Below are 72,089 nucleotides of genomic sequence, written 5' to 3'. Positions count from 1 at the left end.
TTTACTTTTATATTTATAACTATGTGTAATTATATACTCTTTCCTATAAAACAGAGATAAATTTTTATGATGTAATTTTTTTAAAATTTTAGTTTGATTTTATGACATTGATATTATTTGTCAATTATAATTATTTTTTTAATATTATTATTATTTTTCAATCAGTTTCTTAAGGATAAATCTTAATTAATCAATCAATAGGTTAATAAAATTAAGAAGCAATTTGAGTTTAGTAGTTAAAATAATCAATCTATCGCCTAAAATTTTAATTAATTAATTGAGTTTGACAAATATAATATTTTTTAATGTTCTTATTTATCATTTTGTTTTCTATAATTATTAGAGTAACCTATAAATAAAAAAATTGTCATTAATACATGATTATTATGTAGTAGTAACAATTGATTAGATAATTAGTAATTATTTTAACATAATTAAATAAAATTGAATTGAAGAACATATAGGTAATCACAAGAAAAAACCAAAGTTTTAAGCTTTCATCCATATAAATAAACTTTGTGATTTCTCTATCATTTGTTTTATTTTTTACTTTTCTTAATTATATTTTAATCCAAATAACTCATCGATTGCATTGCTTAACATTCAATGAATATTAGTAATAGGTACTTGTGATTATAGTTTATGTAGAAAAGATACTAAGAGGGTCTAAAATGCTCATTTTTATTACAATTAATAAGTATACTTGTTCGTTGGTTGAAAACATTTTTAAAGGATTTAAATCTGCAACAAGTTTTTGACGTCATTGTTGGAGAGAGGATTATTGATAAGTGTTGATATTAAGTAAAAATTTTCATAAACATAGGCACCTATTACACTTGATTGCATGGATTTAAGCCCAAACTATCTTAATTATAAGTATTTGTAGTCATTTTTATGCTTTTAAGAGTTGAATATGAATTTAATAAGACTGAATCTTAAAATAATTTATTTAGTAGGTGAATTGAATTGAAGAGGAAAGGAGGATAGGAAAGTTTGGGGGATTAATGAGGAGTGTCGTATCAAAGGGACTTCTCTTTGGGGTTAAAGTTAGTGATGGACTTGAAATCTTATGTTATAATTTGCAAATGATACTTTGATTATAAGCAAAGCAACTGAGCAAAATTTGTGGAGGACAAAGGCTATTCTACACAGCTTTGAGCTTATATACGAGCTTAAAGTTAATTTTCATAAGAGTTATATTGTAGGGGTGAATGTGACAAGCAGTTTTTGAGATACAACATCTCGCTTTCTAAATTGCAAGGTAAGATCTTTTCCTTTTCGATATTTAGGTATATATGTTGGAGACAAACTGAGAAGAAGTGCTTGGCAAAAGCTTGTTGAGGTGTTTAACTGCAAACTAGCATATTGGAAACACAAATACATTTGCATTGGGGGTATAAAGTAACACTACTTAATGTTGTTCTAAATAGTCTTCTACTACATTATTTATCTTTTTGGAGAATGTCATTGGGTGTCATCAAGGAAGTAGTGAATATTCAATGTTAGTTTCTTTGGAGTGGTGTGAAGGAATCGTCAAAAATAGCTTAGGTTAAATGGAAAAGGGTATGCATGCCAAAGAAAGAGGACAATTTGGAAGTGAGAAATGTAGAATGTGTTGGGTAAATGAGTTTGGAGAGGATTGAAGTTTTCAAACTCATTATGCTTTAATGTGTTACAAGCATGGTGTAAATCATGTGTTGATATGTTAGTTTCTTTAGAGGTGACTTACAATACTTCAGATTGCTGGAAGGACATGGTGTGAGTTTGTAAGTAAGCCAATAGGTAGATAGATTCTAATGTCACACAAATTCTTGGCGATTGTTGTTCCTTTATTTTTTGGAGGGATAAATGGGTGAAAAATATTATGTTGGCGAATTCATACCCAAGGCTATTTTCAGCATTGACTAATAAAGAGGTACAGGTGATAGATAATGGACAATTTGAGATGAGCCAATAGATATGAGAAATTTCTTAGATAAGACAATTGTTTTCATGGGACGAGGATTTATAACAGCATTTGTGGAAGACTATGGAATGGACGAGACTAAGAAAAAATGTGAACGACAATATTCAATCCGCTCATCACTACATTCATAATTTCTTCACTGCAAGTACAGTTTGAAGTTGTGTCTACTACAGACATTACGCAAAATTTGGAAGGTCAGTATAATGAGGAAAGTAATTCATGTGTCATTTGTTGCTTAATGCAGTTCTGGTGCGGAGGAATTTGACCAAACACAGTTTGACGATTCCATCAGAAGCTTGTGAGTCTTGTGATACCAAAATGAGGATCTACTACAACTTGTTTTGCATTACGGTATTTCTGAGACTGTGGTATATGGTGTTCGAATGGTTTGGTGTCAGTATATGCTTACCTGAAAATTTGCATAAGGCATTGCTGAGTATGTATGGAATTTGATGTGGAAAAAAGAAATGGAGGGGAGTTGTAATAGTGTAGTTTGTAGTAGTATAGATAATTTAGCTTTGACAAAATAATATTCTCTTTAATAACAACGTGCTAAATGTTAGTGAAATGCTTGATTTCTATTAAGTATTATTATTAGAAGTGGCTTGCGACAGGACTTTTGAAAAGCTCGATTGTGTATATGAATTGGATTAACGATCCTTGACATGTATTGTTAATTCTTTTTAGAAATGTAATGGATTAGAATACCCCCTTGTACTATGATTTTATCATTAATAAAACGTTGATGCTTAACCAAAAATAAAATAAAATCACAATCTCTTACTTGAGCTAAGAATCTCTCCCTTGAGTGAGAGACTTAGTCAAAGAAGAGAGTTGATGCGCCACACCTCGCTTGAGAGAGGTATATCTCACATTTGCGAGAAAATCAAACAGAGCAAAGGGTCATTAACGCCACATTCTCGCTTGATATGTTGGTAGTCTAGGAATAGATATCAATGTTTTAATTGTTTTAAACACTAAATCTTAATATTGGATAGTTAATTGTATTTTTGAGGAATCAATATATAATGAATCTATCTTAGAATCCTATACTTGAGGAATCAATATAGGTGAAAGTTATGTGTTGCATTAAGACCTGTAATTTTGCTCGCTATATATTAGTGAATCAACAAAACTACAGAAAATGGAGATATAATAAAAATCATTTGTTCATTTTATTTTCTTTTGACTGCTTTAGTATATGCTCACTCATACTCACTCTCCTATTTTGTAGTGTGACCCTGAAATAGAAAAAGACAACAAGACGATTGAGAAAAAAAAACTAGAGAAGATAAAACAACAGCTTAAGGTGGCCAACACACCTTATTAGACTACTTGTCTCTAACCAATGAGTTTGTGAATAGCGTCATATGCATTTCAAATATTAAAGCAAACAATTTTAAAATGAAACTATCTCATATTAATATCATATATGGTGGTCTTTAGTATGAAGGTACACCTTTTGAAAACCCTTATGAGCACATTCGAATGTTTCTTAGACTGACAGACCAATAAAGTTGAATAAGGTGACTTCAAACACTATACGCCTCATGCTTTTTTCCTTTTCATTAACTAATAAAGTCAATGATTGGTTGAATTATTTGTCTTAAGGTTTCATAATCACTTGCAATGATAGTTCATTAATTATTACTTCATTCCCTCTCTACTATTCTCTAGGCTATTGAAAGAAATAGTAAATTTTGTTTAGTATGAGAAGGAATCTCTATATGAAGCAAGAGAGATTCAAAGATCTACTCTGATAGTGGCCAAATCATGGGTATTAAATCTTCCACTTGGTATATAATTTCCACAAGTCTTTCTTACTCTAATAGGGGGATGGTTGATTCTATGTGCAATGATGACATCTTAAACTAGCCCCTTGAGGACACTTGGCGAATTATGGGGGAGCTTGCGAGCAATAATCAGTAATGGTGGTCTACTAACATACATGTAAAGAAGAAAGAGGTGTACAGAGCTGGGGTTCACCAAGTTAATAAGATGAATGTTATCACAAGTCAATTAAAGGCTTTAAGCAAACAAAATTGCCTCTCTTATAGCTACATAAGCACCGCCTACAAGTAAGGCCTTCAATCTCGATAGATCATTTAGTCATTTTGAATATGCTTGTCTAATAAAAACACATTTAGTTGAGGAAGTTGTAGATATATACATGGGTCACATATAATCCAAGTTGGAAGAATCATCTCAACCTCTCTTGAGTTGGCAAATAGTATAACCAATAGCAAGGTCCATCACAACATGCTTATAGACCTCTCCCATGCAAAATAAAAATGTTATATACCAAAAAGACAAGAATTAAAAGAAGATCTCATAGAAGCCATGTTGAGTAGGTTAGAAGATAAGGTAGCCAAGTTAGAAACTAACTAGCAAAATGAGGAGAACTAGTTATCTAAGCTGATTAATACGTTAAGCGCAAGACAACTTTGTCCTTTACCAAGTCAACTTGAGAACAATTCAAAAGAGCACATAAAAGCAATTACTCTAAGGAATGGAAAGCAATATGATGGCCTCCAATGCAAGAGGGTGAATAGGTAATTGCAGAGAATCACATTCGAAATAGTTTCTACTAATAGGGACACAAAAAGGGAAAGAAGAGTTGTCAAATAAAGTCAATGTGAAATCTTACAAACTTAAGATTTATTTCCCTTAAAGGTTCAAATGCAATAAGAGAGATTTATAGTTTATAAAGTTCTTGGATAAATTAAAGTAATTGAAAATCAACATCCTTTTTGTTGAAGCAATCGTTAAGATGTCAAATATGCTAAGTCATTAAAAAGGATATTCTTAGCAACAAAGTAAAATAGCAAAACTCAAGACCAATGAAGAATGTTCTATTATAGTCTTTAAAAAGCTTATATCTAAGTTTAAAGATCTAAGGAGTTTTATTATACCTTGTATCATTAGAAACTCTTATTTTAATAAAGCTCTGTATGATTTATATGAGATAGTATTAACCTTATGCCCTTTTTCTGTTTTTAAGAAATTTGGAATGAAGAAACTTAAGTCAATTACTATGTCACTGTAACTGATAAATAAATTGGTCAAATATTTTAAAAGCACAGTAAAAGATGTACTTATAAAGATAAACATGATCATATTTTCTATAGATTTTATGGTACTTAATGCAAAAAACGATGAAGAATTTCTAATTAACATTCGAGAAACATTAGTTATAGATACTTTTGATTATAGATTTTGTGAAAATAATATTAAAAAAAATTTAAAACACTTATCTTTATTATAATTGACAAATATATTTGATCATTAGTTAAAATTTTTTTAAAAAATTTAAAATCAATTTCATTCATTGTATTATGAGTTTATATGATTTTTTTTTACTGATGTTTGTACTTTTAAAGAGATAAAATTACATAATATATCTTTAATTTATATAGTAGTAAAATCTTAATATTTTTTTTTGTAAAAATATTTTCACAAATAAAAATATTTAAATTAAATTTTATCTAAATTACCTTTTTTTAATAAATTATTTAATAATAATCATCATCTCATTATAAATTAATTTTTATATATAAAATAATATTATTAATCATTTTAATAATAATAATAATAATTTCAGATTTTATGTACTTAGCATCGTAGAAGTCAATAAAGTAGTGATATGTAAACGGCAGGATTCAAATTCTATTATATATAAAAACACACCATTAACTCCTTTTCTCCTGAAGTGAAACTTTCCTCTGTAACAAAAAATAAATAAATAAATTAGAAAATAAGAACTAGAAAAATCAAATTAAAATCTTATAATTAAAAATCTAGAGACAGACAACATATTTAAGTGAAATATTTTGTGTTAAAAGTCGACTGATTATAAAAGGACAATTACTTAAAAAGATTTATGTAGTAAATTTTGATTTAAATTCTATTTAGTTCTTTTAATTTAAATTAAATTTTAGTTTCTTAATTTTTTTAAGTAACTTTTTCTATTTTTAAAATTAAATACATAATTTTTGTATCAGCTTTTTTTTATCTAAAATTTTTAAATTTTCTCCCTAAACCTCTAACAATTTGGGAATTTATAATGAATTTTGAGATAGAAAATAATTTTAAAAGTTTAGAAGTCAGAAATTTTGTAAAAAGGTTTTGTGATATCTGATAGATATTATGTTTTAAAGATGAAAACCTTTGAATTTCTTAATTTTACTTTGAGTGAAATTTTATGTTTTGATCAATAAAATTTTAGTAGAAGAATATATAATTAATTCAACCAGTTCAATTTATGAATATTTTAAGTAAAAACTAAAAATTAATAAACTTATATAACTAAAAGCATACATAGTATACATTTAAAAGATAAAAATCATATCGAAAATGTGTAAAATATATATTATATAGTAGTATTCTAAATGTTTGGGAGGAAAATATCCGGCATGTGTGGATAGATAGTGTGAAGGCTTCTCATGCGCATGATAAGAACACCATGATGAAATGACACCCGCTATTCAATTCATATAATAAGATTAGACACAGCTGAAAGATACGTTTCAGCAACGTGCGAAGCATTAAAAATGCATCTCTATCACTGAGGCATATATGGCTATATCATAGATGTCTCCCCCTAAAAAAGTAGCAATACAAGGTAGGAAAAGTATTATGCACTTCTCTTATGCTAAAAAATATTATACCATTCAACAAATAATAATATTAAAGCAGATGACATACACATGTTAGAAATAAAATGTTTATCATCTAAGTGATGGTTCAAACTATTTTTTTGTAGTAGACGATATTTTTATGTTAATTTAAAGATTATTTTATCCTTTTTTATGTAATTTATATATCTTGGAAGTTTGGTTTAGAAATTGATAAATAAGATAATATAATTTATTCTTATCTAACTCTCTTATAAGATAAAAATACATGATAGGATACATTTTGTATTCTACTCTATTTTTGGATAATATGACAAAAGTTTATAAAAATAAACTTGTCCTATCTTTTTTTTAAGGGTAAGTTTCATTACATGAGTGTCTATCTTAAAAATAAATAAGATATGATACTATAATACAACTATTTTGTTGTTTTAATATGTATCAAATGTAAAATAGGATAAAAATTTAGTTTATTTTTTTTATCATGTAATTTAATTTTCATTTATTATGCAATTTTATCTTGCCCACCAAACCAAACAAAATATATCTTAAGAAAAGTATATCGCAACAGTTTTACAAAATAAATAGAAAGTGTTCTCAACACTATTTGGTAAAGTAAAAATTACGATCTAAAGACATAGTGACCGCAGAAAAATCATCATTGCATTATTTGCAGTTCCTCAAAACCATGTTTTTGGTTCTGTTTCTTAAATTTTTAATATTTAAAAATAAGCTATCACTTTACAACATAGTGCTTTTCGTAATCTTCTGTCAAGAATACTATCATTTTGCGTTGACATTCACTTGCTGCAGCATACGCATTAAAATTGAGTTAAAACTCACGAGGCAACTTGCAAATATACGTTCTCACTCTGAATAACATTCCATCGCTGTCACAAACTAATACAGCATTGTCCTTATTAGGACACAAGTTCACGAAATAATCCAATTTTAGCTAGCCTTTGAAAGTTGAGTGTGAAGTCTAAACGAATAAAGCCAGAATTTGAAACCAATCTGGAGTTATTGGTCGAGCCTAGGAATGTAGAAGAATGGAATGAGTAGTTAAACCAAGCGAATGTGAGAAAGGCACCTGGTGTTTTACCCTATAAATTTCACCTTTAGAAATACATAAAATTTGTGACGAGGTAAAGAAAATAAAAATGAATTTATTGTAGGAGATGTGGTATAAGAAAATAATCAAACTAAAACTTTCATATTAATAAGCTTATTTATGAAAATTTCAAAGATTCTATGAATGACAAAAATGGAATTTAGGGCTTTAATAATTTTCATTACACATGAATCAATAAAAAAAATAAGGTGCACAACTAAATTTAATTACATACATAACTTTAATATTTTCAAACTGTTTTTCAAAAGGTATTAGAACTTAATTTACAAATTTATAAACTCAAAATATATTAAGTTTCAATGAGCATATCACTCCTATCCAAGGTACTAAGACCATGACTTTAGTCTTCATCATTGGGCCAGCCTCTATCTTGGCCAGCTCCTCCAGAGTCAACTCCTCATCCTCCCTAAGATCTCCGGTGTTGACCACAACTTCAATGCCAGTCACTCATTTCGAGTTAAATCGGGTTAGTCTTCCATGGTGATTGTGATATAGGAAAGTATAGACATAATTCACGGCATCTGGTGTCATGATCAAATATCTATATATATACAGACAAATAGTGTGGTGGATCTTACCACTAATAGGGTATTCAAAAGGGACATTATACCCTATAGTCATTTCTAAAAAGAATACAGTATCAGAATCGTTACTACTATTTATAATAAATTTACAATGACAAAGTTGCTGCCACTCCTTAAATACATTATTAAGTCTACTACTTATTATCAACTTAGACAACCTAACAAGTCTTTGAGAGTTTGCCATCCTCGTTTCCTGAAAATATTTATAAGGATGGGTTCCTTCCTCATCACTAAAAACATATGCAATTTTCAATATTATAATACCAACCAAACAATAATTATACCAACAAATCAGAATACACATACTTAAGTCATCTAATTAAGTTTCTTTCTCAAATAAGCATTTCTTGAGGTAAGTTGATCACAGATATTAGTTGCCTCCAACATTTCATAAAGTCTTACACAAATAAGTAAATAGTCGTTAGTTAGTCCTTATACATAGATACAACATTTACAATATAAGGCCCATTAGCAAAGGTATAGGCAGAGGTGTTAGTCAAGAAATGAGTGTGAGGCCATGTGATGCATTCGCTCCCAAATAAATTGTGTACACTTAGGCAAATGTCATTCACCACCCTACATTTTTTTTTTTCAGATTACCATAGTTGGCCTCATATTCCATAACCCTCAGTGTATCTCTGTAACTATTCACATTAATTTCTTTATCACTTTTTACCTATAATATTCTTTCTTTCATCTTATTCTCATCATAATACAACTTCACCATTTTTAATCATACTCGACTTACAAACATAGATACATAGTCACACCAATGTCATTCATATATAATCATTTTATCAATCAATTTGCCAGAAGTCGGACACTTCTAGACTGAGCCCAAACTATATATTACAACAGTTGTATTTCATATCATACAGAGAATATTCAAGTATACATCAACTTAATCACTCATGCATTATCAACTTTTCTCAACACAAAAAATCATTCAAACATATATTTATAACAAAGAAAACACACTATCATGCTCTCAAGAGTACAAAAGATCCGCTATGTTCTAATGATGAGATAAAGTTCTCCTTACCTCAAAAACATGATTTTGTAAAAGTTTTGTGAAGGATCTTGCTTAAAGACTGAGTTCTTCCTAAATATCACAATAGATCCTTTTTAGAGGTGAGAAATAAGAAAACAACTAAAGAGATGGAGAACCAAGCTTTAAGAACTTACCAAATAACAAGAGGAATGAACTTCTAAGCTTGGATCAGAGAGAGATTGGGATTTATCAAGGGTTCTTTGAAAGAAAATGAAGAGAGAAGTTAGAGGAAACTGAGAGTAGTTTGTCACGACCTTTTTTTGTAAGGGATGCATGTTTGGAAAATCCAAGAGTTACTTCACAATCATCAGCAGAGTAAAACTCATGATTTCAATACTAAAATATAATCTCAAGGCGTCATCACAACATCCAATATATATATATATATATATATATAAATATATTCATAATATTATGTAATGTTATATACATAAGAGTTGCTCAACCTAGAGCTTAAAACACATATTATGAACAAAATTACATGTCTCCAAAAATTCTAGCTAAGTAGCCTAAACTACAACTCTTCCAAAAAGCATGTTAAACTTCGAATATTCCTTAGCTAGACTGTTCAGCATGGGGAGTTGATGCATCACTTCTCATTTCTGCTCACGTTCTATTGTACGGTCATTACAGCACACATACCAACACAAAAAAAATGCAATGGTGAGCTTATATAAATAACAATCATAATTGTGAGTATAAATATATTAAAATTATTTATACAACTCATGCAATTCATACAATCAGCACAACAGTCTCAATCAATTGATGCACACGTTCAGTCCTTTTCCAGCCTATCTAATGCAGATGCAGCAATTCAGTTTCAGCTGGTTTCACAGTCTAAATAATCCAGAGGAACTATTTCAGGTTTAGGAGCGATCCATCCCAGCATATGGATCCAAATACAACACAACTTAGCATTTCTATCGTTACATGTCTAACCACCTAAACATGTAACTCGACTTTAGAAGGATGCAAGTCAATACAATGCAGCATAGCTAAACATATTCTCAGCCTTAGCAATACAGCTATATATATATATATATATATATATATATATACTTTTACAATGAAACGAAACGGTTCACAACATTAGTTAAATATTTCAACATATTAATCATCCTCAGCACATATATCACACCATAATTCGACATCAAATATTAGCACTTATCAACTAATTTTGACATATTTTATTGTAGCATTTCAGCCTAGGCAATTTCTCATGATAATAGAAAGCTCCATTACACACACACATCAAGCTCAATACTTCTGCCAAATAACAGTCAATCTATTTTGCCATGCTTCTTCTGGGTTCTATCCTAGGGTTTGTTCATACACCAACTTATTTACAGCTATGATAAGATTTACACGTGAACCAAGAAGACCATAGAGGTTATCTAATGTAAGCTCCCCTTACCTAGAATGGGTTTTCCTTAGATCTAGGTTCATGAGAGTTCCAGAGAAAGAAACAATGCTCAAAGACTCAGATCTCTGCATTGGTGGAAAATAGAAACCCTTGAGAAGAGAAACCAAAAAAAGAAAGGGATTAAATAGGGGAACCAAGCCCTGAAACTCACATAGATCCGTACTACGTAGAGGTTCTCATTCGAATCTGGAAGAAGTTCGGCTTTGCGAGGGTTCTCTTTGAGTGAAGAGGGTGAGAGAATGGAGGGGAAGTGAGAAGGAATAGTGATTTGGTGAGAAATGAGAGTTTTTAGATTAAAACCCCTTTAAATACCTCTTAGCTCACGATATTCTCGCCACAACGATGCTCTCTTGCTATAGCAAGATATACCAGACAGTGAACCTTTATGCTATCTGTCATTTGAGAACCTCCTCGCTACAACAAGAGAGCTCCAGAATGCCTTGTTCTGGACGACCCATTCTCGCTATATTGAGAGACATCTCATTGTAGTGAGTTGTCCTGCAACTCAACATCAACCAAAATCCTCCAACTCACACAATATGCATTAAACTTTTACTCAGCAACCATACAACTTATACACACATAATTTCAAGCCATCTCACACCACAACCATCATATGATATCACACCCAAAACATAGGGACGTCGTAGTTAATTGAATACATCATTAATTCTAAAAGAAAAATAGGTATACACCCAACACATGCCTGACATAGTTCATAACTTGGATTATAATCCAAGTTTCTTAACTTGAAAACCCTTAAATACCCCTCAATTCATGACATTCTCGCTACAGTGAGCTGTCTCTCACTCTAGCCAAAAACTAGATATCTTTTTCCTCTTATTATCTATCATTTTAGCTACAGCGAGAATACTGTTGGGTCATCCTTATCCACTTCACGCTACGAGACTTCCTCGCTACAGCGAGAGGACTTCAGAGAGCCTGATTTTGGATGACTTCTCTTGCTATAGTGAGACATATCTCATTACAGTAAGAAATATTACAACGCACACATGCCTAAACTCTTCTAATTTCAAACAATATGCATCAATAATTATCATATAACATAAAATTAATAAATAACAAAAATAGGGGTGTTACAACTCTCTCTCTCTTAAAAGAATTTTGTCCCCGAAAGTCATTGGCTCAAGAAGAAATGAGGGTACATCTCCCTTATGTTGTTCTCAGGTTCCCATGTAGCGTCTGCTTCATCGTTAGCATTCCATATCACCTTTACCAGAGGTATGGTCTTACCTCTCAGTTGCTTGACTTGGTTTGACTTGGTGATCCGTAATCTTCACCGGAAATACATCATATGAAAGATTTTCTTGAACTTGGATAGAATCAAGTTCAATCACATGGGATGGATCCGGGATGAGATACATGAAAAACTAGGTGCAAATTTGAGAGATTTTGTGGTAGAGCAATTTGGTAAGCCATAAGAACAACTCTTACAATCTCAAAAGGTCCTATAAATTTGGGTGATAGCTTTTTAGATTTCAAAGCTCTGTTGTTGCAACCGAACGGTTGTAACGGTACGGCGAAAAAAACGTTTTAAGAAAAACATTAAGAATAATTTTTTTTTCTAAAAAATCAAAGGAGTCGCCACCAAAGTTTATTAAAGAAAACCTTAGAAAAACTTTTAAAATAATATGATCTTTAAAACAAAAAATGAGTTCGAGAGTCATGAATGTATATGAAAGGTATTAGCACCCTACAATGTCTGTTTAAAGATAGTTACCTTAAATTAATTGTGCATATTCATTTTAATTTTAAAAAATATTTATTTAACCCTTAAACAATAATTATTTGTTATTTTTATTTTAAAAGAAGAAAAATTATTTATTAAAATGTTAATTGGCATCTTAAAAGAGAAAAAAATATTTTAAAAATTATTTTGACTTGACGGATCTGATTTTCGCTATTATGTATCCCCTGTTGAAATGGAGAACTCAAATCTACGTAATTCTATCATAAAAATCATGAAATCAGTAGATTAAAATTAAGTTTGGTAAAAGAAAGTTATTCTTATGATTAAAATTATTTTTCTAAGATTGTAATGTTTAAGATAGAAGATAACATGATTATACATGTATCCTACGAGAAACAATACAAAAGGTGAAGAAAGATCAAACAATTATATTACAAATCGTTAAAACTTTTAATAATAATAATAACAAAATATTAGAGTTTGTAAATGAAAAAAATTAAATTTAAAAATTCATATTGAAAGAGAATTTAAGATAACATATGCTATACATAAATTCCTCATAATTTATTGGATAATCGAAGGCAATGTAAATTACACATCAATGTTGTAAAAATTTGTATAATAAAATGAAGAAATGATTCGTTACTTAATTTATCAAAAAATTAAAATATAGCTTAAGAAAAAAAATTAAAATATGAAATTAATTTTGTTTAATGAAAAGGATAAATATATTTGAATTGATTATTAAAAATAATTACTTAATAAAAATATTATAACTTCATTTGATAAATTTATATTGCGTAGAACCTAAGGTAAGTTGGTACACGAAAATCTTAACGATTTACAATATATAAAGGTAGAGACACTATACAATAACACTATAAATCGCCGCATTAAAATGATAAAAATATTCTAGATGATAAATTTTAATTAAATAAAACAATATAAGTGATTTATTTTAAAAAAATTAGATAAAATTGTTTTTATATATTGATGGTATATAAAACTTATGGTAATATTGGTACATATAGGTTTTGACAATTTATAACGTATAAAAGTAGAGTTTTTACACCTTAGCATTATAAATCATTGCATTAACAAAATAATTTTGATGTAAATTGATTGATTAGTAAGATAATAATTACAGGAGAATACATCTTGATTGATTATTAAGATAATTTTTTTAATTTATTAAAAAACATATGATAAATTAATATTGCATAAAATTTTGATAACGTAGGTACACGTAAACTTTATCAATGTTGTCATAAATTGATGTAATTATTGTGTTATCGATTTATAAAAGTAACTCATTAACTAATAAATAAAAGATTGCTAAACATAAAATTAAATTACATAAACATTCTAAAATTGTGCAATACAAATAAAAAAATAATATTAAAGAATATATACTTCACAAATCCATAAAACTACCCGATCTAAGTAATAATACAATAATTATTATGAGAATTGTTATTCTCAAATTACTTTACTTACTTTTTACATAAATTATTTATTTACTTATTTTTAGATTTAATCGGTTGAATATGATTTTTTAGATAATAATAATAATGATAATGATAATGATAATAAAAAAATAAAAAATAAAAATAAAATAATAAATAAATAAAATGTTCATGCCTAACCTAGCAATAATTCTAGTTCAAATCTCTTTTCTCCAAAGCCAATTACACTTTATTGCACTACAAATAAACAAACAATAAAAATAAAAGAAAGTAAACAAAAAAAAGAGGAAAGGGATGACTTTAATTGTTGTAGCCTGCAGATTTGAGCACGTCTCACACCCTTTCTTATCAATCATCTAAAGCAATAAAATAATGATACAAAGACATAGCTTTATCAATTGCGTAAAACTAATTGTATTCATAAATGCTCCTAGTGCTAATAATCACGTCAAACCTTTATCATCTTTTAATAATAAAATAATAATTCTATTAGTAATGATAAATGGTCCGTTACTATTCCTCTGTTATCATTCATCTTCTATTTACGGTTTTCATTTTGTAAAAGTTTAAGACATAAGCATTTGGATGTAAGTTTACGAACGAAGATAATACCTTATGTAGTATACTAGTCGAGAAATATTTTCAAGCAATAATAGAAGATGAAGAACGGCGGTTAACGGTGCAGTTTCTTCCCTCTTTTCTCATATCTTCTTCCTTAAAATTTTTTCTTCTATGCAAAGAAAGAATTTTTTACTCCTTTATGAAAAATGGTTGTTGCCTTCTCTAAACTTTCTTTGAAACAAAATTGTTCTTCATTTTCTCAGATCTCTCTTGATTTTTTTTTAAATTTCTGTTGCTCCCCCTTTGAAAACTAGTTGCTTTCTTCTTCCCAAAAAAAAAAAATGTTCTTTCTTTTCTTAGATCTCTCAATTTTTCTTTCAACTCCCCTCTCTCTCGATTTTACTTGTGTATTTATATCGACCTTTAATCTCATGTTTTAGGGTTTCATAAATTGCCAAAATGTTTGAGCTCTTTCTCTTTTCATGTATCAAGTCGGTTTTGAAATTGGGGTATAAGTCTGTATAGTATAATGCTACTGTTTCCAGAAATCGGTCTCTCTCTCTTTTCAAAATTTTTCATTTTTCTGTAAAATGATTTTATTTTATTATTTTATATATATTTTTTTAAAAAAATTTGAGGCAATCGCTGGGAGGCAAAAATTGATTTTCGCATCTGCTAACCTTAGTAGTAGGTAAGACTCTAAAAAATATATGACCACCAACCTCAAATTCTAGAGGCTTTCTCCGCTTGTCATAATAGCTCTTCTGCCTATCTTGTGCAATCTTAATCTTCTCTCTAATCATCTTAATTTGACCATTCTGCTTTTGAACTACATCAGGTGCAAATAGAATGGATTTTTCAGTCTCGTACGGCGTTCTATATTTTCTTCCATACAATGCTTCATACGGTGTCATTCCAATGCTAGAGTGATAACTATTGTTGTCTGTGAATTCTGCCAAAGGTAGACATTCATTCCAAACTCCTTGTTGCTCCATCATGCAAGCTCGTAATAGGTCCTCTAGAAATTGGATGGTCCACTCAATTTTCCCGTTGGTCTGAAAATGATATGTCGAGCTAAGCTTTAACTTAATTCTAAAGCTTTTTGCAGACTCTCCAAGCACTTTGACGTGAATCTCAGGTCTTTGTCTTATACAATACTCAAGGGTACTCCATCCAGTCTGATTATCTCTTTAACATACACCTCTACTAGTTTTTCCAGCTTATACTTCATACTGGTCGAGATAAAATGTGTGGTCTTGGTTAAGCGGTCTACAATCACCCACACCGCATCATGATTATACTTTGTTCTCAGTAAACCGAATACAAAATCCTTATCCCATTTCCACTCAGGAACCTCCAATGGTTGCAACTCTCCTAGCATGTGCTGATGCTCTGCTTTTTATTTTTTACTAGTTAAATACTTTACAACATACTGCTACCTCTTTCTTCATATCATACCACCAAAAAAATTTTCGCAGATCTTGATACATCTTTGTTACTCCTAGATGAAAACTTAACTTACTCTTATGTGTCTCCTCCAGTATCATAAGCTTAAACTCTTCATTTTGGAAAATATACACCCTGTCCTTGAATCTTATCAATCCATTTGTATCACGATGAAACTCCAAGTCTTTGCCATTGATAAATCCATATTTTACCATAATTTTTAGTATAATTTTGTTAATAAATAAGTAGTAAAGTGCTAAGCAAACTTGAAAATATCATAAAAATTGCATTAATATTCATAATTGTGTAAATAGTTTTGATTTTTTAGATTTTTAGTCCAATTCTGAACAATTTGACTTAAAAGTGACTTAATCTTGTGTAGAAGCTTAAGCTAAGAAATTGAGTTGAAGATTGAAGTGAAAAAAGTAGATGAATTGAACCTAAAAGATGAAGAATCAAGTATTATATGAAGGGCATAATCACTCTGAGTACATAGAATGAACACTTTAAAGAAGAAAATTCATGAGGATCAAGATAGTAGCTACTTCAAGTGTTCAAAGTAGCTACGCAATTGAGCGCGTAGCCACTTCAAGCGTTCAGAGTAGCTACGTCCAAGGCTAATTTAGAACTGCAAAGTGCGCATAGCTACTTCAAGTGATCAGAGTAGCTATGCAATTGAGCGCGTAGCTACTTCAAGTGCCCAGAGTAGCTACGTAGTCAGCGCGTAGCTACTTCAAGTGTTCAGAGTAGCTACGCAAAAATAACAGAATTTTAAATATCACTTCTAAGTGTCAACTTTGGACGAATTGAGTTCTTAATTCAATTTTAGAAGCTTCTAGAAGACCTTTGATGCTAGAATTCTCAGAGATTAACATGAAGAAAAGCAAAAGGCGGGAAAAAATCATATAAATAGAAGTTAGAGGTTCAGAAAAAGGGACTTTTGGTTCATTTTGTTATTTTTCACTTTGTAACTGTTTTAACTTCCAAGGGAAGTCAAAGAGAGAGATTGGGAGCGACTTTCAAGCTTCATTTCTAGAGGAATCAAATTGAAGATTGGGTCTTGGAAGATGTTCTTCTGCTTCTTGTCTTTTTCTTATCTTACTTCTCCTTCTTCCATTGTAATGTTGTTCTAAACCTTTTTGGTTAGGGATCTATGGATCCAAATTTGATATTGTGATGTAATTGTGGATTGAATCTTGAGATTTTAATTGAATTGAGTATGTGATTCTGTTCTTAATGCAGTTATGAACTAATCCTTCATTCAATTGAATTTAGAAGAATTTTCATCAAAGGAAATTGAGTTTGTTTTTCAGATCTGAATCATATACCTAGGTTATTGAGATCTTAGGAATAAGTATCATAATCTAGTAATCCTATAATTTCCAGAACTTAATGCAGTATTTGATTAAATTTCACCTAAGGGATTAGGGAGATTTAATTAGGTATTAGGATCAATGAGGCAAGTAATTGTCCTTTGGTTAAAGAAGTGAAATTGATTATCAATCAATTAAAATTCTCAAGAGTTCAGGACATGATTACATTGCAATTGAAAATCTGGTGAAGTGATTCCTAACTATTTTTCACATAGTATTCTTAATACAAATTTCGTATTCTGTTTTTACAACAATTCCATTACCTTTTATTGTTCTTATTTCTTATTTTTACATGTTATAAACCTCTCAATGAATTGTTTTGTTCAAATAATTGTTGAACTGTGAAGTGATAATTGAAATAAGATCTTTGTGGACGATACTTGGGGCTCATATTGAATTCCAAATTTTATTACTTGCTACAACTACCTAGTATACTTGCTAGTTAGTATCTCTATCAAATTTTGAGTAACAAGTTTTTGGCGCCGTTGCCAGGGATCTTTATTTTCAATATCATTAGTAGCAAGGAGACAACTAGATTGAGCTATTTGTTTTCTATTTTCTTTTTGAAAATTTTATTTTTATACATTGAATTTTGTATTACATTTTCTGCTAGTTTTCTTATATACCTCTGTTGTCCAATTTTGTATAAATTCTATGCCACTGTATTTTGTGTAGTTAATGTTTAGATGTTATCTTTCTTTCTTAATTCTTCATAAGATATTTTGCTAGTACATTTTCAGCACTATATTGTTCTGTATTTTCATCATTTTCTTTTAGTGTTTATGTTGTGTTCAGTTTTCTTAGTGTTATATGCGTGGGAAAAATAAAAACAAGACTGCTCTTGTATTTGATCCAGACATAGACAAAACATTGAGGAGGCGGAGAAATGAATTAAGAGTAGAAATTTCAGCAAGGAAAGAGCAAGAAGTGGAATCTACACCTTCTACTCCTAAATCGGAAGAACTTCAAATTCCTTCTCCTATACCACCAACACCTCAAGAGAAGATAATGGCTGAACAAAACATGATGAGAACTTTAGGGCATTATGCAGTGCCTAACATCCATGGATACAACTCCTCTATAGTCAGACCTACCATACAAGCCAACCATTTTGAAATAAAACCAGCTTTACTTCATTTAGTTCAGCATGATCAATTTTCTGGTTCAATTTCGGATGATCCTAACTTACATATCTCTAACTTTTTGCAGCTTTGTGATATAATAAGGATGAATGGAGTTAGTGAGGATGCAATTAGATTAAGACTATTTCCATTTTCATTAAGAGATAAAGCTAAATGTTTGCTGCAAGCTCAACCACTAGGAAGCATCACCACTTGGGCAAACCTTGTTAATAAATTTCTTACCAAGTATTTTCCACCATCTAAAGCTACCAAACTAAGAGGAGAAATTACATCATTCATGCAGCAAGAAGGGGAATCTTTATATGAAGCTTGGGAAAGGTATAAATAATTATTAAGGAAATGTTCACACCATTGCATACCAGAATGGATGCAGTTGGAAACTTTCTATAATGGAATGAGTCCAGCCACTAAAACCATGATTGATGCAGCTCCAGGAGGATCATTGAATACTAAATCATTGGAAGAAGCTCAACGAATTATAAAGATGATGGCTTCATCTATATATCAAAATTATAATTCTAGACACTCTACAAGGAGTGGAGGATATAAAGCCAAAATTCTTGAGACTTTTCTTGCACAAAACCAGCTGCAAAGTCAAATGTTTTTAGAACAAATTGCTGCACTAACTCAACAAATAAGCAATTTATAGGCTGCTCCAATTCAGAATACTTAACTTGCGATTTTTGTGGAGGAAATCATGCTAATGGAGCATAGGATGCATCTACCAATGAACCCCAAGAGCAAATTAATTATATAGGAAATTTTCAGAGACAACAACCCTTATTCCCATCTGGATTTCAGTATCCTAATAACAAAAATCAACAGTACTCTAATTGGAATACTCAATATTCTGCTGCAAAGAATTTTAATTCTGCTTTACCTTTTTCTGGTGCAGGTCTAGCAGCACAACAATCTTATTTTCAAGGGAATCCAACCACTCAACCTCAAAGGAATAAAAAATTCTCCAAGCCTATGACTGAAAGGTTGAATGGGATGGAGGAAACAATGCTGCAATTTATGAAAGTAACCCAAACAAGCTTCAAGAATCAAGAATCTTCCATGAAGAAGCTTGAAACTAAAATTGGACAACTGGCTGAACAATTATCCAGCAGAGAAGAGGGGAGATTTCCTAGCAATACAGTTGTTAATCCAAAAAAATAATGTCAACCTGTAATGACTAGGAGTGGAGCTGTTATGGGGAGTCCCAAACCTTCCTAAAAAAGAGGAAATAATCTTGCTGCAGAGGAGAAATTAAAATCTGATCTAGATAAAGGAAATTTTACATTGCTAAAAAGAGAAAATTCAGAAAAAGAGAGTTCTCCAAGGGCTATAAGGAAAACAAAGAGGCAAATACTTGAGGAAGCTAATCAACCTATTGATGAGAAGAAATACAAGAGACTTCCTTACCCTCAAAGAATGTCCAATCCAAAACAAGAAAAATAATTTGAGAGGTTTCTAGATGTCTTCAAGAAACTTCAAATAAATATTCCTTTTGCTGAAGCACTTGAGCAAATGTCTTCCTATGCTAAATTCGTGAAGGAGCTATTATCTAAGAAAAGAAAGCTTGAGAATGATAAAACAATCCTTTTGACTGAAGAATACAGTGCTATTTTACAAAGGAAGCTCCCTAAAAAATTAAAGGATCTATGTTCTTTTAGCATTCCAGGTTCTATTTTGGGAAAGCTTTATGTGATCTTGGGGCCAACATTAATCTCATGCCTCTTGCTATCATGAAGAGACTTGGAATAGAAGAAGTCAAGCCTACTAGCATAACCTTACAACTTGCGGGCAGATCTTATACATATCCCTATGGTATTGTAGAAGATTTGCTAATTAAGATTGACAAATTTATTTTTTCTACAGATTTTGTAATTTTGGACATGGAAGTGGATGCCGACATTCCTTTAATTTTGGGCAGACCATTCTTAGCTACAGGGAGAGCTTTAATTGATGTTCAAAAGGGAGAACTTATGTTGAGAGTGCAGGATGAAAAGGTTATATTTAATGTATTTGAGGCACTCAAACATCCCAATGATGATGTTAGGTGTATAAGGGTTGATATTCTAGATTCCATTACTTTCCCTCATTTTATTGATAATGCTGATGAAATCTCATTGTTAAAGGAAACAATAATTGTAGGGAATCAGTCCGCTGCTGTAAAAAAAAGAACAATTGAGAGAATATATGCAGCAGCTGGACACTTTGCCAATTATTCCTTTTTCAAAAAATCCAGCCAAGGAAGAACTGAAAAATGAAATGAAGGAAGAGAAGATTGAGAAACTAGAGCTGAAATAGTTACCTTCTCACTTGAGATACTCTTTCTTAGACCAAGAACATGAAAATCCGGTGATTATTAGTAATGATCTCAAAGGGGAAGAAGAAGAGAAATTCCTGAGAATTTTAAGAGCCCATAAGTCTGCAATCGGTTGGCATATTTCAGATTTAAAGGGGATCAATCCAGCTTTTTGTAAGCATAGAATTCTGTTTGAAGAGCATTTTAAACCGGTAGTACAGCCGCAAAGAAGACTAAATCCAACTATGAAAGAAGTAGTGAGAAAAGAAGTAATGAAGCTGCTGGATGCAGGGATTATTTACCCAATTTCATACAGCTAATGGGTTAGTCCAGTTCAAGTTGTCCCAAAAAAGGAAGGATGACAGTTGTGCCTAATGAAAAGAATGAATTAATTCCTACTAGGATTGTCATGGGCTGGCGCATGTGTATCGACTATAGAAAATTAAATGATGCAACTAAAAAAGATCACTTTCCATTGCCATTTGCTGATCAAATGTTGGAAAGACTAGTTGGACATACATATTATTGTTTTCTTGATGGATATTTCGACTACAATCAAATAGCGGTGGACCCTATGGATCAAGAGAAGACTGCATTTACATGTCCATTTGGAGTTTTTGCATATAGGAGGATGTCATTTACATTGTGCAATGCTCCCGCTACTTTTCAAAGGTGTATGTTGTCCATTTTTTCAAATTTAGTAGAGAAAATTATTGAAGTGTTTATGGATGATTTCTCTATTTTTGGCAATTCTTTTGATAATTGTTTAGCTAATTTGTCCACTGTTTTGCAGAGATGTCAAGATACTAACCTTGTTTTAAATTGGGAAAAGTGTCATTTCATGGTCCAAGTGGGAAATAGTCCTTGGCCATAGAATTTCAGAAAAAGGAATGGAGGTGGATCAAGCAAAAATAGAAGTTATTAGTAAACTGCTTTTACCAATTAATGTTAAGGGAGTTAGGAGTTTCTTCGGTCATGCAGGTTTTTATAAGAGATTTATTAAGGATTTTTCAAAAATTACAAAACCTCTTAGTGATTTACTTGTTAAAGATGCTGACTTTGTATTTGATGATTCTTGTTTGCATGCATTTTCTGTTTTGAAAGAAAAATTTATCTCTGCACCTATTCTTGCAAAACCTGATTGGAATTTACCTTTTGAATTAATGTGTGATGCAAGTGATAGTGCAGTAAGTGTTGTTTTAGGACAGAAAAATGATAGGAAATTGCATGTCATTTACTATTCCAGCAAAGTCTTAAATTCTGCACAAGTAAATTACACAACTACTAAAAAGGAACTCCTTGCTATTGTGTTTGCTTTTGATAAATTTAGATCATATTTGATGGGATCTAAAGTCATAGTCTATACTGACTATTCTGCACTTAAATATTTGTTGTCCAAACAGGATACCAAGCCAAGATTATTGAGATGGATTTTGCTGCTGCAGGAGTTTGAATTGGAAATTAGAGATAAAAAGGGAAAGGAAAATGGGGTAGCTGATCATCTGTCCAGGCTTCCATTGGACAATTTAACCTTTAATTCCTTGGACATTAATGAAGAATTTCCAGATGAAAGACTACTTGTTGTGGAAGATCTGCCTTGGTTTGCTGATATTGCAAACTTTAAGGCCACTCAACTCATTCCAAAGAAATTTGCTTGGCAACAAAGAAAGAAATTTTTACATGACAGCAAATTTTATGTGTGGAAAGACCCTTGTCTGTTCAAAATTGGGGTGGATGGTCTACTTAGAAGATGTATCCCACAAAATGAATAAGATGAGATATTATGGCATTGTCATAATTAAGATTATGGAGGCCACCATGGGAGTTCAAGAACTGCTGCAAAAGTCTTGCAAGCAGGATTTTTCTGACCTACACTCTTTAAAGATGCCAAGAATTATGTTAAGAGCTGTGATAAGTGCCAAAGGACAGGCAACATCTCTAGGAAACATGAGCTGCCTTTGACAAATATTTTGGAAGTGGAATTATTTGATGTATGTGGGATTGATTTCAGAGGACCTTCTCTTATGAATATATTCTTGTGGCAGTTGATTATGTTTCTAAGTGGGTAGAAGTCATTCCAACAAGGACAAATGAAGCCAAGGTGGTAATTTCTTTTATAAAAATGAATATCTTTGCTAGATTTGGAGTGCCCAGATTTTTAATAAGTGATCGAGGTGCTCATTTCTGCAACAAGCATCTTGAATCAGTCTTAGCAAAGTATAATGTAAAACACAAGGTTGCTACTCCATATCATACACAAACAAGTGGACGGGTTGAAGTGTCAAATAGAGAAATTAAACAAATTCTAGGAAAAGTGGTGAATAATTCAAGAAAGAATTGGTCAAAGAAGTTAGATGACTCTTTGTGGGCATATAGAACTGCCTTTAAGACTCCAATTGGTATGTCACCTTACCAATTAGTCTTTGGAAAGATATGTCATTTAACCTTTAGAGTTGGAACATAAAGCATATTGGGCCACTAAATGGCTAAATTTTGATTTGGCTAGTGCTGGAGAAAAGAGAATTTTGCAGCTACATGAGCTGGATGAATTTAGGCAACAAGCCTATGAAAATGCCAAACTGTACAAAGAAAGAACCAAGAGGATCTGTGATAAATTCATTCTGAAAAGAGAGTTCAGGCTTGTGATGAAACGAATTTTTGCTACTCGTTATGCACAAAGATTGTCGTTAATCCTCATCAAATATGCAAAGATATGAATGCAATACTAGGGTGTTGTCCTAGGTCGTCTCCAAGGAACTTTTGGTTAGGAACATACATCAAACAAGTGTAAACATATATTTTAAAGCAAGTAAATTGGGGGGGGAGGGGGGTTTGTCAATTTCCAGATTTTAATCAAGAGCAAAATGTAAACTAGTGAAATTCAATCAATTAAAAAGAGTAATCCCTAGTCAATCAATTAGTTCTATCCCTATTCTTTCAAATGATTCAATAATCCTCTATTTTTCCCTTGGATTAAGTTAATCTAACAAGCAAAAATTAACTTTAGCTTCCCAATTAAAATTAAGCATCTTAATGGGCTCCAAATCTCTATCCCTAAGATTAAGCAATCTCAAAGATTAATCAAAATTAAGCAATTTTATATTAGAATTTCGTTTGGGTAATTTAGGGTTCATTAAGCAATGTTCCCCTCATGCAAATTTCATTTCATTAAGAGATTGGGGTTAGTAAATCCAAGGAAAGAAAGAGTAATATTGCCATTAAACCCAAGAATTCAAGAACCATGTGAGTTGACTAGGAATTACAAGAGAATTTAGCCCTCCATATGGATGGGCTTCACAAATGAAAGAAGGGAATGGAGAAACATAAGCAACATTAATGTAAAATCAAGGAGAATCAAAGGGAAATTGAAAATTAAAACCTATAATAGATCCCTGGCTGTCACCCAAGAATCCTAAGCTCTGCAAAATGCTCCAAAAGTGGCAAAAGAATCTAAGGAAAAATGAAAAGATATGTACCCTAATTTCTAAAAGTCTATATATACTGAGTCTAACATGGCCCCATAGTGATTACTCTGTAAACAAGAGTGTTTATGCGCAGCAACTTTAGCTTTTTCCCTTTCTGGAGTGATTACTCTCATTTCTAAGAGTAAACACGCGCAAGGCATTTCTTTTTGGGCGTCTTTGGTGTGATTACTCCCATTTCTGAGAGTGTTTACGCATAGGGCACTTGGGGTCTGGAGCTTCTGGAGTGATCACTCTGATATCTGAAAGTGGTTACTTTGGCCTATCCCTTGAAACCAACTCCCTGGAGTGATTACTCTGGTATCTGAGAGTAGTTACTCTCAGTTTATATTTTTTCAAAGAGCCAAAAATTCATGAAATTTGTCTAGAATTTCCTGCACAATTATTCAAATGATCAAAATTGTAAAATATATTCACAAAAATTAATGGAAATAAGATAAAAATTGAGAAAGCTATTGTTTTCTACCTAAATGATATTTTAATGTTATTTACAATCTCTAAATCTATTTTTTTCTATTAAAACTTTATAAAAACCAAACAAAATATCTATAAAGTGTGGATTCATCAGCTTGGACAATAAGTTTTATTGTTTAATTCAAGACTGAAATTATTTCCAGGAAAGCTCATATCAAGGTGGTCTGGACCTTTTCTAATCAAAGAAGTATCTCCCTTTGGAGCAATTTCAATTGAGAATCAGAAAACAGGGAGAGAATTCAAAGTCAATGGCCAAAGGTTGAAGGTTTATCATGGAGAGGCATTCACAAAGAACATCTCTTGTGTTAAGTTGATTTCTCTTGAATGAAAAATATGAGGCGACAAGCTAGTGACGTTAAAAGAGCACTTGTGAGAGGCAATTCACATTTCTAACCCTTACTTTTGTTAGAATTTAGTTAGGAATTTTTACTTTTAGTTATTTTTGAAATTTAAAAATTCTGCATTTTCTGAATTTTTAGTTGAATGTAATGGTGGAATATGATTTTCATAATGAATCACATTGTTAATTGTGTTTGCAAATTTTAATTCAATTAAGATCAATGTGTGGAATTGTAGTTGGAATGATGCTCATCAAGTAAGTCAACATTTTGAGGAAGAAGAATTGAAGCGCAGCAGTCCATTCTGAAAGTTGATCAATCAAGTAGACACTTCAAGTGCATAAAGTGTCTACGCAGAAGCCCATGGATTCTGAATTTTGAAGAGAAGCAAGCGCATAGCTACTTTACAGACACACGCAAAATTGCATAGCTACTTTAACCACTGAGAGCGTCCACGCGCAAGGTTATATAGAACAAGCTGGAAAAGTGGCTTCTGCGTAGCTACTTCAGGCGTTCGAAGTAGCTGCGCGCATCTAAGCGAAGCAAGGGCACAACGACTCTATCCATTTGAAGTAGCTACGCGCATCTCCGCATAGCTACTCTACCCATTTAAAGTGGCTACGCGCACAGGTCAGTAGTTTAAGTATTCAATTCAAGCATTTAAAGTGGTCACATGATTTGCACACTTCCAATTAAGTAGACACTCTGAATGCGTATAGTAAACACACTCACGTCTAATTCATTACAAAATTCCCAGCGTGTCTACTCTTCCTATTTAAAGTGTCTACTCACTCTGCGTAACCATTTAAACCATTCAGAGTGATAACGCAGAAGCATCCAAACCCTAACCCTGAAACCTAGCACTGAAAATTTGATTTTCCTACCCAGTATTCACTGAATTTTTGTTGATTAATTGTCCCTTCATCATTTGCGAGTAGGATTACATCATTTCTGCACTTCAATTCCAGGTAATTCTGTCTCCAATTTTGAAATTTCTAATTAGGGTTCTTCAGAGCATGAATTGGGGAAAATTTGTGAATTTAAAATTGGGGGCAATTTTTGTGAAATTATTGATTCGAATATAAAATTGAAGATTAATGGGGTTGATTCCATGCTCAAATTATAATTTTTAATGGAAGATTAATGTTGTATGAAGGATTTTCGTATGAACATGTTGTTGCACTTGTACTTGACTTTGAAATCTGATTTCTAAAGCAAATTCTTGCGAAATTTCTGCATAAATAATATCTGAAATTGCTAAAGATATTCTGAAATAATTTTTGATTAATTAATTGTGCATAAAAGAGTTTTCAGAATGATTTTCATAGGTACTAATGTGATTTTTCATAGTGAAAATCTGTGAGCTGATTGTTCTGAAATTTTTCATCCAATACATTACACTGATTGATTCTAAATTTCACAATTTTATCAATAAATGTTGATTCTGCACATGTTGATCGTATCACTCTACATATTACCACACTGCACATAATTGATAAAAGAAAAAAAAATTGAGTTGAGCCTAAATGCTATTCTGCACTCTATATTGATGAAATTTGATGATTTGTACTTGATTGAGGATTTGTTGATGATGCATACAGTCTTAGGACAATATTTTCTCTATAATCTGAGTTAGAAATACTGCTTAGTTTGCTGAAATATTTGCTGCAATTTTGACAAATCCTAAAACTCATTATTTCCATACTTAATTTGTGATTTCAGCTGAAACATGACAAGCACACCTAAAGGAAATCTAAGATCTAAGAGGGGAAGATTCTCAGCTGGTCCTTCTACAAGGACTATACCTGATCATGACCCTCGATTTAGGAGCATTGCACATGAGAACTATTTTAAGGCTAATATCTTGAGGAGGAAAATAGTTAAAGATAAGAATTTTGATCTAGCTAAAAGAGAACACCCCAAATTTTCTAAGCAGATTCAGAAAAGAGGATGCGAGATTTTTACTACCTTAGCTCGAAAAGGGTCCAAGGATATTACATAAGAATTCTATGCTAATGTCTTAAGGACCAAGGGAGACCATCTACCTCCAAATCACATTGTTGTTAGAGGTACCGTAGTGAACTTTTCTGCTGAAAATATTAACAAAGTCCTGAAGATCAATGTGGAGAAAAAAGAAGGACAATAGGATTTCTCAGATTTTCGGAGAGTTATGGATAAGGATTACACTGAAATCCTCCATAAAATTGGCAAACCTGGAACTACATAGGAGCTGAGTGCAAGAGATGAAGCTAGAAACATCACTACTCCAAAAAATATTCTGACCAAAAATTTGTTGCCATTTACAAAAGTATGGAGTATTTTCTTACTTTGCTCATTTATGCCAGTGATCCATAGCTCTTCCATTGTTGTCAAGAGAGCTGAACTCATTTTGGCCATAGTGAGTGATTTCTACATCAATGTGGGAGAAGTAATCAACAGCTGCATGAAAATAATTTTGAAAATGAAAAAAGATTCATTGGGATTTCCAGGATTGATTACTCTACTTTGCAAAGATGCTAGAGTAAATTTTGGGGAATATTATGAGAAAAGTAAAGCCAATCCTCCTATTACAGCAACTATGATAAAGGAAATATATGCCACCACACCAGTCACTGTTGCCTCACCAATTCCTACCAAGTTTAAGAAGGATTCTCCTCTCAAACTCAAGGCTCAATTGCAGAAAATTTTGGACAGACAAGACTCCTTGGCTAAGAGGCAGAATGCCTTATATGAGAGCAACAAGGCTAGAATTCTATTGATGGAAAATATAATGTTGAACATTGGTAAAAGGTGGGCATGACAAAAGAGCAACTCTATGAGTCAGAAGCAGAAAATGTCCAATACCTTAGAGCCACCACATTCAACAATCTACCTCTCTTCAACACCTGCTTCAACACTCCTCCAAGAGCTGAAATGGAAGAGAATAATGAGAGTGAAGAAGAAGAAGATGATGAAGAAGAAGAAGAGAGTTCAGATAAAGAGGATGCAGAAGAGTAGTTTAGAAATTTAGTTTTTGCTAGCTTTCTTTTACTTTTCAGATTATGTAATTTTTAGCAGCTAGGAATTTTAATTTCTGCAAGTATAGTAGTAATTGTCAGCTGTTCTGAACTTATTTTAGTACTTTTTCAGTAGTAATGGAGTACAAATTTCATTTAGTTTTATATTTCTGTATTTTTTACTATTTTGTTTTTCTGCATTATTGATGGGAATCTTGGTGTTTTGTGCAGAATATGTCACCATTACACAGCACCTAAGTACTTAGATTTGACACTTGCACCAGCTACCATGAAAGGGGGAGTGAATTTTGTACCTCTTATTCATGAGTTTAGCTTCACATAAACTGAAAAATTTCCAGAAATACACAAAAATATTATATTAGATCATGAGCTGACTTCTATGAATACACTGCATTTGATTGCAATTTTGTGAATTTTTATTTTTATTTTTTTAAGTTGTTTTTTCTATTCTCACATGATTATCACACTTGTAATTTTCAAAATGAGATAGTCTTGCCACTGTGTGCATATAGTTCTGGAAAAGTTGATTGTAAGCTTGATTATTTGACATGTTCACTTTAAAATACCTTGGTGAGAATTGAGCCTCATGAATAACATTTCTTGTTGTGTGAAATTAATCTCATTTGTTGCTGCAACTCTAGAACTTGCTTTGTTTCTTAATTCAATATGTAATTTGCGGATTTCACATATATGATGGAGGCCTTCTTTGATCATGCTTAGCTAGCCTAAATGAACCTCCCTTATGTTTGAGAATATCCTAGTTCGCCTCATTGTGCCTTTAGCTTTTTCTTTGAAAAACCTCAATCTAAGTCTTGCTGAAAAACCATGAGTCCTATCCAAATTAGAAAGAGGCAATTTGAGTTTAATCAAAGATGAATTTTTAAAACAAGTTTGGGGTGGACATCTTGTTTTGTATTGCTTAAGGACAAGCAAAGTTCTAAGTTTGGGGTGGGCAGCAGCAAAGCTCTAAGTTATTTGAAAAGAAAAATGAAAAGCAAAGTGTTGAAAAGAAGAAACAATAAAAGTGAAAAACAGAAAAGAATTGGAAAAGAAATTCTCTGCATAATTGATGCAATGATAATTCCTTAAATGCTGCATAAAGTTGAAAATTCTGTGCAAATTTGGATGAACGAGAAAAATGAGGTAACCTAAATTTAAGTTTTGAATATTCATTTACTTGAATTGCATCTTTTCTGTTTGAAAGTAACCACATTATTTCCTTAATTGATTGAACACCTACCTGTCTTTTAACCTCAATTTCACCTGAAAAAGTCCTCTTGATATGTGACTTACTGTATATTTGCAAAGGAGATTGAGAATATTTGCAAGCCTATGGTAGAGTGTGGAAAAAATGATGATTTTGAGAGCAAACACTAAGCCTAAACACTACTGAGTGATAAGGGAAACACTACTTGTGAGCTGTGAATCATGTTTTTTAACTTTGCCCACATGAAACTTTGCTGAATTAATTGAACTTAGATGACAAGTTTTGTTGATTATGTGATTAATTCAGTGTGATTGTCATGATGATTGAAAACGAGAAATCAGAAACATAGAACTGAAAAATAGAAAATTTTTGAAAAAAAGTAATTTTGTTGCTTAATTTCAATTAGTGGATTAATTTTTTCCCTTTATATGATTTGATTTGCTTGATGACAAGCAAAATTCTAAGTTTGGAGTGGTGATAAATCCACATTTTACCATAATTTTAATATAATTTTGTTAATAAATAAGTAGTAAAGTGCTAAGCAAACTTGAAAATATCATAAAAATTGCATTAATATTCATAATTGTGTAAATAGTTTTGATTTTTTAGATTTTTAGTCCAATTCTGAACAATTTGACTTAAAAGTGACTTAATCTTGTGCCGAAGCTTGAGCTGAGAAATTGAGTTGAAGATTGAAGTGAAAAAAGTAGAGGAATTGAACCTAAAAGATGAAGAATCAAGTGTTATATGAAGGGTATAATCACTCTGAGTACATAGAGTGAACACTTTGAAGAAGAAAATTCATGAGGATCAAGAGAGTAGCTACTTCAAGTGTTCAAAGTAGCTACGCAATTGAGCGCATAGCCACTCCAAGCGTTTAGAGTAGCTATGCATAAGGCTAATTCAGAACTGCACAGTGCGTGTAGCTACTTCAAGTGATCAGAGTAGCTACGCAATTGAGCGCGTAGCTACTTCAAGTGCCCAGAGTAGCTACGCAAAAATAACAAAATTTTAAATATCACTTCTAAGTGTCAACTTTGGACGAATTGAGTTCTTAATTCAATTTTAGAAGCTTCTAGAAGACCTTTGATGCTAGAATTCTCAGAGATTAACATGTAAAAAAGCAAAAGGCAGGAAAAAAACCATATAAATAGAAGTTAAAGGTTCAAAAAAAGGGACTTTTGGTTCATTTTGTTATTTATCACTTTGTAATTGTTTTAACTTCCAAGGGAAGTCAAAGAAAGAGATTGGGAGCGACTTTCAAGCATCATTTCTAGAGGAATCAGGTTGAAGATTGGGTCTTGGAAGATGTTCTTCTGCTTCTTGTCTTCTTCTTCTCTTACTTCTCCTTCTTCCATTGTAATGTTGTTCTAAACCTTTTTGGTTAGGATCAATGAGGCAAGGAATTGTCCTTTGGTTAAAGAAGTGAAATTGATTATCAATCAATTAAAATTCTCAAGAATTCAGAACATGATTACATTGCAATTGAAAATCTAGTGAAGTGATTCCTAACTATTTTTCACATAGTATTCTTAATACAAATTTCGTATTATGTTTTTACAGCAATTCCATTACCTTTTATTGTTCTTGTTTCTTATTTTTACATGTTATAAACCTCTCAATGAATTGTTTTGTTCAACTAATTGTTGAATTGTGAAGTGGTAATTGAAATAAGATCCTTGTGGATGATATTTGGGGCTCATATTAAATTATAAATTTTATTACTTGTTACAACTACCTAGTACACTTAGTAGTTAGTATCTCTATCAAATTTTGAGTAACAAGTTTTTGCCGCCGTTGTCGTGGATCTTTATTTTCAACATCATTAGTAGCAAGGAGACAACTAGATTAAGCTATTTGTTCTCTGTTTTCTTTTTGAAAATTTTATTTTTATACATTGAATTTTGTATTACATTTTCTGCTAGTTTTCTTATATACCTCTTTGTCCAATTTTGTATAAATTCTGTGCTACTGTATTTTGTGTAGTTAATGTTTGGATGTTTTCTTTCTTTCTTAATTCTTCATAGGATATTTTGCTAGTACATTTTCTACACTATATTGTTCTGTATTTTCATCATTTTCTTTTAGTGTTTCTGTTGTGTTCAGTTTTCTTAGTGTTATATGCATGGGAAAAATAAAAACAAAAATGCTCTTGTATTTGATCCAAACATAGACAGAACATTGAGGAGCCTGAGAAACGAATTAAGAGCAGAAAATTCAGCAAGGAAAGAGCAAGAAGTGGAATCTACACCTTCTACTCCTAAATCGGAAGAACTTCAAATTCCTTCTCCTATACCACCAACACCTCAAGAGAAGATAATGGCTGAACAAAACATGATGAGAACTTTAGAGCATTATGCAGTGCCTAACATGCATGGATACAACTCCTCTATAGTCAGACCTACCATACAAGCCAACCATTTTGAAATAAAACCAGCTTTACTTCATTTAGTTCAGCAAGATCAATTTTTTGGTTCAATTTCGGATGATCCTAACTTACACATCTCTAACTTTGTGCAGCTTTGTGATACAATAAGGATGAATGGAGTTAGCGAGGATGCAATTAGATTGAGACTATTTTCATTTTCATTAAGAGATAAAGCTAAAAGTTAGCCGCAAGCTCAACCACAAGGAAGCATACCACTTGGGCAGACCTTGTTAATAAATTTCTTACTAAGTATTTTTCACCATCTAAAGTTGACAAACTAAGAGGAGAAATTACATCATTCATGCAGCAAGAAGGGGAATCTTTATATGAAGCTTGGGAGAGGTATAAAGAATTATTGAGGAAATGTCCACACCATTGCATACCGGAATGGATACAGCTAGAAACTTTTCTATAATGGAATGAGTCCAGCCACTAGAACCATGATTGATGCAGCTACATGAGGATCATTGAATACGAAATCGTTGGAAGAAGCTCAACGAATTATAGAGATGATAGCTTCATCTATGTATCAAAATTCTAATTCTAGACACTCTACAAGGAGTGGAGGATATGAAGCCAAAATTCTTGAGACTTTTCTTACACAAAACCAGCTACAAAGTCAAATGTTTTCAGAACAAATTGTTGCACTAACTCAACAAATAAACAATTTACAGGATGCTCCAATTCAGAATACTCAACTTGTGATTTTTGTAGAGGAATTTTCATCAATGAAAATTGAGTTTGTTTCTCATATCTGAATCATATGCCTAGGTTATTGAGATCTTAGGAATAAGTATCATAATCTAGTAATCCTATAATTTCCAGAACTTAATGCAGTATTTGATTAAATTTCACCAAAGGAATTAGGGACGTTTAATTAGGTATTAGAATCAGTGAGGCAAGGAATTGTTCTTTGGTTAAAGAAGTGAAATTGATTATCAATCAATTAAAATTCTCAAGAGTTCAGAACATGATTACATTGCAATTGAAAATCTGGTGAAGTGATTCCTAACTATTTTTCACATAGTATTCTTAATACAAATTTCGTATTCTAATTTTACAGCAATTCCATTACCTTTTATTGTTCTTATTTCTTATTTTTACATGTTATAAACCTCTCAATGAATTGTTTTGTTCAACTAATTGTTGAATTGTGAAGTGGTAATTGAAATAAGATCTTTGTGGACGATACTTGGGGCTCATATTGAATTTCAAATTTTATTACTTGCTACAACTACCTAGTACACTTGTTAGTTAGTACCTCTATCAAACTTTGAGTAACACCATCATCCTTCTATCGAACCATTTCTTACAAATATTGATCTTCTTGTTGTGCAATTTGAACTTGAGTCAAGAAGTCTTCGTTGATCTTTAGAGTTCCAAGGTACGGGCTTTTGGGTTGCACTTCTATTGCTAAATTTAAGTCTCAAAATTCTTCAATCAACCCCCACTCTTTCACCATCATGGCTGAAATATGCAAAGACTTCCTACTTAAAGCATCCTCAACTACATTCGCTTTCCTAAAATGGTAGGATAACATGAAGTCGTAATCCTTCATGAATTCCATCTACCTCCTTTGTCGTATATTTAGTTCTTTCTGGTCAAATAAGTATTTTAGACTCTTGTAGTCGCTGAAGACTTCGAATCTCGTTCCAAGTTGTGTGTAAGATAGTTGACTTCATGAGGTCACAATTGTCTAGAAGCATAAGCAACTACTTTTCCAGTTTGCATTAGAACACATCACAGTCTTTGTCTTGAAGCATCATAATAAACCTTAAATTTCTACTCTGGATCAGGCAAAATTAAAATAGGTGCAAATGTCAGCTTTTTTTTTAAGTTTCTGGAAGCTCGTTTCACAATCTTCATTCCAATTGAAATCCTTTCCTTTCTAAGTCAACTTCGTCAAGGGTAATCCTATCTTAAAAAAAACTTCAACAAATTTTCTGTAGTAACTAGTTAATCCTAAGAAACTTCGAACTTCTGTCAAAGTTGTAAGTTTTGACCATTAAGTTACTACTTCAACCTTTGCTGGATCTACTATGATTTCCTCCTTTGACACCATGTGTCTCAAAAATTATATCTGCGATAGCCAAAAATCACACTATGAGAACTTTGCATACAATTGCCTTTCACTTAAAATTTACAGGATAATCCTCAAGTGTTCAACATGCTCTTCATGGCTCTTTGAATATATTAAGATATCGTCTATGAATACCACCACAAATTGGTCTAGATATTGATGGAAGATTTGATTCATATAATCCATGAATACTGCCAGAGCATTAGTCACACCAAAAGGCATAACTTAGTACTTGTAGTGGTCGTAACGAGTTTTGAGCGTTGTCTTAGGAATATATTCATTCTTTACCCGAATCTAATGATAGCTCGATCGCAAGTCAATTTTTAAAAACATTGACGCTCCTCACAATTGATCCATCAGATCATCTATTCTGGGAAGGGGATACTTACTCTTGACTGTCACTTTATTTAATTGGCGGTTCAAAAGCACAGGCGCTCTCTAAGGTGATACACTAGGTCTCACAAATTGTTTCTGCAATGAATCTTCCACTTGCTTTTTCACCTCAACTAATTCAACTGGTGACATCCTATAAGGTGCAATAGAGATTGGACTGGCTTTGAGAGTAAGGTCAATAGTAAACTTAATCTCTCTCTTTAGCAGCAATTCAGTTATATCTTTCGGAAAAACTTCTAAAAATCCATTCACTACCGGTATTTGTTCAACCTCCACACTCTTCTTTACCTCTGAAGAGAACAATACCATGAAGGCCTTAGCATTGATCATGTTTCTTGAGTCACCCTTACTTAGGAATTTAGAATTTTCTTGCATACCAGTATCGAAAATTAGTGTCTTCTCTTTACAATTAAGAAGGACGTGATTCGATGACAACCAATCTATTTCCAATACAATATCAAGCTGAGAAAAGGGTAGACAAATCAAATCTACTATCAAATTCCTACCATGGATTATTACTGGACAACCTAAACATATGTGTGAAGTTTGATAAATCCACATTTTATTGAATTTTTTCTTACCTTTTTATTGTTTTTTAATAGAAAAAAATAGACTTAAAAAGTGTAAATATCATGAAAATCTCATTTAGGTCAAATCCTATAAGTTTCTTAATTTTTAATTAATTTACACTAATTTACACAGATATATTTTACAATTTTGATTATTTGAATAAGTGTGCAGGAATTTCTAGATTCATTCTATGGATTTTTAGCTTTTGAGAAAATTTGAGGTGAAAGTAACTACTTTCAGATGTTATAAGCCAAATTCAAGGGGCAGGCCAACGTAATTACTATCACATGCAATAGTGGACACTACAGAGAGCCAAAAATGCTTTAGACCTGCGCTTGTCTACTATAGTAAATGATAGTAGACACTACAAAGACTTCCAGATGATGCAGAGTTACGCGTGGCTACAATTTAATTTTCTGATTAAGTAATTAGCACTTGGAACTACAAAACCCCTCTTTTTACTTGCTTTCTGAGTTATTGTTTACAATATGTTTGATGTATATTTTCAACCAATGTCATTGGAGACAACCTAGGCTTGCATCCTAAACTATATTAATTTTTCTGCATATTTGGATGAGGGTTAGCAACAAACTCTTTGTGTGTCATCAAAGTTACAACAAGCTTATTCGTAAGAGTAAATACTATAATGTTACATGGTAGAGAAGATACAAGCAATTCAAGACAACGTACATGACCCAAAGAAATAAAGAAATGTGTAGCACCAGAGTCAAATAGAACATTGATAAGTTTGTCTTTCATGCTGCATTTACCTCTAATAAGATCATCCAACTTTGATGCCTCAAACCCATTCATAGCAAACACCTTGCTCTGGACATTGGGTTTTCATCCGTCGCTGCCCTAGATGTAGGCCTATTGCTTCCATTTATGCTTCCACTCCTCTATGGTATGTGCCAGTAAACATTCGTCGTATGTCTCATTCTTTTGCAATAATCACACTTCGTAGGTGGTTTCGGGCAATCTTGCACTCTATGAGGTCATTTGCACCAAATGCATTTTATTGGGCCTCAGGGAAAATTGGGGTTGCTGCTATTGTTACCCCTATGAGGTATGGTTCTACTAGCCTGAGACTAATTTGCACTTGCATATGGTCTTCCTTGAAACCTTGGAGGTCTTCGATCTTGCCTTACCGGTCCTCTAATTCTGGTGTCTAGCGACGTCCCTTTGGAGTTAGTTTCAAAGATTCGACATTTGCTCACTAACGTTGGCAGGTCCGTCAGTTGGAACACGCTAAACGCTGTAGGTATACTGGCTCTGAGCCCATTCTTGAATTGGCACACAAATCTTTATCATCGCCCTTGTGCTGAAAGTAAGGCTAATACTTCATCAGCTCACAGAATTTTGCAGCATATTCTCTCATGAACATGTTCCCTTGCTTTAGCTCTAGAAACTCCTTGGCCTTCTGCTTTTTTAGATCTCTAGGAAAGTAGTTTCCATAAAAGCTTGTCTTAAACGTCTCCCAAGAGATAGATCCATCTTCATGTGGCAAGGTCTGACTTGCAAACCTCCACCAATCTTCTGCTTCTTCGAACAACACATGTGACATAAACCACTTTATGTTCTTCGTGACAGCCAATTGTGTTGAAGATCTTCTCTATGTCAATTATCCACCTTTGGGCTCTCTCTGGGTCAAACTTTTCTTTAAATTTTGAGGATTGTGTTTTGTGAATGATGACAACCCACGGTACTCAGCTGGTTCACCGTCCTAATTGTGTACCAGAGTCTGTAGGACTTGCATCATTCTAGCTAAAATTTCATTCGTAGTCCCAACAGGTTTACCTCTACCAGCCATAGTTCTAATTCAAAAAATCAAGTATACATATCAACAAACTATCATTTACACATGTACTCATATGCAATCAAGTCCAACAATTCACATAAATTCCTATTTGAAATATCAAATAGGTCACACTAGCAAACAATTAATTGACATTCTTGCAAATCAAGAATATAAGAGCGCACAACACAAACGATTATTCATGGCATCTAGTGTCCTGATCAAATCTCTGTATATATATAGACAAAGAGTGTGGTAAATCCTACCAATAATAAGGTATTCAAAAGGGACATTATACCCCTCTTGCAAGTTGTAATCCATTTTTCTTAGTTATTTTTGCTTAACTTGTTGCCAAATATCCATCATCGTTTATTTAGAGACGACAACTTCATCATTACATACACAACCACTCTAGAACCTTAAAGATGACAACCTCATCATTATATATATAATCACCATGAAACTTGATGATTTCAAACACGACAACATTGTTTTCATTGCCACACATTCCTTTAGGGATAAGTTGATGATGGTCGAGCAAGATATCAAAATCAAAAGCAACAATAGTGGCAAAGACAATAACAACTACAAAAAAGTGAAAAGCTTAAGACAAAACAAGCTACTCGAGTAACTCGAATATATGCCAACCTGCAACCCAACTAACCCGAAGCACAAATTGGTTGAGAATGGGCCAAAAATATTTCATTTAATTTTCCTTGGGCTGGCTATTTTGGACCCAAATCCAACCGAACTCGTTCAATATGTAGTCCTAGTAGTAGGTTGAGTTATTGATTCTCACAGCAACAATGGAGGCTCACGTGAAAATGGAGGAAGCAGAGATGATGATGATGATGTTAGGAACCCTAAATTTACAAATTTAATTTTACTTTTTATTTAAAATTTTAATTTAGTCATTATTAAGTTAGATATTCATTATATTGCAAATTTGGAATTCACCTGGTCAAAACTAACACCAGTAGTGCCAGGTAGGACAAAAACGTTGCTAACATTAAATGCCTACTTTAAAATGACTAACTTGGAACAAATTAAAAACATTCAAGACTTGTATTAAAAAAAAAAAAAAAAGTTACAAGACAAAGTTAAAACAAACACAAAAATTAAGGGACCAACCCTATAATTTAACCTAAAAATAATAAATAAATTTGTTACTAACTTGTATTTTTTTTTTTTAAACCTAATTCATATAACGTTTGTATTTTATAAACTCCATTTTTTTCAATTTTTAATTATCTTATTACAATTTTAGTTTACCTTTCTTGTGTTTAAAAATCCATGACACATCCTCTCATTATCATCAGATATTATTTCTTTATTATTATGTAAATAATCAAAAATTATAATAGAAATCTATTTCGTTAAATTAGTGATTTAGTTTCTTAACTTTATTTTTTAATTTTTTTCTTCAACATGTTTTTAGTTTAATTTAGTCTTTTAATTTTTATTATTGTTCCAAATTAGTTTACCTTTATACGAATTTTTAATTTAGTCTTTTAATTTTATTGTTCCATTTCTTCGTAATTTTGTTTGATTTGTTTCAATCGATGTTCTTTATACGAATCTTTCTTTCTTCTCAATTTCTCATTTCTTTATATAAGTCTATTTTCATATTTTAACTCATCTTTCTAAAAATTTTTAAACAATTCTTGTAATTCGTTTATGTTCTCTTTAACATAGATAACTTTAGGTAAATTTTTTAAGTTAGAAATAGTACTTTAAAGAAAATGTAGTACTGCCACCAATTATTGAACAAATTTAAAGTTTGTGTTCTAAGTTTTACTCATAACTCTAAGATATATATATATATATATATATATATATATATATATAAAAGTTCTTATCATGTTTTTTTAGGAAAAATATATTTTAAAATTTTGAATATAAATATAGATCTAATTTTTTTTCTAAAACTTTATTAGATATTCAAATTTGTTGATCACTAGCTCTCTAGTCATGCATCCACACTTACCGTGTTAGTATATACTCAGACTCCATTATTACAATGAGCTTTTTAATTTTTTTTTGTTACACCTTAAATTTTTACAAATGTTAGGGAGTTAAAATTATTATTTTAACTATGTAATAGGCAAATAGTATTAATATTAAGTGTCTACCCTTCCTTCTACTATAGTTGAATTATAGATTAATTCACAAAACTTTTGATAAATTTGTTACACTGTTCAAAAAAAATTTATTATTTTGTTTATTTTCTTCTAAATATACTTGATAAGTGATCTTTCTTAGTAATTTAGCATTAACATCAGTCACGCGCTCAATTTTGGGTCATGACAATTAATTCCTCTAAAATACTTGAAATTAATGTAACCAAATTTTATATTATTTTATTGATTAAAATACGATATTCAAGCATGAAGTGTAGTCAGCATTTTTATCAAATTCAAATTGATTGAGAAGTGTTTTTTAAATGCTAAGTTGCAACCAACCTATCAAAAAAAAAAAATTGCATGGTTTCATTAACCAAAATGTGATATTGAATTAGCTTGTCCTTCAAAACTTGTTTTGCTTCAACCATCAAATTTCTATATTTTAAAAATAATTAATCAATTAATTTATTTGAAAAATTTATCAAGCACATCCTCAATTAACAAGTAGAAACTTCCCAAAGGAGGATTTGATCTCAACGTACGTCTATCCGATTCAATATACTTTGGATTAGAACCCGTTAACTTACTATTCTAAAAAATTGTTTTTAGTTTTAAAATTGAAAAAACGAAAAAACTAGAGTGGACAGAATTTGCACCGTCTATACAAACCAAAAAGGTTCTTGATAAAAGTGTTTGGATCAGTATTATAAAACTCAGCTCAACCCTGTTGGTTCAACCGGTAAACCGATGTGCCAGTCATTTTATTGGTCCAAGCAAGTAGGTAGATTGGAAGTGCATTAGATTAGGTTTGATGGATGAAAGTCGACAGGTTAGACATTGTAATCAACTTTGTAAAATATCATTCATTTTCATCTCTTTTTACATTACTTTTCACTGACATTTTATTCTTAATTTAATGTGGCTTCACAAAATTACGTACTATAGAAAGGTTTGTAATTTTTCCCAGTTAAGGATAGTGTTGGAAAGAGAAAGGGGTATTACCCATCATATAATAATAATAATCATATTTAGGTTCCTAAGTTTCGTTGGTTTCCACTTTCCTCACAGTTCTGGAGTAGTCCTTAAGAGCAAGTTAATTGGTTCTTAATTGTTGTAAGTGGATAATACTCATAATGGCATATAAATAACAAGTGCACCCCGTCTTTATCAGCAAATAAGAAATGCTATGAATTGTAGTACGAATATAAATACAACTAGATGTAACATGCTGTTAGAAAATTAGTGATGGAACTAAGCATTATAACTTGCCTGGGCGTGTTCTTCCTGCAAATATGAATGATCGTAGCAACGTTGGAAGTTAGACTTATGTGTAATTCAGAATTTTAGGCCATATGGATGATAACCCATGTTGCCAATCATAAGACATTAGCAGTTAATGAAGCAGAAGCAAAGCTTTTATCACTTCGACATGTTCACAATGAACCCGAGTCTAATCGTTTTGAGGGAGTTCTCAGGCTTCCTGTTCATGTAATTTCTCAGATCTTTTCCATCCACAGGAAGTCTCATTTACGTCTGTGAGAATCTTCAAAATGATGTGCAAGTTTTTCAGATCACCCGCAATAGCCAAGAGCGGACTCAAGAATCACACTATGCTTTCATGAACAGAGTGGGAGACACCAAAACTTTGGACATCTTGCCATCACACAGTTTGATGTTGAGATGTCACATCTCTTTGGTAGATAAATCAAAGCAGGGCCACGACCTCATTTTTCGAAAAGCCATATCATCCATCTAGACAAGCACTGTCTATGAAGGTACTCAGGTAAATCTTCCTAGAAAAAGAAGGAATTGTAAAATCAGTGCAACAGTAATGTCCGTTCTTTCACCTATACCAACAACTACAAATTTTCCAATATTATATCTTAGAGATGTGTGTTCCAAATAGAAAATTCAAAATTGGCTGGACAGGGACAACAAAAACTAGAACTACAAAATTATACAACTAACCACAGATTGACTGGGAGGGGCAAATTCAGTTCAAAGATATTTGAACATAGGTAATCAAAAGATAGATATAATCCTCAAATTAAACAGTAACTAGTTTACAAATAATAATCAAGTATCTATAACAATTATACTAATTAAATTCAAAGCTAATCATATAAAAAAACTAGGTATGTCAAGACAAATTTGTTGATCTATATAGACTAGAAAGCATGGATATGACAGAAGACCTAAATATAGTACATGGACATAGTGATAACCATAGATGTCAATCCTGGATAGCAGCGATCCTCAAAACGCTACAGCAGTATAGCATTAAGCTGGAAAGGTTTCTAATGGATATAAAATATATACATATGCAGATAATTATGTATATAATGCTCAAAAAATATTCATAAATAAATCATACGAATAATTATCAACAAAAGACATAAAGAGAAGAAAGAAAGTAGAATTTCCAGGAGAACATAACAGAGGCAGTACTGTAGAATCATAAAAGAGAGAAGAAAGGAAGTGGATTTTGCCAGAGAAGTCATCAAAGATGAGTGACTCTGCTGGATTGGAGATGTTGCAAAGCAGAACAGAGACATAGATGAGACGAGGGTGCGTCGAACAGAGGAGGGGAGAAGAAAAAAAGTTGAGAAAAAGTGGGGTTAGAGATGAGAGGAGGGGGTGTTGAACAGAGAAAGGAAGAAGAAAAACGTGGGAAAAAGTGAGGTTAGGTCAGAAAACTGAGAAGACTATTTTACCCTGAAAAAACCTCAAGACTGTGTCACCTTAAGGGCAAAAAGGAAAAATCAGCTTATTTCTATAATATTAGAAGTCTTTTTCACCCTTAAAAAACCCAAAAAATTGCTTCGTTTTGAGGATAGAAAAGGGAAGTTGATATCTTTAATTGTGATGGCGCTAATGCACCACAAATACAGCTGTGATGGCCGTTGCTCCACTATGCCAAATCTATGGCAGCCAAAGGCTACTCTGCCACGCACTGCCACTATCACAAGCTATTGACAACTATTGTGATAACTAATAAGGTAAATTTTAAAAATCATAGGACGCAACATGGTTATGAATGTATAAATTAGTATAAAATCATCATAAAATGCTACAATATATATAATTATTGTGATTATTCCATCTGTATTGGTATAAAAGCATAAAAGCTTAAAAAGTTTATAAAATGCAGATAGGAGCATTCCTAGGGTTCATCAAGTATCCTACACAAGTATGACATGACTCACACGACACTGTTATTTTTTCTAAACGTTTGTGGTTCCTTAAATCAATGATTAAAAGTTAATCCAGCTATTCTGAAGATTTTGACAATCAAAACAAATATCAGGCGTGAACATTTTTAATTTCAATGTAGTCATGCAGTTCCATGTCCACAATCACTGGTTCAAATTCATTTACTAAGGTGAATCTTACTTTTATTTTCAGGTAATGTAAATTCCATTTTGTTGGGGCAGCTAAATGCAATTAAATGACAGACATCATCTATTGGCATTTGGCAGAGTTACGCCCAAAATCTAAGATTTTTTACTGCTGCAAATAAAGTTCTGTCTACTTAAGTCTTATCAGCTTAACAGTTTATTCAAAGATATAGAACTTACACTGCTCCATACTGAAGTGTACCCATCAGTTGAAAGCAACCAACTTCTAGTATTTGACAGAAAGACCAACTTCTTGCTTGCAGAATCAAAATGTAGCAGCTCCTCATCATCTTCATTGCAATCATAAGTTCTCCTTTTCTTCTTTCTGGCCCTCTTTTTCCTCCTATTTTTAACTCTAACGGAAGAACTACAATCAAAACTAGAACAATCTTCTTCTGATGGCCCATCTTCATCTAGTAATGCATGTTTATTAGAGTTGCGAAAACCAATTTGATTATTCGTAAAGACAGACTCCCAGGACTCAGGGGTCTGGCATTCTTGTGACAATCTATAGTAAAGAACCCAAGCCTGAAGTGACAGACATTTTATTGCTTCTATAGTTTTCTTCTTACTTCTGTTCTTGAAGATTGGGATCCAGCTGTTAGCATTGCCTGGGATTTCAGATATTTTTGACACAATTTCATTTATTTTTTCCTGTAGATCCCGATTCTCTTCATCACGTAAAAGGCGTAGAAGTTGCCTCCCCCGAGTAATGACAGCATTTAACAGCAGTAACTGGTCAATAGATCCATAAACACCACACTTAAAAAGTACAATCACAAACAAATGAGAGACATCATTGACATGGTGAAGTTCCATTCTTGGGCCAAGAGATTTACAAAGCGATTCCAGAAAGTAGCACAAGTCCTGGTCATCAAGAGTAATAAGAAGATGCCCACATAAAGAGGAGAAAGGCTGTCTCATGAAGAATTCGTTTATGACATCCCATACATCTTTTAAATCCTCTTTATACATTAAATCAACGAAATAAAGCACAAAGAATGACCTATCAATGTGAAAAATATCACCATCTTTCACCGATTCAGCAAACTCATCAGATGACCAAAATTCAGGAACATTTTCAAGAAAATTTTCTACTGTTCGCTGGATGTCCAAATCAAGAAAATAATGGGGCTTCGTAGCAACCACTGCTGGCGACTGCCCATGCTTTCCTTTCCACTCCAGCTCCTCCCAACAAATATCCCTATTTATAAATGCAAACTGGGATAGTGCCCTGAAACCTTTCCCTTGCTCTAATCCATCACCAGATGAAGAGTAAGAAAACCACGCCAATACACGCTTAGGATTACCTGCATCCCACCACGAGTTACACAATGAAAACTCAAAAAAAAAAAAAAAAAAAAAAAAAAAAAATCAATCAAACGAACACCTGCTCCACACCCATGGTTTGCTATCATCAAGATTTATAAGTAAAATCCAATTTAATAAATATCACATCACCATCCAATTACAAGTTCAACAAAGAAACCACTAAGCAGTTACAATAATGTAAAATCAACAAACATTACACTGTTTAAAACAAAGGGCAACAAGCTATCTCTATAAACAACCATCACTGCAGAAACAAAAATAAAAGTGGTCTACACAGTCATAATGCGACCGCAATTGTGCCAGCATAAGCCACATTCAATAACAATTTCCAGCAATTTCAGTAACTACAACTCCACCGTAACGGCAATTAAAACCTTGCAACCCCCACTCAAGAAATGAACAAAGAAAAAAGCAACAAAAAGGAACGCAGAGCTTGCACACAAAGCTAACCTTCAAAAAATTTCTCGAGCACGCGACTTCTGTTAGCCAAAACGGAGCCCAGTTCCTGGGGCCACGTGTCGAACATCAAATGAAGAAGCTGGGAGGCCAAAGCGGAACTATGCTTCAGCCCCTGAGTTCTGAGCAAATTCCGAAACAGGTCACGCTGTTCAAGAAACGAAACGGAGCTCAATCCCCCAACGGCGTTGCAGAGCCATAGACGTGCTTCGGCGCGACCCACCGTCGACCAAATAACGGTTTCCAAGTTGTTGAAAAGGGAGATTCTGAATCTGGTGGAGTCATCCTCTACGGCGTCGTTCCAATTGGGCTCCGACAAGAACAAGTCGATCATTTCTTCTTACAAACCCTAACGCGATGGAGGAAGAAAATCGGCTAAACGGCTCCCACCTTGCACGTCGTCGAATAACCAAAGCTATCAAGAAAGTGATTGTCTTTAATTTAAAAAAACAAAAAAAACCTTGTAAATTTAAATTTAGATTATTTTAATTCTTTTATTAGATTTGTGCATAAGAACTCTATATTTTTTCTTTTTTATTTTAATATTGTAAATTAAAAATTAAATTATCAATTTATAGTTAATTTCAAACTATTTTTCTGTATGAGATTTTTTGACTACATGGCAAAGAATTTCGTCAAAGCAACTAGCGAAGCATATTAATTATTAAATTTTTTTATTTCGTGAATCGCCACCAAAAGTGCGAAATAATAAAAATGAAACCCCTAGTCATACAATGAATGATTTTGCTATTTGATTGGTGAAATACTGGCCTAATTTCCTTACCAACAAAGCGAAAATAATAGGAAATCGACATGTAGCAAAAGAATTTTAAAGTTTCCCCCAAAAATCGTGAAAGTCACTATAGAAACAATAAAAAATATTCAAAATGAATGGCTCGGAATTTTTTAGGACACATGGCAACATCCTAGTTGTTTCGTGATTCTCCAGGTGAAAAGCTGTTTCGCCACACCTTTTGCGAAACCATTGACGTATTGACATGTGTCCGGCCATACTGTAACCGTCCCCCGCCCTTCTTCTTCTTCTCCGATTTTCATTTTGGCTTTTTCTTCCGTCGTGCTACATTTTTTTCCAAAATCACTCTATAAATTCTATTTGTTATATGTGTTTTGGCCTCAAAATTTTTAACTTTTGCACGTGTTCAGGTATAATTTATATATTGAAATGTTATTTTTAAATTGATAAAATCTGACAAATGATAAAAATTGTATTTTGATTGTTTTTAAATTTGAAGTAAGTGATTAAGTAGTCGGTGAGTAGTAAAATATTTGGCCTAAGGTTTATTTAAGATAGTAAAAAGAAATTATAATTTTAAATATTTTTATATTAATTTGTATATAGATTAACATATTTTTAATAAAATTAAGTTGTAGTTTAGTAAATTAAAATGTAATATTATAATTAGCTGTTAAAAAAATAGCTCAAATTTCATTTCATATAATATATGAGCATAATATTATTAATATGATGTATTTGATATTTGTTATATATTTGTAAAATTAAAAAAAATAGAAAATTAGGTAATTAAAATAATTCAATTATTATAATAATGATTTATATTTATTTTCATTGTAATAAAATAATTTTTACACCTATATATTAAATCCAGGATCAGAAGATCCATCACTTCTTCGTTTTCAAAGTATTCATGTTTTTGAACATATTTGGGATGAACATGATCACCTCAATGTTGAGGGTTAGGAAGAGTCAAAATATTCCTAGTGGATTAAAGGTGTTCCTGAAGAAATTATTCCATATCTTGAGTTAGCAGGTTTTATTGAAGTGACTAACTTGTCTCAGTTTCTCCTATATGTGGGGTTGATTACTGCATTAGTAGAAAGGTGGAGGCCTAAGACGCACACCTTTTACATGTCTCCTGGAGAGTGTACTATTACTCTTCATGATGTTGCTATCCTCTTAGGATTACGCATAGATGTGAGACCTATTATAGCACCCACTAGAAGTGATTGGGCTCAGATTGTTGAAGACAGCCTAGGTATCAGACTAGGATCAGATGTTTTCGTAAGGAGTTTCGTTAAGATGAGTTGGTTGGACAAGCACTTTACTCATATTGCCATGCATAATCAGAATCCACTGCATGTTACTCGATTTTCTAGGACATATATATTGAGGCTTATTAGAGGGTTTATGCTTCCTGATCGGTCAAACAGTAAGGTATCTGTGAGGTACTTGCCTTTGCTTGAAGATTTCGAGTTGACCGATCAATATAGTTGGGGTTCTATAATTCTAGGTTATTTGTACCGAGAGCTATGCATGGCCACCAATATTGATCGTGTTGCTATTGGAGGACTTGATGCATTGATTGTAATGTGGGCTTGGGATAGATTTCCCCAGATAGCACCAAGCAATCCCCCCATACACATCTGTATCTTCCCTATAGTGTTAGGTAAGTAATGTTACTATTTTTCTACGTATTTTTCACTTTATATGGAGAACATTGTTTGACTGTATAGTTTGGATGGTCTATATTACTTGCAGATGGTTATCCTAGGGTTTAATAAAGGGGAAGAAAGATGGCCAGTACTATAGCTATATTTTTTTATCGTTTAGAACGTGATGAGGTATTATAACATACTTTTATATTAAGTTTACTTATTTAAATTACTTGTATTAAATTACTTGTTATTAATTGTAATTTTATGTCCTAATACAGATTGTATGGGTGCCATATAATATGGAACTCATCAACATGCTTCCACCTATCTGTAGAGACGGTATGGACTTATGGAGGGCGATGGTGCCACTGATATGTTTTCAAGTATGTGAGTGGCATCAATCTGATCGAGAATGCGTCAGTTTGGTATGGTTCAGCACATACCAAAGGCTTCTTACCAGCCTGACCAGCTACATGACCTTACCCTTAAGTAAAAGACTGGAGAAGATTGGTCAAGGAAGTTTAGTGTTATGTTAGAAATTTAGGAGAGTAGACGACTTTGGGTGATAACTATTAAGCCTCAGTATGGTTTACTGAGCTCAAATTCAAAATACATGCGATGGTATGTTAGTCACACTCGTCGTTGAATGACCTAGGATGCAGGTTTATCAACTTTATCAGTATGTATGTTGATATTTGATTTTACTCTGTTCACTATTATTATTTTTTATATACAAAGTTACACTAATGGTTACACTACTTAAGCACTGATGGATAGGATTACTTTACCTTTCATGAATTAAAGGAAGTATGAGACTCTCCTATCACTGAAGAAGGAGTAAGATCGAACATTAGAGCTTGTTTCATCTTCAGATCCTCCTATACAGAGTGGTAATCCCATCGATCCAAACCTACACATGGACCAACCGCGACAACGAAGAGAAAAAGGGGTTTAGGACGTCGACGAAGACAAGTGCAGGCAGTAGAGTGGGCTGTCCTGACTATACTAAAGCGACCTGATGGTGTCTTTCTTATACCATCACAGTTTCCTTTTCAGGCATCTCATTTGCTTATTGACCCCACTTATTTCCATTCATCACAGGGTACCCACCAGCCATCACAACCCCTATCTTCACCATTTACAGGATCAGAAGAATACAGCCCACGACCTGATTTTATGACACCTCCTCACAAGCACCAAACCCTATTGACTCCAGGTGCCCCATACGCCCAAGGTGAATCTATACCATCACCAAATACGACCTATTGAGTCAGGTATTAATCTTAATACTGAGTTTGGTGAGACTGTTGCATTCGGAGAGGTTCGTCGAAACCCCCATCGAGGAGCTCGAGATAGACAAAGGTTGTGCATCTTGACTCTAGAAGATCACAATCATCAGGCACATAGAGGGGAGCAGAAATGACAAAGTTTATATGTAGTATTTTATTTTAGACTGCATATTAGATGTTCATGACTTGTATGGTTTTTCTAGTGTTTACTTAATTCCCTATTGCATTGATATGGCGTTTATAGATTCATCGCATATTACTCATAATTGGGATAAACAACATTAAAACGTTCCAAACGAATACATTAAATATGCATTTAAAAAAAATATTTGTTAACCAACATTGTTTTGTTGAGAACAATGGCGTCGATTATGACCTACTTCGTTACATTTGGAACACCTTTGTCTGGTTTATGACTCAACCCAGTCCATTTCATTCTTAATACGAGTTGACTTTGGTCAATCCTTACCTCTTGCTCTTTCGACATCAGGCACCAACTTCCATTCACTATTTGTAAGGATGTTGCATTCATTTCCAAGAGGGAACCAATGTGGGGAGTACGCATTTATGACATACTGAATTGAATACACTGTGTCAACATATTGCCAAAAATCAATACTCACAGCTATACAAGCCGCTATGACATGTGAACAAGGAATTCGATAAGATTGAAATCTCTCACATTCGCAAAATCTCTTATCCAATATAACTGTCCATTTGTGTCCACCTTTTTATGTTATTGGATCAAATGCTTCTTCAACCTCAGAACTTTTTCTTTGTATGTCATACTGACGAACTTGGTGTGATGAAGCTTTTTGTTGATTTGTTTGAATTTGTAACATGACTTTACGACAAAATATACTTCCATTGTGAAGGTCAGACATAGCCTATTTTCCATGCTTCACAAAATATTCAACCAATTGTCTATACGTGACCTTAACGAGTACAGTTATAGGCAGGTTTCTAGCACCTTTCAATACCTTATTCACTACTTCTGAAAGATTTGTGGTCATGTGTCCATAACGTCGTCCTTCGTCATCATAAGATAATGCCTATTTCTCTTTTGATATGTAGTCAATCTACCTTTGTATATCTTCAGATTCATTACGAAATCTAGTTAACTTTTGCTTAAATATGACATTCGAAGGTGCATAACCTACATATACAACATTCAGAACATTAAAATAATGCACGTAAGAATTCATAAATTATACGAATGCAATATGACGAATGCAATATAAATTATACGCTTTTGGAGGTTGCCACCCAATGTGTGGATTTGACATAGCCCTTTTTATACTTTGATGCCTATCTGATATCAAACAAACTCTCGATCTATCAATAACATGCAAACAAATCAATACCAAAAACTATTTTCATGCTGACAATATTTCTCCTTCAACAATTGCAAAAGCTATTGGAAGGACACAATTGTTTCCATCTTGAGTTGTTACAATAATATGACGATACTTACCATATAAGAACGTCCCATCCACTTGTAATATAGGTTTGCAAAATTTAAAAGCTTCATGACATTGTTTGAATTACAAGAATAACCGTTCAAAGACTCTAAACCTATTATCCACTTGATGACCAACCACATACTATTTTGTTTTAATTTTATAAACGTGGCAAGATAGCGTGTGATTCATCCCAATCACCAAATACTTTAACAGTGACTTTTTGCTTCGTCTTCCAAGCTTTTTTATATGAAATTTTGTATCCAAACTAAGAACAAATTTGCTCTTGTATCAATGAAATATGTACCGATGATTCTTCATTCACCATTCCTATATAAAATAAAATTGGTCTAGTTAATAAGAATGTCATTGTAAAAAATAAAAATGCAATTAATATTTGTCTTACTAAGAATGCATGAACAAATTAAATCAAAATCTAACTTCTGATGATCTTGATAAATTCTCAGATTGACACATGTATGTGAACCACCCCATCTAGTAATTTTTCACTTATTTGTATTCTTCAACAATAAAGCCCTCGCTCTCCATGGACAACCACTGCTATGGTTTAAGCATTTAACATACAAATATGTTGGTTTAGACTTAGCCACAAAATAACTTCAATAAATTCTCATTGCGTAATGTTTTCATGCATTTTTCACATCTTCTTTACTGTCAAATAACAACCCAACGAATAAAAGATCTCCTTCAACCCATGAAGTGACTTCTTCATAATGTTCTTCATTGATTTCTTAATCAAGATATTCTCAATTAATATACTTATATTGTGGAGTAACATTCCAAAAAGGAATTATATCTCTTGTATTTTATTTTGCCAAAATCTTTAGCATTAATATTTAAATAAATAACTAAAAACAACAAATTTTTGAATTTATTCCACATTACCTCCTACATTTTCGGTTACTTTTATATTTAAGTTGGAATGAAACTTGACTTCAATATCAGTAGAAGAAAAACTGTCTAACAAAATTTTTGCTTCATCATCTCTATCAGTGTAACTCTTTGCATCTGAGTCTTCATTATTTTCATCAGCATCATTCCTAACTCCTTTATTGCAATAAATTTATCACTTTTAATTCCAACAATTACATATACTACTTAAAAGATATTACAACGTAATTAATTTTACCTCTACTACCATCACAACTCACAAAAGTCCTAGAATTTTGATGAAAAAGAGATAAATTTAAACTCATAATTTGCAACGACACTGATGAACTTCCACCAACAGCAATATCTACATAGAACTCAATAATATTTCTACTACATTGTTGTTGAAATGCATTTATTATGCAATCAATATTCTCACCATCACATATATCCAAAGCTGTATACTATCTAATATTTTCATCAATCAAAAAATGATAAATTAATCTAGAAATAGCTTGATTATGATTAAAATTAAGTTTCAAATGAATTTTTCTTTCCAATCCTTTAAAACTTATTCCATACTTTATCTGAACCACTTTCTTACTTCCTTCAAAACTTACTCATTCATTTCCTTCGTAGATTCTACCATTCAAATATATAATAATAACAATCTCACTCATCCTGTATTTTTACAATTAAACTTTATTTAATATTTATTTTTTACAAAAATCAACATAAAAAGTCAAACAATACTCATTCATTAATTTAATAATTTATTTAATTAAAAATAAATAATTTCATAATTTAAAATTTAAATAATAAATTTATTAAATTAAACATACGGTTTTCTTCAAACTTGCCATTCTTCGATGAAAATGGGAGGTGCATGGAGTGGGTATATATAATGTTCAAAATTTGCCACATTGTTTGCGAAATTTTTTATAAAAATATGTGTTTTGCAGAATGACCAGAGAAATAACTAATAATTTTTGCCACTAAATTTGCAAATTTAAGGGATGTTGACACGTGGCATGATCTCATTTATTTCGTTAGACCTGTGGCGAAATTTAAAAATATTTTTGCCATCAAATGTGCGAAACTACTCAAGATACGACACGTGTCACTATACTAAATTTCGCAACTCTTATGGCAAAATTTAATTAAAAAAAAATAAAATTATGAAATGTTTCGCCAGCTACTCTGGCGAAATCTTTGTCACATGGCCAAAAAACTCTAGATAGGGAAATAGTTTGAAATTAACCTTAAATTGATAATTTGTTTTTAATTTATAATATTAAAATAAAAAAGCCCTAGTTTAGTTAGGCTTTTACGGATACATATACAATGATAAATCCTTCCCACGAAGACACATATCAAGTTTCATTTACATAAACCATTGAGCATTTCATTTAGTCGTGTAAATGAACTTTAATAATTTCTACCCACTAGAAACATCTATCACACCATATATTTCTATTTTCATTCACTCTAGCCGGTTCAAGAATAGAATATTAAGGTTACCATATGTTTCTATTTCTACCTATTTGTCATTTGAATAGTCTAACTCATTTCATTTCATAGTGTACCCTCAATTAATGGTTAATTAAGATTACCAATGGATGTTACTAACATTGTTCATTTAAAAAGTGTCACTTAAGAAGAATAATATTATCACTAACCATCTTTGTAAATACGTTATCTTTCTTAAATAGATTATTAAATATCCCTTTGTTTTATCTCTTTGTTCCACTATTAATTTCTTATATTTTGATAAGCATGTATTAAAAGGAAACATATGTTAATATTTAAAATAAAATAAAAATATTACAATCATTTTTAACGATTTTAAGAGTCACTGTAAGCTTGTTGAATTCTTAATAAATATAGCTAAATAAATAGACTATTATTGCAACTAATATAATGTTAGTGACAACTAAAACACAAAGTTAGATGTTCAATCATATATCAAGTGGAAAAATAGTGGCGAACAATATGTTAACCTTGAATTATAAACCTTGTAAAGATGGTAAACTCTAAACGATTTCAAAAGTAAAATAATAAAAATAAAATTTGTTCAATTTTGTCAACATTTCATCGTCTTGCCATAGTGCATTGTTAAGATTACCATGCATCAATCAATTTAATTGACACTCTGTTTTGTATTGTTTGTTATGACCCATAGCTCTATTTGGAAAGAGAATCTATTTAAGATTTTTGAAAAATGATTTATCTTCAAATTTTGAAGAAAGATTTTATTTATTTATTTATTATTATAATATTTATTTTGAATTTGAAAATTGGATTTTTTTTATGTTTATGAAAAATGATTGATTTTGTAAAGTTAATATTCTTAAATTTGTTCATAAGATTGATAAAAAGGTCTTTTTTTAATTTTTAAGAAAGATTAATGTGAATATCCAATTTTATCTAGGTCCCTGTCACAAATAAATTTCAAAACAAAAAATTAAATATAATAATTTCTTTTTTTAAGAGGTTAAGAAAATAGATTAAAAAAAACTAATTTAAAATTTAAATTCAAATTTTCAATTTTTAAATGTAAAATTAGATTTAGAAATGATCAAAGTAGTTAGTAGATTTTTAGGAAAATGGGTAAAAAAGAAAAAAAATTAATTACTAGTCATCGAAAAATAAGAGAGCCTTTATTAGGATCTAAGGTTTTAGAAAAAGCCTATAAATAAAAAGCTTAGGTCTTCGGAGAGGGAGATTTTGCAGGTGGACACCTTTTATTTTCTTTACGGAGATACTCTGAGAGCACAAAGAGAAAAAAAGAGAGAATTCAAGAGAGAAAGCTTAGGAAACGAAGAGAAAGAGGAGATTAAAAAAGAGACAAAACTCAGGAAATAAAGAGAAAGAGGAGATTCAAGAGAGAGAGCTCGAGAAACAGAGAGAAAGAGGAGAGAGTTAAAAAGAAATAACTGAGAGTTAAAGCATAATCCTAGAAATCAATTGGAAAGAACATATCTAGAAGGTTGAAAGAAAAGTCGACTCAAAAACTCTGAGTCATTACAAATGAGTCAACAAAAATATAATTCATTTCTCTTCATCATTCGGTAAGAACTACTATTTCCTTTTTCTTTTGTTGTTCCTTTTTTCTTTTACTCATCATATCTTTATGTATTTTTTCTTTTGTCTGTATTAAAATGTTTTTCTTTTACAAATCTTAGTTTATCTAACCTAAAAACTTTTCCTTTTCTTATAAACCTACAAAATTTTTAATTTTCCTTTTAACTCTAAAATTTTTCTTTCTGCAAATCCCAATTTTCTTTTTTAACATGAAATATTTGTTTGTTTTGTAAAAAAAAAATTTATACCCCAAAAATTATTCCTTTTGTAAAATCCTAAAGAATCTAATTTTTCTCCAACAACCCTTTTTTAATGATAAACCCTCTTATTTTATTTTTTTTTGTAAACCTAAAAACCTTAATGTTTTTTTAACCCTAAAAACCCTCAGTCAAACCCTAAAAATAAAATCCAAATCCATGAAAATTAATTTTTTTTTCTAACTCCGAGTATTACCTTTTTTGCAAACCCTAAAAACAAACTATTTTTTTCTAACTCTAAATTATTCTTTTTTGCAAACCTTAAAAACAATATTTGTTTTTCTAACTCAAAATCATTCAATTTTTTTTTTGCAAGGTCTAAAACAAACTATTTTTTTTAACCCTAATATTTTGCAAATTATAAAAATTTAATTTTTTCAAATCTTAAAAATTTTTTCTTTTCATAAATTCTAAAACCCCTAATTCTTTGCATATCCTAACCTAAAAAAAAAAAACTTATTTCCTAAATTGAATAAGAGTTATTTACTCATTATTTTTGTTTGCTCTTGTATTTGTTTATTTGTTCTGTATGTCTCTCGCTTGTTTCTTTTTTTTTTCATGCAAAAATCTCATATTAAAAGGTATATCAACTTTCATTATTAAAAAAAGAGAGTCTTTTGAATCCACGCAACGGCCAAGTAATTTTGATAGAGTGGAAGATCCACCTTCAATGTTGCTTGGATCGTAAGGGTTTATTAAGTAGCCGTGTGCTAACTTGAACCCTGTGCAGGAGTGAATTTACTTAAAAATGATAATAATAAAGAAAAATCAAGTTTTTTACAAAAAAAAAGAAAGAAAGAAAATCTTTGAAACTTATTCAAACATAATTTTTGAAAAAGAACTACGTGGTAGCTTTGATTCTTCCGTTGCATACGGAAGACACGTAGGAGCGGAACCTGACCCGTCAAGTCCAATTTTTTTAAATTCTTTTTCAGGTTCAAAATATTTTTAAAATTATTTTAAATTAAGATTAATTTCTAGCACATTTTCTTTATAAAAATTAAAAAATAAATTTTTATTTTATTTTAAAAATAGGAAATAAAAAAATAAAGTGTTAAGATAAGTTTTTGTTTTACTATAATATTTCTTTAATACAAAAAATGAAAAAAAAGAATAATATTTTTACAAATAACTCATTCCTTCAATTCAAATAATTTTTATTGTGTTTCCTTATTTTAAAAAATGAAATTAGAATCTCTTTAAAAATTTGTAAAAATTAGAAATAAATCTAAAAATAATAATAACAACAAAATTGAAAATAGTAAAAAAAATATTAATTAGTTTCTTTTAGAGTGAAATAAATGTTTTTTAAAGTTAAAGTAAAATTTTGCACAATTAATTAGAAAGTAACCGTTTTAACCAACGGACGTCGTAAAGTGCTAATACCTTCCTTACACGTAAACGACTCCCAAGCCCAAATATGATTTCGAAGATTTTTTTTAATTAAAAGTTTTTCTAAAGTTTTTCCAGAGTTTTCTTTAATAAACTTTGGTGACGACTCCGTGTCATAGCCATCCCGTTGTGACCCCAGTTGCGACAATTAATTATTAAAATTAAAAAGATACAATTTTAAAAATTATTTTTAAATTTGTAAAAAAATATTTTTATTTTAAAATTGGGAAAAGATCTACGATTGGTATAAGAGCTCCCGATCCTGGAAGTGCCTAATGGTAGTAGCCATACGAATGGAGAATCAATTGAAGAATGATGAGTGTCAATTGGAGGGCATGCAAGCCTCCATTCAGGAGGAATTTCAGAGGCAAATGGATAAGATGTTGACGATGATGACAGCAAGATTTGAGACAGCTTTGCGAGTGGTCCGAACGAAAATGGAAGAAGAGAATAATAATCAAGAAGGAGGAAATGATGAGGGCTAAAGAAGGGAGGAACGAATGAGGCAAGTCAAGGTACCCTACTTTGTTGGAGAGGACCCCTATGAGTGAGTATACATAACGAAAAAGTACTTTAAGATAAACAACTTCTCCGAGCTGCTTCATACAGTACAATTTAATTTAAAATTGGAGAAAGAAAATATTTTTTATTTTAAAAAAAATTAGAAGAAGATCTAAATTCATCTACACATGGATCAAGTTAGTTTCACTACTTAATAAATGGTTAAGGTCCACAAAATATTAATAATAAATTAATCACTTAATTATTACTAATTAACCATTTCATGGATTTAAAATATTTTTTTAAAAATAAAAATAGATATACTCTTGTATAGACTACTCGATAAATTTGTGTGATCAAAATAATATAAGTAGATCAATTACTCAACTAATACTAATTGACCATTGCATGAATTTAAAACCATTTTAAAGAAAATGTATATTTTTTAAAAGAATTTTAGATTTTAACTATATTTTATTTTTAAAAAATAGAATTTTTTAAAATTTTATACAGTAAAAAAATCAACACAAAAAATTTGCTATTCAATAGAAATTAATTGTACAGAGAAATTATTATAAATCTAATAACAAAAGTTGGTTAAATAACAAGCGGCTCGGTATTGCTTAAGCAAGGTCTCAGATTCAAGTCTTTGTGTATACAAAAAATCTCTAGTAATAGACTTACCTGTCACATCCAAATTGCATGATCCAAATCAAATCTGAATTAAACCGAATAAAAAAATGAAAAAAAAAAGAAGTTGCAAAGCCAAACAATAATAACAACAACAAAGCAATTATTTTTTATTTATATAATTATTGAATTAGAAAAGACAGAAATTGGACCCATTATAATCAAAGCATGTAAGGCCATTATAATACTAGAAATCATTTGTATCCCAGGAATAAAAAAACAGCGAAAAATTTCATACTCAATTATGGATAGGTAGTGGATTGCTTGTAGTGTCATTGGCTCTAAAGCATAGTCGAGCAAGCAAAGAGACAGAGAAAAAGTAGCATCGAAGAGAGTGGGATGCAATGGTTGGATATGATGAATTCATACCTCTCCTTCCCTATTTCGCTATTCTCTCTTCTTTTTAATTTTTTGGACTAAGGAGATCCTATATGATTAATGTTTGTGATTTTATTTGGTGTTTGTACTTGAGTGAACGTGTGCTCGTGAAGAATTTATACAAATGCAATGCCCTCAACTAAATTTACCAAATAAATTAACAACATAAGCTGAAAGGGAAGAAGAAAAAGTGTTACTTGATAATAAGTTGAGGCCAACAAAAGAAGTTATCATCAAACACATCACTCCAGTCTAGGCCAACAATAGAAGAATATTGACTTAAGATATCACTCCGTTGATGCATAAATTAGATTGTTAACAACCTCACCTCAGATACATCCAAGTCAATTTATTCTTTGAACCATAATGGGCCTGTTGGACTCAAAAACTTTATTAGATCATAATGGGCCTATTCCAGGTGATGATTTGAACTCCTGGGCTCAGACCAAAAACAAACAAAAAACTCGTGGAGCAGAGGTGACATTTATGTGGCTTGAACCGGAGGACATTTTACCTACAAATCACCTTTTCCTAAGCTTTTTTTTTTTTTTTACTTAAAATTACATTAAATAATTTTTCTTATTTCAAATCTCCACCGTTCAATATTATTCTAGTCAATAAAAAAAATCGCTTAAACTCGGCCAAAAAGATCAGTATTACTCATGCTCAGAATTAACCCAATTGTATGTTTGTAAGACAATTCCTGTACAAAATAACACTATACTTGGAATGGCAGCACTCATGGGAAATCATGCTTCCCGTGGTGTCGGGTTAAATGCCTTCAAGATGGTAGCATTTGGATATTATATATATATGAAAAAATTCTCTATAAATTAACAAAATCTGATTATTGGGTTACCACTTGTTCTCTTGACAGATTTGTAATTGACTGATTCTTGGCTGATTATAATATAGACCGAGTCAATCAATGACAAGAGCAGCTCTGTATTCGCTTCTTTTTTCTTTGACTACGTGATAACACTACTCTAACCATCATCATCTTACCACTTATGTTGCATAATTTGTCATCTTGAACCTTTGTTGGATGAATACCAAAGCTTTTTCTGGCATATTAATATCTTTTCCTTGTCACTACCGTTGTCAGTATCTTCTTTATGACATTCCCATCGCATACCCTTGGCAATGGTTGTGATTGCATCCACAAAATAACTTGACTCACGAATGATTGCATACCCACCTGGTCGTAAGATTCGATCCATCTCTAGCAAGACATACTTCATTTCACACCTGCCACATAATATCCATTGTCAGAGCAATCCAAGCATATTTAAACATATACGTTCAGTGTCAACCATATATACAACCATATATAGTGCAAGTTAAATAAGCAGTGTTACTTCAACATCCTGTAAGCAAATCAGTTTGGTAGCGCAGAAAACTGGAAAATTAATAAAGTCGTCTAATAATCCAAGGTATTATGTGAACTAAAGCAATCTTTTCTTATATTTTCTAAAATACATTTAAGTCAATTAATGTCATTACAATTGGATTAAACCACATTCTAGTAGCTTGAAAAGGATGAGATATCTCATTGTATTAACCCAGATTGATATTCTAGTAATTAGAATCACCTAGTGATAGGAGGTCTTACATCTGGTTATTGCATCCTTTTTGGGGGTAATCTAGTTTCTTGGGAAAGCAAGAAGGCAAAGTCTGGTTGCAAGGTCTAGTTCAAATTTTAGAGTTCAAACTTCAGCCACTTGTGAACGGCTTAAACAATTGCTTAAAGAATTGAGATTAGGAGAAGTTAGACAAATGACACTTATCTGCAATAATTAGGCAGCCTCGCATATTTTCTCAAATTCATTTTTTTATAAGAGAACTATACATATTGAGATAAACTATCATTTCATTAGAGAGAAGATCCTATCCAGAGACATCATTACTAGCTTTGTAAATTTTAAGGATCAATTACCAAATGTCTACACCAAGTCTTTAAGAAGTCCTCAGATTAGTTATATATGTGACAAGCTTGGTGTATATAATTTATATGCTCCAGCTTAAGGTGAGTGTTGGAAACATATAATTATAGTAATGCTTGTAAATAAGATAATTAATATCTTAATAATTAAGGTAATTAAGTAACTATATATTTTATATTAATGATTCCTATTATAAATATATGCTCTGCTATGTAGTTTAGACACTAATTCATCCCATGTCTATCATTCTTCTTTCTCAACAGGGGCACAAGAAAAAGTGGATAAAAGAAAGAGAGAAATGGTACTAGGAAAATAACTTCTATTGACATATAAAAGGTTTACAAATCATCACATATAGAGAAGTTGGATAATGGCCTTTTAGCAATAACATATTACATATGTCCCTTCTAAGTGTTATCTATAGCATCTACAAATTAACTAAAGGACTGGCCACAAAGCGTTTCAATATTTGTCCTGCAAGTTGGGAATGATAAGATATCGATTCACCAACTTGATAGTGTTGAAGTACATGACTGTGTTTTCTGATTTAACATATTATTTTATTTCTACAGATTAATTTCCTTGTAATTAAGTTTGTTATTTGACATAATTCTGATGCTAAGATTATAGCCTGTCAATATTAGGATTGGTCTCCCTATACATGTCTAATCTTATACTTAGATATTGAAGAAACAAGACTTGTCTTATATCTTTTCATATTTCAAGTAAAATAATCTATGGTAGTTATTGTGTGCAATTTCTATGTTCAATATTATAATTTAGCTTTTGGTGCTCTATCAAAATGAGTTGACATAGTCACCTGTGGCTTTCTGTAGTGAAGAGTCCATCAAGATGAAGCAGGTCATATGTTCGAGGATATGTGGAAAAAGCTTCACACCTACCATAAAAGAATCAAATCAAAATCAGATCTTACAAGACAGAAGTATGTTCATAAATAAAATCTTTATGATTCATATACAACATTTTTCAAATTACCAGTCATGGAGTGTTCCAATAAGGCCTCGATCAAATACCACAGCAAGTGTATTGGCAGCATAAGATGAGACCACATTCATGACCCATACAGGATCATTAATCAAGGCCGCAGCAAAACCTCCATATACCGTATTCATGTCCATTACATTTCTTATCTTGTCAGTCCCAAGGTCAGGCATCAACTTCTTGTAGTATGCAACCTGCTTTTTCCACTTACTATCATCATGTTTGAAAGTACTAGCACTCCCACGATGAACCATTGAAATCCGTTCTGGTGTAACATGCAACCGCTCAGGCCACTTAGAAATGGATGATAGACCTGATTTCATAAACTTGGGATCTGGAACCACAATACAGGCACGAAGTGGTGTATACCATGCTGAATCTGGTTCAAGGCTGTCATCACATTTAGGTGGATAGGTATCTCTAGCCAACTTATTATAGCAATTGTTATCTGCGGACTTCTGCCATACAGCAATGTCACCCTTTTTATTGTACATTCTAAAACACAATGAAGTCAACAACTTCTTCAACTTCTCATAATCTGACTTTTGTGCTTCAATAGTTGTATTCCATCCACGCCACCTGCGCTCATAGTTAATTGGTGGACCAGACAAGACCCAAAATCCTCCAGGACGAAGAATCCGGTGTATTTCAAGCAGGTAAACTCCACCTATATTAAGATATCCCATCAAAGTGAATGAGAATTTAGTGAACTTCTCAGCTCTAAGCAGAAAACAAATAACAGATCATTGAGGCAGTAAGATTAGTGTGAAATTGACAGCCTGAAATAAGTGAGAAACCTAGTTCAGGGGCAAACTGTTTTTACCATTTAGTAAAATGTCCATGCTTATCTGGCCATGAAAATCGATTCAAATAGTGATTGTTTTACATTGATTGCAAGCAATGTGGTAAAAATTGCTTAGAGATCTAAAACTTCAGGTTCTAATTGAAACTGTATATCAGCCTGATTTGAAACAATCTTAGGTATTTACAACAGATGCAGGAAATCCAAAGTTTAAGCAGCCACAAACTTGAAAAGTTCACAATCACTGCAAAATGTTGCGTAAACAGGAATAACTTCTGTTTAAATACTAAATGTTCAAAATCTATGAAGAAGTACCAAATTCTGTCCATGGGATAAGGCATCTGGAGCAATGAGCCATATCAAAGGAGTTTGATGGGAATGGAAGTCTCTGTGTAGAAATGACACCAAGAATTGCAGGGATACCACGCTCGAGAGCAAATTGAACCTGAGCTTGATGGTTATCCCTTGGTGCCAGAGAAAGTGTTAGAATCCCGCGATCCAGCAAGTCACCACCCCAGCTAGCAACCTAAAATAAAGAATAGTAATGCAGGTTAATGGATGTAACACTTTTTCCTATAACATGATTGAATAATAGGACTGGATCGGAATTAGAGGAATGAAATAGGAATTATACTACTGCTACTTCCCAAATCCCTAGTTTAGTATCAGGGAGTGGCTTAATCCCCTGCTCCCCTCCTCATCTTCCTACAGTAAACTCTCTTAATAGGTGTTCTACTAACAAAACTAAAATGAATTGGTTTTCAGTTTTGGCGTATTAAATAAATTGGTTTTAAAATAAATTTACAACAAAGTTAAGAAAGCACAACTAAAAGAAGCAGCATGTCTAATTAACTAGAAATTTATTGTTTATGAAGGAACTTTGAGAAATGTAAACTGCATGTCTACTCCCTTTTCATAAAATAAATAAATAAAGTGAAAACTCACCCCACAACCGGTATCAATGGCAGTTCGAATTGTTCCATCCTTCATTTCTGGGATCAGATCTTGCATCAAATCAACATATTTACCAACCCCATTGGGGAACATAGTACCCCCACCAGGAAAGAGGAATTTCTCCCCTTCCTTTTTCAACCAATGCTGATTGGACTTCTGCTTGTTAATCCAGTCATATGGAACATTCCTGAAATTAGACATAACAGACAACTTGAAGAAGTGGTGAAATAACAATTGCTGGAAACTTAAAGTAAGCGAACCTCTTATTTTTAACTCATAAGGCATATATAATACCTGTACCAACATTCATCTCGGCTCTTTGGCCATCTAATTGGAGGCTTATACCCATCCGGGGGAGGAACTAAGCATTCTTTCCTCTCAAATTTTGGAGGGCAATGGCGTTCCAACAAAGTAAGCCGATAGGAGCCATACTTCCTCCATCTCTGCAAATTTAAGCACACTTAATCGATAAGGAAAAAAAATTGCTACAAATCCTACAGCATCAAAAAGTGGAAACTAGAAGGAATTTTACCCTAGGGTCTGTGCACGGAGTGTAATCTTGATAGTCAATGCTGCATTCAGGGAAACTGACGTATTTAATTTGCAGAGAACCTATTGATGATTCCCTGGGGGATTCAACAGATTTCTGACTGTAAATTGACACAAATCTGTCCTTCTCAGAACAAAATATTATTCCCATATAGAATGAAAATCCACAAAGCACCACAAATATGATTGCCATAGGGAAAATCCTGCTTTTGTCTGGCTGGGTCACTGGTTTTCCATCTTTATTGTTCATCGTCAGTAAAATAATGAACTATCTGCAGAAATGAAATATACTCCACATCACTAAAATTGAAATACGCAAACTCCTCCCTCAACTCATGTATCTTTTAAAAACAGATAAAACCAACGCTTCAAATAAAAAAAGATTCATGTCTCATTCAAAATAGTCAGTTGTCATTATTTATCAAACATAGATAATCACTAACCAAAAAGGACACTTGTAACACACGAGATTCAAGAGCCACTCTAACCACCCAGAAAGAAATGAAGGTTCTGTTAGTTCTCTGTTTTGCCCCGGTTAATAATAATAATAATTCTAATAATAATCAGAATACTGAAAAGAAGAGAAGATAGAACTGGTTTCCTATCTATTCCAGGAACAGTACAAGTATACCACTAATGAACTACGGGCTCATTCAACACCAGAAAGCCATTTAATCTAAAAATTATCAAAGCACCCTAGTTTAACTACTGAAGTCAAAGAAGAACAATGCATGAACAGCATTAGATTACATCAATAAAAGAAAGCAACAAAAACTAAGTAATCAATAATCCATAAAGAAGAACATCATTCTGGATAGTACACACCAAAACAAAACTTAAAAACACTATCACCGATCACTACAAACAGGCCAGTGGGAGAAGACACAAATTCCCAAGATTGATCCGTATTGTGGAATCAAAAAATGGCAAAGAAAATAAAGAAGAAAGGGCATCACGTAACAGTAACACAAAAATAATCTCTGACAGCTGTGTGAGTGCAACATTTGAAAAAGTGTAAAGACCAAAGAACAGTGCATTTTGCTCAATAAAACAAAAAAGAGAAATTTAAATAATATTTAAACCCCCGTCTCAAGACATGTAAAACGAGAAAAAAGAAGAAAGCTTCGATGATAATAATTAATAAAGAAAACACCCCGAATAAGCACCACTACAGTCACATGAAGAAATCAGATCTGTGACACGAGATAGAAACATAATCAGAGATCAGATAGAAGAAGAGAAAGAGATAAGGAAGATGCTTACTGGTTCTCCGTTGCCTCTGCCTCTTTTGTGTTTGAAAGAATGATGAGAAACGCGAAAAGTAAAGAGAGAGAGAGAGAGAGAGAGAGAGAGAGAGAGAGAGAGAAGAGGAACAAGAACTAGGAAGAAAAAGAGTCCATGCAGCAACTAAGTCAGATAGATACCAAACGCAAAGACTAAACTGGCTCCACTCCACCGCAGTATATATAAAAAGCACATAACCATGTGCTAGCTGTCCCATGTTTGCGTTCAATTCAACCAACCTATTCCTTCTTTTTCTTCTTTTTGCAATTAAGGCGTTTTTATTGTTAAAACAAATGTTGAATACTTCCTAATTTTTTATATTTTACGTTTGGGAGGGTCTGCTAAAAAAGTATATAATTACATAAATTAAATATTCATTTAATTAAAAAATGAAATATTATATTATCATATAAATTTAAAAAATATGTAAAATATAAAACATTAAGATATGTAGTAATGTAGTATCATTATATTGATCATGTGAGGTGACATGACTATTGTATAACCTAACGCGCTGAAAACAAATCAGCGCCACGTTGCCAAAAATTATTTATGATGCATTGAAAGGAGTTTATAAGAAAAAAAATAATTTACATTTCAAAAGTAATTTATTAAAATAATTTAAGAAAAAAAATAATTTACATTTCAAAAGTAATTTATTAAAATAATTTTTCAAATTATTTTAATAAATTTAATTATCAAATTTAAAATATAAAATCGTATACAATTAAAAAGATAAATTAAATTTTTTAACCAATATCGTAAAATAAGATATTAATTGACGAATTAATAAATAGAATATTTTTATTAAATATTAAGATAAATATTAATTAATAATATTTTAATTTTAATTGTAAATTAATATTCTAAGTTTCCTCTTTGCCAAAAGAAAATAATACTCTAAGAATATATATTAGAATTTATCTTAAATTATAAGGCGAAAATACGTAAAAAAATTGAGCCTAATTTTAATCATATATATATATATATATATATATAATATGACGTTAAAAAAATAAAAGCATGACAAAGCAAATAGAAGGCATTGATATAGGCGGAGAAAGAGAGGGATAAAGTGGGGTGCGAGAGTGCAATTATATGGAAGAGATAGCGCTACCAAACATATATGTTAAGGTGAAAACAATAAATTGAAGTTTCTCACAGAACGAGGCATTAAAACGTGTGCCAACGTATATTACAATATAAGACAATTATCTCTTTATAAAATATCTCTACCCTTTTTAATATAAAATATCCTTACCTTTTCGTTTACACTTTACACTCTTTTAAAATACTTTGAATATCTTTATCTTTTAAAATAGTTTTCTTTTTTTTTTAAAAAAAGACATGCTCTTTTCCTTTACACTTTATATTTATAATATTGTTAACGTGTTACTGGAAAAAATATTACTTACTGTTTTATAATCATGTAAATCATTACATTACTATTTAAAAATAATGTTTTAATTGATATCTTTAAATTAATGGATGAAAAATTCATAAATAATATATTTTTATTAAATATTATATTAAAATTATGAGTGAATTTTTTTAACCAATAATTTTAGCATATTCTTTAAAAAATATGTGAAAAAGATTATATACCTATGTTGAAAATATAATTATGAATAAAATAAACAACAAGAAGAATTTATTTTCGATTAATTGGTGTTGTAGATCATAAAGATTAAATAATAATATTAAGTATATATAAATCATGTTAAAAAATTAAATAAAACAACAAAAATAACAATTATTTAAATGTATTATAATATTAACATAATATTTAACATTGAATTAACTAATTTCATTTTAAATAGACAAAAAAGGAGAGACAGCACAAATTACAAAAAAGGAAAACAAATTGTGTCCAATGCACGGAAACATAAGAGTAGGTGAGAAAAAGTATAAAGTCTACCTTAATATTTAATTTGTTTTGACTGACTTAAATAGAGAGAGAAGTAAAAAGAATGAATGTAATTAAATTGTTTTTCAATTAGTATTTTATATACATGTAGAAATACAAAATTATTATAATAAAAAAATTAGTCAATTAATTTTTTATCTTTACAATAATTTAAAATAAATATAATCTTTTAGTTTATTTTTATATTATTTTATTCATTCCAAAAATAAGATATTTTTTTTATCTATTTAAATATTGCATTTTTTAATCTTATTTCTACTCTAATTTTTATATTCTTTTTTATTTCATTTCTAATCCAAATAAATAATTTTTTTTTCTGTCTAATAAACAGGAAAAATGTAGAATATTTTTGTCTTTTACAAGAAAATATTATTTTTCTCTTTGAATTATTTTCTTATGCTACCAAATTAGCAGAAAAATAATAAAAAATATACTATTTTTTATATTTTTATAAAAGTATAACCACAATAAGAACATAATCAAATATTATTATAATGCATTTGACTAATTAATTTATAAGTATGCTTGATAAAAAAAAAATTGTTCATATAAGTATATCTTACTAATGATATTATAATACTTTTATATTTTAGTTGGAGTGGCATTTAAAACTTATATATATATATATATATATATATATATAATCATTTTACTTTTATCAACTAATTTTATTAATAAAACAAGTTAACAACTTATAACTTTTACTCAAAAATTTGCTTCTTAACTTTTTGTTAATTATACATATGAACTAACTTATTAGCTATTTTAGTTACTCATCACCAAAGAGTAAAAAAGTTTAGATTTTAAAATTTTAGAGATAAAATTTATATGACAAAACTCTTCATGAATTTTGTAAAATAATTATATATTTATTTTTAAAATAAGTATTTTATTAAGTTTCATTTTTTAAAAACATAATCTTTGTCGTGTTAAATTATTTCAAAAACATATTTGTTGGTTATTTGTTAAGTATAAAATTATAATTCATTAACATATTCTTTTATTAAAACAAGTGAAATATATTAATAAATTCTTTCTTGCATGACTGTTACGTTAGGACACAAAAAAATTTAAAATTAAAAAAAATATATAAAGGGACAACAAAGGTGCATGATCAGTCACTGAATAAAAATAAGATGTAACCCATCTTTGTGATATTATTAGAAATATATATATATATATATATATATATATATATATAAAATAAAAAGAAATAAAGAAATTGTCTATAAAAGAACGATAATGAGCTCCCACTGTTTTACTTTCACAAAAATTAAAAATGTTTCGTTAAAGTCAAATTATTGCTTCAACAATATAATTACTTCTTTGCTTATATGAAAATAATGATTTAATTTTTTTAAAATAATAAATTGTGTAAAGTAAAAAATTACTATTAATTATAATATTTTAAAATTAAAATATTTTATAAATATATAATTAACTTTAAATTATTAATGGTTAAACTCTCACTGCAATGAAAAATAATGGAACATGATGATTGTTACAATGATAATCACAAAGCATTGCTGAGGTTTTCTAAATTTTAGTAATGACACTAAAAGAAAATGCAAGGATCTTTATATTTCGTGTGTTCTGCGTTATTGCTCATCATTCAGAAATGAATCATGATGCAGGTCACAAAATGATTTCCAACGGCAAAGTTAACCTAATTTTAATCAACGTGCAATTAACCAATTCATTAGCGAAACGCCTGTATTACGTAACAAAGAACTTAAAAGTATCATATTAATTAACAAAATGAGTAAGAATGATTAGTGTTGCAAAAAGTAGTCACCAAATTTTAATGTATTTTCATTGTTTTTTTTTTAAGAGAAAAATATACATTGTTCTATTAAATCTTTAGCTGTACGCGAAATAATTTCAAACTAAAAATATTTTACAAAATGTTATGATAATTTAAAATGATTTTAAATTTTTACTTTCAATAGAAAGTTTGTTTTTATAGAAACATTTTTAGAAGAAAAAAAAAAGAAATAAAGTAATTATAATTATTTTAATAAATTAAAATTAACTTATACAATTCATGTTTTTAAGATGTTGATTGAAAAATTTTCTAAAACTATAGGTTAAGTTTAACTAATAAATTTTTTTTTATTTTTTTTATTTTTTCATATATACTTGTTGAAAAGTTACTTCAAACTAAACCCTAATCTTTAATAGTTTAGAACCATAATCAATAACATATCACCAACATTAACTTAATATTATAACTATATCAATAATGCAACTTTTATCAATTTAAATCATAGACTAATTTTATTATTATAATTTAAAAATTTTATTTTCTTACAAGACCCTTTGTATAATTTAAGATTTAATTAAGTGAGACGTTCTATTTCTTTTTCTTTAATTACTTTAAATTTTGTTTCTTGTTAAGAATTTATTTATAAATAAATAAAATTACTTAGCATGGCAAAGTAATAGAGAGTAAGGACTAGAGTTTAAAAGATTAGAGCTTACCTTATGGTTTGATTCTTAAAAGTTTTTATCTCTCACTTGAAGCTTAATCTTCATTTTTTTTCCTATGTTTCTAAGTATTCTTCTAAAAATTTATACTTTAAAAGGGGGGAAAAATCAAAATCTATTGTAAATCTCAAAGAGAATTAATCTTTAAGGTTTTAGGAATACAAAAATACTTAAGTTAAAATAGTTTTGAGAAAAGAAGAATAAAAGTTGAATCTTTTTTTAAGAAATTTAATAAGATTTAAACTTAAGAAACATGTTAGAAAAATACACTTAGAGGTTTATACTAATTCACCCTCAAATTCAAAGGTTACTTCTAATCCTTGACATTGTATCAAGAGTTTAACAAAAATTACAACAAGTATCTCTTATTCTAAGCAGTTTTACAATAGTCTCTCTAGGTTTAAACAACTTCAAGTATTATTTTTTTACTTTGTCTATTTAGGCGAGAAACAAACCACACTCAAAATGTTTCCAACATTGTCTCACTAAGCAAAACAATAACTCCATACAAAGAGAAATCTATAGTAAGAGAAACAACAGTTTGAGAAAGATTGGTTTCTTTTTTTAAGTATTTTTACTTCTCAGTAACATCTACTACACTTTTTGAATGGAACTATCTTTTATTTGTAGATTCTAAAAAGTGTTAAACACCTTATTTATCTCTTAAATACAATATATTACTTTTCTATGTTCCTTTCTATTGTATCTCAGTTCTTTTCATATTATGTGTACTTGTGAGTTAATTGCAATGTTGGCTATTTCCTTTTTTTTCGGTGTCATTTATAAAGAGACATATACAAACAATTTATTTTGTATTTTCACATAAATGTCTTATTACTCTACTTAATGTCTATTTTAGCTTTACTAGGCCAGCTTTTTAGTGTATTCTTGATTATAATGTCTTTAATGTTTACACCATAATTCATGAGTGGCGAGTTTGTGTATGTGTTGATAGTCTTATATTTTGATCATCTTTCAATACTTTATTACCATGTTGCTTTTAGATAGCCTGTACTTGTATTATCTACCAAACGACACTTAAACAATTAAGCAAACTAATCATGTACCTTAGACAAAACATCTAAGATATAAGTATTTTTCATTCATCAAAATTTAAATGTTTCTATCTCTTAAAGAACTTGCTTCAACATTATCTCATTTGTTATGATAAAAATACTCTTACTCTTTGATAAATAATCAATTTATTATGTAGTTATTAATAAACTTTAGATAGATGCTTATTTACGAGTAAAATGGTCAATTCTTTTAAAAATTGATAATTGATATCATCAATGAACATTTATGAAATGAATATGATTTTACATAACAACATTACAAATGAATCAAAGACAAATACATCTTTTATCCATTTTGTCATTATTAAAAAATAAAACCTCCCCCTAAGTCCATAGCATCATCGTCTAATGGAGATAAGGGACTCTAAGTGATTAAGATGAGTATAAAAGGCCTTTAACTATATTTTGTTGTTAAGTGACAAGTTATTCCTAATGATAAGCTCAAGCTTATAAAATCTATCATTGAAAGGTAATTCAGATACAAGGGGAAAAAATGGAGATGAAACATATGTATAAGTCCATCTATATTATTTATACACAAGTCACAATAGAAGAACAATGACAAAGAAAAAGAAAGAGATATGTAACTAGAAGGAAACTTGATAGTTGATAACATAAAATTTCTTAGTGAGTTTTATTAGTAGCTAAGAGTAAAAAAAGTAAAAGACTGAAGGAATGGTATATAACTTGTAAGAAAAAGAACAAGTCTCAGCAGACTATATGTCAATAGAAGTTAGGCTAATAGAAGATGTTTAAGCCATCATTCTAGTTATGTGATAAAGCTAGTACTAGTTTAGTGTCTACTTCATTTATGTCGTACTTTGATCATAACAATTGTCATTCTTTATATGTGAAGAGATATGAAGTGATGTTTGAAAGAGTTAGATGAAGTCTTCATTGGATGATTTTACCTTTATTTAGAATGGTCTACAAATGAGGAACTAGATGATATCTTGGTATATAAATGAACAACAAATTTACCTAGTGTTTGTTCAGAGGTGTGTTATTTACAAATTCTTTTGACCAACCTTTTATCCTTAAAAAGTTGATCAATGTCATTTGTCTATAGTAAAGACCAATCAAAGTATGTCCAAAAGCTTCCTTTGCATCAAGAATAAGATGAAAAAGTGAAGTTCGTTCAAGTAATTGAATCTCCCATCCATAGATTAAAAAATCCTTGATAAGAAGTCATCTTCTTTATAATGAGACTAGTGTATTGAGTTTCTTTAGGCTCAGGGGCCTTGATTTTCTTGGTGTAGAATGATGTATAAGAAAAAAGAGAAAGGAAGGGAAAATGATGAAAAGGTTGTCTGATGAAAATAAGACATTTTAATAGTTTAAGCATCTTCAAATTGAGTAACAAGAGTTATCATACCTTATTGATAAGTCTCTTCAACTACTAGCAGCCATTGCTTAATTTTCTCAAGTTGTTGTCATTTGGCCTTGTAGAGATCATAAGATTTCTTAACAAGTTATTGAGTAGAGACTTTGTGTTTAGTTTGTTGTTGTTTGTGAAGAGTCTTTCCAATAAGTTTGGTGTCTTTAGCCTTTCATCATCTTCATTGTTGTTGACTTCAATGACTTTATGAGTAGGCATAACTTCCAAAACATGAATCACTATCTCTTTCATATTATTTACCTTGAACCTTGTTTTAGCCACCACTTGCTCCCATTTGACATAGTTGATGTTGTATAGGTGAAAAAGTTTAGTGAATAGCATCCCATATAAGATATTATATTTCTTTTTGAAACAAGCAATAAAAATAGTTAAGAATGATAATCAAGAGACTAATCTTGGTTCACATCATCAGATGATAGATGCATGATCGATCCATTTTGGTGATATGTCCTAGACACCTTTTTTTAGTGCTATAATATATAGCATAATGGAGAGTAGAACACGAGTCATTGGCTTAATGACAATGAGTTTTAACTTTTTTGTGTTTTCTACTATTAATAGAACTAAATTGACTTTGTTGTTGAAAATTTTGGTTGTCTAGTCTTTTACGTGATACATCCTTATTACTTACAATAATAGTTCCATCTCTATTTTATTATTTGCCTTAGGGATTTCTTAAGTCTAAAACTCTATGACTTATATCAAAGTAAAGATTTTGTTAACCTCAGCCCTTAAGGCTGAGTTTAAGCATCCACAAATAGAAAAATTTTATAAAAAAAAGTACATAATTGTTATATTGAAGTTATAAAAATATAATAAATACTTCTCTTTCTAATAAAATTTTATTATTATTAATTGCTTATTCTCAGTTTTAAGGGACAAAATTAACAAAACTCCAAATTTAATTACATGTAAAATTATCTAACTAACTAACTACTTTATATAGAAATGCTAATATTATATAGTGACATGATATTTGAATGCAAAATAGGTAACAAACCTTTCTAGTTTCTCCTAACTATTCGAATATAATACATCGTCATAAGAGAAATAATTAGGTTTAGATGATAATCTTAAATACATACATCATTAACATAGCAAAGCTAACAACAACAGTCACATGTTATTCCCTAGGTAGTTCATTCCTTACTCCTTTGGTTGTAGGAAAGTTATTATGCATCCATAATATTGTTAAAGGATACAAAATGAAGAAAGGGTGAGTATAATCTCTTGTTAATTAATTTATCTCTCTTTCTTTTGAGTTCATAAAGTTCTTCACTTAAACAATGATTTTTTTTAGAAGCTATTTGTAAGATATTACTTGTAATTCATTCTCTCTAGATAAATCATTTGATCTTGCTAGGTGATAGATATTAGCCTCTTTCAATTCTTCGTTGTTGTTAGAGTTATTACTATCCAGCTCATGTTGACATCATATATATATATTACTCTTTGAGTTTAAGCTCTTCTTGTTTTCAATTCATTACGCACCCATTTCAATTTAAACAATTAAATCAAGGTTTTTTTTATACTTGAAAATAATCTATGTGGGACGATAAATTAGAAATTTAATTTTAAATACTTTATTATTCTTCGATAGGTACACTTGTCCACAAATAAGTTTTTTATATTCAAATTAAATTATATTAGTTTTAGCATTAAAATTTTATTTTTATCTCTTTATGTGGATCTAAATCTTCATTTCTTCTTCCTCATAAGATTTCTTAAGATGAAGGAGAGTTCATTTGCTTAATTTTCTAATTCAAACATTTCAGATAAATGGTTTATCTTAAAAGCTATTGAACTAACTCTTTTTTCTTGAACATTCTATTCATTTTTCTTGAAGGATATAATCTGTCCTTTTTTCTTGTTGTTTCTCATACTCTTGTATGACATATGTATTATGAGGTAACTTAGCAGCTACAAAAGATTTATTAAGCTTAACTTTTAACTTCGTATTGTTTTGATTTTTTTTGTTCCCATTCAGTTGAGAGGCTCTCCAAAGGTTGAGCTCTTATATCAATTGAAATAGTTTCTAAAATAGAAGATGAGTGGAGTATGTTTTCTAAAGCTTTGATTGGGAGTTTTGAGAAAAAAGAAAGAGAAGAGTTTCAGGGATAAGAGATGAAAAGGGAGGAAGGAAGAATGAATATTAACAAAAAAATCTTCCCATTCAAAAGAACTTAAAGACATAAGTTTAGAAAGGTTTTGGAAGTTTTATACAAACTCTCTCACATTTAAAATTACCCAAACAAGGGTTACCATCAAATTAGCCTTTTCCTTCCCTTCCTTTCTTTAAATCTCAAAACCTAACATATGAAGTGTATACTAAATAAAGATAGAAAAATACACACCTAGGTTTTATAATGACGTCCTTGACAATCTGTCAAGAGTTTCACTATTAACAAATATTACAAGTATCTTAAAAAGA

General features: G+C 31.0%; 3 protein-coding genes and 2 non-coding genes across 7 annotated transcripts; all 5 read right to left on the bottom strand.

Moving 5' to 3' along the window:
- Window positions 1-18,742: 18,742 nt before the first annotated feature.
- Window positions 18,743-18,849, bottom strand: LOC113860277. The gene has a single exon (XR_003503733.1). It is a non-coding gene; the product is annotated as a small nucleolar RNA R71 (small nucleolar RNA).
- Window positions 18,850-32,005: 13,156 nt separating this feature from the next.
- LOC113860389 lies at window positions 32,006-32,112 on the bottom strand. The gene has a single exon (XR_003503842.1). It is a non-coding gene; the product is annotated as a small nucleolar RNA R71 (small nucleolar RNA).
- A 2,137-nt stretch (window positions 32,113-34,249) lies between these two features.
- LOC113859430 lies at window positions 34,250-35,587 on the bottom strand. Its single transcript, XM_027492208.1, has 2 exons — window positions 35,465-35,587; window positions 34,250-34,666 (listed from the first exon to the last, which is right to left on the bottom strand). The coding sequence occupies exons 1-2, from the start codon at window positions 35,585-35,587 to the stop codon at window positions 34,250-34,252; spliced, it is 540 nt and encodes a 179-aa protein (XP_027348009.1).
- Window positions 35,588-39,798: 4,211 nt separating this feature from the next.
- On the bottom strand, window positions 39,799-44,321 carry LOC113858261. Of its 3 annotated transcripts, none has more exons than XM_027490807.1 (3): window positions 43,873-44,321; window positions 42,271-43,400; window positions 39,799-40,485 (listed from the first exon to the last, which is right to left on the bottom strand). In XM_027490807.1, the coding sequence occupies exons 1-3, from the start codon at window positions 44,210-44,212 to the stop codon at window positions 40,417-40,419; spliced, it is 1,539 nt and encodes a 512-aa protein (XP_027346608.1). In that variant the 5' UTR covers window positions 44,213-44,321; the 3' UTR covers window positions 39,799-40,416. The 3 variants fall into 3 exon arrangements, with proteins under 3 accessions (XP_027346608.1, XP_027346609.1, XP_027346610.1); XM_027490808.1 differs by having other exon boundaries at window positions 39,855-40,481; window positions 42,267-43,400; window positions 43,873-44,276; XM_027490809.1 differs by having other exon boundaries at window positions 39,855-40,481; window positions 43,873-44,276.
- A 12,553-nt stretch (window positions 44,322-56,874) lies between these two features.
- Window positions 56,875-62,923, bottom strand: LOC113858619 (probable methyltransferase PMT20). Its single transcript, XM_027491331.1, has 8 exons — window positions 62,749-62,923; window positions 61,469-61,757; window positions 61,231-61,379; window positions 60,928-61,123; window positions 60,298-60,508; window positions 59,175-59,847; window positions 58,999-59,076; window positions 56,875-57,483 (listed from the first exon to the last, which is right to left on the bottom strand). Exons 2-8 carry the CDS (start codon window positions 61,733-61,735, stop codon window positions 57,261-57,263), a joined length of 1,797 nt encoding a protein of 598 aa, XP_027347132.1. The 5' UTR covers window positions 61,736-61,757; window positions 62,749-62,923; the 3' UTR covers window positions 56,875-57,260.
- Window positions 62,924-72,089: the final 9,166 nt, after the last annotated feature.

Source organism: Abrus precatorius, unplaced genomic scaffold, assembly GCF_003935025.1.
Source record: "Abrus precatorius isolate BTA unplaced genomic scaffold, Abrus_2018 Scaffold2, whole genome shotgun sequence".
Classification (NCBI taxonomy): domain Eukaryota; kingdom Viridiplantae; phylum Streptophyta; class Magnoliopsida; order Fabales; family Fabaceae; genus Abrus; species Abrus precatorius.
The sequence above is the reverse complement of the archived record's forward strand: the minus strand, read 5'-3'. Positions and strand labels throughout refer to the sequence as shown.

Coding starts and splice junctions, on each gene's coding strand:
- LOC113859430 (XM_027492208.1), bottom strand. CDS start 35,587: ATGAATGGGTTTGAGGCATCAAAGTTGGATGATCTTATTAGAGGTAAA. Junction 34,667..35,464: donor TCTTTATTTCTTTGGGTCAT/GTACGTTGTCTT, acceptor CCCTTTTCTCAG/CTTGATATTGTATTGGAAAT.
- LOC113858261 (XM_027490807.1), bottom strand. CDS start 44,212: ATGATCGACTTGTTCTTGTCGGAGCCCAATTGGAACGACGCCGTAGAG. Junction 43,401..43,872: donor GCTCGAGAAATTTTTTGAAG/GTTAGCTTTGTG, acceptor GGTGGGATGCAG/GTAATCCTAAGCGTGTATTG. Junction 40,486..42,270: donor ACACTTCAGTATGGAGCAGT/GTAAGTTCTATA, acceptor TTCTTTTTCTAG/GAAGATTTACCTGAGTACCT.
- LOC113858619 (XM_027491331.1), bottom strand. CDS start 61,735: ATGAACAATAAAGATGGAAAACCAGTGACCCAGCCAGACAAAAGCAGG. Junction 60,509..60,927: donor CCATTGATACCGGTTGTGGG/GTGAGTTTTCAC, acceptor TCTTTATTTTAG/GTTGCTAGCTGGGGTGGTGA. Junction 59,848..60,297: donor TATCCCATGGACAGAATTTG/GTACTTCTTCAT, acceptor ATCTTAATATAG/GTGGAGTTTACCTGCTTGAA.